The sequence below is a fragment of the Simochromis diagramma genome, unplaced genomic scaffold (assembly GCF_900408965.1).
Source record: "Simochromis diagramma unplaced genomic scaffold, fSimDia1.1 OVJJ01000337.1, whole genome shotgun sequence".
In the NCBI taxonomy this organism is placed as follows: Eukaryota; Metazoa; Chordata; class Actinopteri; order Cichliformes; family Cichlidae; genus Simochromis; species Simochromis diagramma.
Window position 1 is genome coordinate 234,263 of NW_024386982.1, and position 53,165 is coordinate 287,427.

General features: G+C 40.5%; 1 protein-coding gene and 1 long non-coding RNA gene across 4 annotated transcripts; both read right to left on the reverse strand.

Annotated features, from left to right (window-relative positions):
- Positions 1 to 10,485: 10,485 nt before the first annotated feature.
- On the reverse strand, positions 10,486 to 28,929 carry ca8 (carbonic anhydrase VIII). Of its 3 annotated transcripts, none has more exons than XR_005696959.1 (9): positions 28,412 to 28,927; positions 24,140 to 24,325; positions 23,763 to 23,887; positions 22,489 to 22,584; positions 21,017 to 21,079; positions 20,861 to 20,909; positions 20,509 to 20,621; positions 16,215 to 16,409; positions 10,486 to 10,774 (listed from the first exon to the last, which is right to left on the reverse strand). XR_005696959.1 is itself a non-coding variant. In XM_040039545.1 (8 exons), the coding sequence occupies exons 1-8, from the start codon at positions 28,482 to 28,484 to the stop codon at positions 16,275 to 16,277; spliced, it is 846 nt and encodes a 281-aa protein (XP_039895479.1). In that variant the 5' UTR covers positions 28,485 to 28,929; the 3' UTR covers positions 16,214 to 16,274. The 3 variants fall into 3 exon arrangements, 1 of the variants encoding a protein (XP_039895479.1); XR_005696958.1 differs by having other exon boundaries at positions 24,140 to 24,331; positions 28,412 to 28,923; XM_040039545.1 differs by lacking the exon at positions 10,486 to 10,774 and having other exon boundaries at positions 16,214 to 16,409; positions 24,140 to 24,331; positions 28,412 to 28,929.
- Positions 28,930 to 40,243: 11,314 nt separating this feature from the next.
- Positions 40,244 to 43,132, reverse strand: LOC120738386. The gene is made up of 3 exons (XR_005696963.1): positions 41,831 to 43,132; positions 41,379 to 41,514; positions 40,244 to 41,098 (listed from the first exon to the last, which is right to left on the reverse strand). It is a non-coding gene; the product is annotated as an uncharacterized LOC120738386 (long non-coding RNA).
- Positions 43,133 to 53,165: the final 10,033 nt, after the last annotated feature.

Sequence of the window (53,165 nt, forward strand, 5' to 3'; positions counted from 1 at the left end):
TAAGTTGCCTAATAATTATGCACAGTAATAGTCACCTGCACACACAGATATCCCCCTAAAATAGCTAAAACTAAAAACAAACTAAAAACTACTTCCAAAAACATTCAGCTTTGATATTAATGAGTTTTTTGGGTTCATTGAGAACATGGTTGTTGTTCAATAATAAAATTATTCCTCAAAAATACAACTTGCCTAATAATTCTGCACTCCCTGTATACAGCACGTGACCAGGGTTGGGTAGGGGATGAGGAGTAATCCCAGGCAACACAGCAGCCATCCTGCCACTGCGCCGACTCTCCAGCGCGGGCCCAGAGCCGCCTCGTGTTCCCAGGAGGCAACAAGCATCGAAGGCATTGGAAGGGGAGGGGGGATGTGTGAGTGCTTATCAGTGTAAGTGTATGTGTGTGCGTGTCCATAGTTCAGCTGAGACAGTGTCCTCCACCCTATCAGGCTAAGTAAACAGTCTACCAGCCAACCCAGGTGGCCTTGCATAGAGTGAATAGTGGATGTCCTGTGAGGACCACAACAGCTGCTGCCCTCTCAGCATGACAAGCCATTGTTAACAGGATAGTGACACGGCCATGAAAATGCTTGCTCATACAGATCCAGTGGCTCCACTGTCAAGCTGCGTTAATTCTGCTTCCAGAGACAATAGCTAACTGCAACCACTAGATGGCAGTGATGTAAAGGATGGATGCCAGACAGATCGTTTTTATGACAGACTGGTGTTTGAGATGAAAGGTGAGAGATGACTTTACTTTGTATATTTTAATTGATGTCTGTTTTTATTTATGCAATCACTACCTTGCTTCCCCTTAAACAATTTCACTGATTATGAAACAATATAAACAATAATAAACGGGCCAGATCTAAGCCTGTGCTACACTGGCTGAATCTGTCATGTATTAGTATAGAGGACAAGAGTCCTAAAAGCAATTAATTTGTCATTCTACTTCTGTGCACTTAAATAGGGAATGTGACCTGGGTTTAAACCGTTGTGAGAAAGGTTAGTTTTACCCCACTGATGATGTGTTGTTGCAATAGTAATCCTGTTCAGTACGAGAGTGTAATGCTCACTGCATACCTGTATTCACGTGTATGTAAAGTACTTTTGATTTCATTATCATCTCATCAATGGTTTTTGTTTTGTTTTGTTTTTGTTTGTTTTTTTTTGGGGGGGGGGGGGTTGGGTGTGTGTGTGTGTGGGGGGGGGGTTTCAGATGGAGACAGTTATAAGGTACACTAAATCGAAAAAATCACTGGGCCAGCTACATGTTACACCTACAGGATCTGCTCAGCCCTGGAAAACCATGCCATGAAGCTCCCATCCCATTACATTTGTGCTAATGTAAATGCATTGGAGATTTGGAGCTTGGAACTAGTGGCATTTAAGTCCTTTTATTTTTACTTTGAATGCAAATAGTCTAAATGTCCAGTTTGTGATGCATTCTTTGCACAAAATGATTCCGATGTTTCAACCAACAACAGTAAATACAAAGGAAAAAGGGTCGTTGTCTAACCTTAAAATGTCTTCCTCACTAAGCTCTGTGCAAAACTGGTTAGTACATATCAGTTCAAATCAAATTAGCTGCAGGGTCCTGAACTACTAATAACTGCTTAACTGAGAGTTGACTGTTAAATTACTTCATATTTTTCATTACTTTTGTAATTTATGCAGTTTCAAGCCCAAAAAAACAGTTTGACACTGATAAACCTATAACATCACATATCAGTTTTTTTTCTACTGTTTTCCTGCAAAAGCATCCTACCAGTGGCTCAGAAACCTGCCTGTACATTTGGACTGGATCCATCTCTAGGACAAAACTTGTTAAAAGTTTTAAAAACAAGATCAAATTATGATCATTATCACTCCATGTGATTACAGGGTGTGTCTCTTGTTTCTAAAAGTCCCTCCACTCTTGTCTATTCCAACACATCTCCAGTTCTTCTCCCTCCGCATCCATCCTTATCTGTTATGCTTTGGTGTAATGGTTTGTTCTAATGTGATCTAGGCCATAGTAACAACAACAACACACACAGACACAGACACACAGACAAACACACGCACACATAATATCAGTAGTGCAAAGGTCAGACAGATGGTCAAGCTAACAAACAGCAGGGGAACAACAATGTGTAAATGCCATACACACAATATGCACATTACACTGAGATGATTAATGAATATCTCTGACAGTGTTCCTGTTGTATTTCTTGTACAATAAATGTCATTCTTTGGCATCCTTGAGTATTTTACCACAATTTTAATCCACTGTCTTTTTCCTGGAATCTTTTTACAGTATTGCAAGTAGTCTTCACTGATAGAGTTTGCGCTTTCATCATTCAAATCACATTATCATTTTATCACTTGAGATCATGTCAGCTCCAGAACACTGTGAAGTGGACGATTTTATGCATTGTTCTTTGCGCTTTGATGGGTGGTTGTAGCTCAGGTGGTAGAGCAGGTCAGCTGCTAACCAGAAGGTTGGTGGTTTGATCCCAGTCTGCATGCCAAATTTTCTTGGGCAAGATACTAACCCCATGTTGCTCTCCGATGTGTATGAATGCTAGATAGAGCACTTAAGAGCTTAGAAGAAGTGAATGGGTAAAGTAGGGATGGGTATTGATAAGATTTTCACAATTCCGATTCCATTTTCGATTCTGTTTAATGATTCGATTCTTTATCGATTCTCTTATCGATTCTTTTTTAAAAAAGGAGAACACTAAGGTCGATTAGCTTAGAACTTTGTTTATATCTTCTCTTTGAACAAGATAGAAATTTAGGAGTAGCATGGCCTTACAAACCCAACAGTGAGATCTTAAGAGTTCCAGCCTATGGCTCTTCAATGGGGTGTCACAGGGTCCCCGGGGAAAAAAAATTGTAAATGTAAAATAATAAAATAAATATTCTTCTGTAGCAATAACAAAGTATAACATAAATTATTCTGTAGCAATTACACAAGAATATCCAGTAATGTCCCTGCCTACAATTAAACACATTCACTTACTGAAAATCAGGGGCATTTGCTGTGGCAAATGGGTTCAAGGCAGATCGCGCTAACATAATATGCACTGTTAGTTGATTATTTACCTGCCGCATTAACGGGAGAGGACGTGCAAACGTTACCGCTGCTGCTGGGTTGAGAGTCACGAGTCCGGAGCGGAATTAAAAACACAACATTCATTTAAGGTTATCACGTGTTTTGTGAGCAAATGCTTTTGCATATTCGTAATGTTTCCTCCCTTAAATGAAATATCTACTTTGCAAGTATTGCAAGTTGCCCTGTTGTCATCCGTTCTCGTAAAGTATAACCAAACTTTTGAGCGTTTGAGCCGCTTAGGCGCCGTGTTTCCTGCCAGGTAAATGACGCTCCGCAACGTGGTGACGTCATTCGGGGCGACTGGAATCGATAAGGGAATCGTTTGCAAAAATGGCAAACGATTCCAAGGAATTGAAACAGTGGGAACCGGTTCTCAACAAGAACCGGTTTTCGATACCCATCCCTAGTATAAAGCACTTTAAGTTCTCAGACAGAGTAGAAGAGAGCTATATAAGATTATTTTATTTATTTGTATTTATTATTACTCTTAATTGGTTCTGTGAAGGACTTTGGCATACCTCTGGTTTTTATATGTGCTATATAAATAGGACTGTATTGTATTGTATTTTTATACTCCTATTCATGAAAGCCAAAGCAGTGGTATAAGAGACTTTCATCAAATAACCTAGAATCAGTTTGAGGACATTAACAGCAAAAGAAAGGACAAAATGACTCAACAAAGGTCATGTCATTTTCTGACATTACAAGCAGGGTTTGTTCCACACACTACGCTGAACAGCATGTTTTCCATCCAAATTCAACCCCAATCATAAATCTAAACAATACTGTCCAGGAGCAGAAGAAGGTCTCACTCTGACAAATCAGAGGACAGGAAACTGACTCCTCAGCAATTTTTGTTAGCTGAACTTTGTCTTCAGTTTTCAAACCCTTTCAAAATGCAGAGACGTTTCTCTCCTCACAACCCTGCAGCTCTACGCAATTCCCTTACGTCATTACAGAGCCCCCTGCTGTCCACCACGGGAACTGCTACTGGCTGTACTCACTGAGAGGAGACTATTCACTCACATTATAGTGCTTTAAATGGTTACCTCGTGTGGTTTCGCAATTCATAAAGTCTGCTAACCAAAGAAGAATGAAAAGAAAGAGTAATTATGTGTGAAATTAGTGAATATATGCTTGAATATATTTGGTCTGAAAATAAACATAAAAATATGCCATCATCTCCAAAATCAACGATAGACTCTAAAAATGACATATAACATATAAACTGATAAATTCACAGTGTGGGTCTTTAAAAGTGAACCTCAAATGGCAGTGATGTGAAAACAACGCGAGCTTTATTTAATCAAGAAACATTTGTCTTCAAATGTTTCTTGATTAAGAAACAACCCACCCACGGTGGGTTGTGATGCCTCTTTCTAACAGGAGGGGGCAGGAGAGTTTCATATTGATCCTTTAAGTCAACTCTCAAGCCTGAAGACTGTTCATTAAAAACCTGTTCAGCTTTGACACCCCGTTTAAAATCACTCACAGGCATTTAAAATGACATTGTTATATAATGAATTTATGTTACGTTTTAATTGAATGTTAATACTATAGATAGAAGAAGATCAATTATTTCACTTTTATGAGATTTTCAAGGTTTTAAAAGAAAGTCAATTCAAGTCAAAGTCTATTTATGTAGGGGGAAAAACTATTCCAGTATATATGATTTTAAAATAAATAAATAAATAAATAATCCCTGAATCCCTAAATGAACAAAGAACGTACTGCCAACATTGTTCAGGGTTTTTCTCCTGTTATACTGCAAACTTTAAAAAAAAAAAAGTTTTACAGTTTTTGTCCAGTGCATTCTTTTCTTGGGCACTATCTTTCACAGTGCCCAAGTCTTGATAGATAACCCTCGTGAAAAGTCAGAGAAAGAGTACTTTTTTTTTCAGTGCAAGGTTGTGTAAACAGTAACATAGGGTTAGGGTTAGGGTCTTATCATTTATCAAGGGCATCCGTTATTAATGCTTCACGTTGTTGATGGTCTGACTCTTCCACGAAGTCTTACCTGCAGCTGCAGCCATGTTTCAGCTTACATACAGTAGCACTTCATTTTTTGCTAAAGACCTTCAGTTTGGTTTCTTACTTGTTCAGGTAGTTCCTTACATTTGTAACCATGTTACACTGGACACAAGCCGGGCCAAAACTCAATCCTAGGGTCTTTTATAACTGTCCAGGAAACTGCAGCATGTACTACTTACCAGGTATTATAGTCTATCACTTTAATTCTAACCCATGTAACCTAAACTTTAACTTCAAAAACACTACATTAGTGTCCTTTGACTTTTGTTTTACCTGTTTGTACCTATGTGATGTCCATCATGGCTGCTGGAGCTGCATTATTAGACATCTTTCACAGACTGTATGCAGTCTGAGGTTTTATAGTATGTGCGGTATTTTGTGCTGTATATACACTGAAAGATTTTTAATGTCACCTACTTCAATCTTTTAAAGAAGTTCTTTTCTGTTTTCTTGCACTTTGCCTGTGCTTCTTGTCACATGAGAAATTCCTCTTGGGATAAAAAAAAAAAGTTGGGCTTTCTGTTGGTAACTTACTTTAGTTTTTTGGGTTTATGGATCATCTTCAGGTCATTTTCCTCTCAGAATCTATTTTCTACATGTGAGTGAAAAGCTAGAGCACAGCATTCACTCGTGTTTGTCTGAATTTCACCCAAATTGCATGAAAACGCTGTACAAGATAAACAGGAACTTAATCAGTTTTAAACATTTTTATGGAAGATGATTAAGCCTTGAGGATTAACAACTACTAGTGTTGCTACACTCAGGAGTAGGTGTAGCAACACTAGTAGCTGCTACTGAAGTCTGATTTCCCAAAGTGATATCAACTGAGTTTGCATCAGTTTAAGTTTCAGAGAAATATATGTATTTAAACTACATGGTCACAACTAATGTTGGATGGCCTCCAATCAACACTGCACTAAAAACAACATGACAAAATCACAGCGTGGGCTCAGGAACAATACACAAATCCAAATTTACATTTTAGCATGCTATAAATATAAATGAGATTCAGAAATGGTGTTGGTTTCTCATTTAACATGTGGTGTCACTGTGTCTTCTGGGCTAAAGACGATTGTATTTCTGTGAAACAACACCAGATCACATTCTACTCATATTCTGACGACATGGCTCCACAGGTAAAGAGTCCAGATACTAATATTGTCTGCCTGCAGTTCATACTTGTCATCAGCGGAAAATATTTACCAATGTGAAACCAAAAATAAAGGATACAGAGGTTCCAAATCTGTTGTGTAGTCAAATTCAAAATGAGCGGATTTTTTTTTTTTAACAAGTATTAAAAAATTGTAGTATTGTAACAAAAGCTTGGGTCCTCTACCAGAATCCTGGAAGCTTGAAGGTCCTGTGTAGTATTGTTCTTGTTCTTAGGACTGCACCCTTCTGAACTTCTGATCTTCTCAGATTAGGTTCCTGGGATCTTGCCACTTGCCCAGCTCGAGGGTCACTGCCTCGAGTGTTCCGATTAACACTGGGGCCATTGTTGTCTTCAAACTCCACATCTTCTCCAGCTCTTTTCTCAGCCCTTGGTATTTCTCGAGCCTGATGTTGCTATCAGTTGGTATAGCTACATCTATCACTACAGTCTTCTTCCTCTGCTTGTCCACCACTACAATGTCTGGTTGGTTAGCCATCACCAGTTTGTCCGTCTGTATCTGGAAGTCCCAAAGGATCTTAGCTCGGTCATTCTCAACTGCCCTTTGACCTCGGGACTTCTAGGCCATATTCGGCACAGATGTTTCTGTATACTATGCAGGCCACTTGGTTATGTCGCTCCATGTATACCCTGCCTGCTAGCATCTTGCACCCTGCTGTTACGTGATGGATTGTCTCAGTGGCATCTTTACACAGCCTGCACCTGGGGTCTTGCCTGGTGTGATAGACCCCTGCCTCTACTGATCTTATACTTAGAGCTTGTTCCTTTGCTGCCATGATTAGTGCCTTTTCTTTGAGTCCAGCTTTGTCCAGCCACTGGTAGGATTTTATGATGTCAGCCACTTCTATCATGCAGGGGCCTATCCTACCTTGATGGTTCCTCTTCTTGCTGCTCTTCCTTCTTTCTAAAATATCCCTGTAAGCTGTGCCTCTCCATGGTGTGACCATCTTGCACTTAACTGAGCAGACACAGCTGGCTGAACAGAATGCATATTCAAATCTGTTAATGCTCTACAGTATATTTACTCAAAGGATAAGGTATGGCTGATTTAGTTTTGCTTGTTCTTTTAAGTACACCATGAAAGGACCAAGTCAACCGTGTGCTAATCCACGTGTCAATACTTGCAAACTTCACTATCATGAAATTTGATTTGCTTTTAGACCATTTGTGATTTAAGCAGGATGGTTGGTGCTAACTATATAATGTGTATTTAGGGTGAAAAGAAATGCACTGCCCAGAGAAATAGTGTGGCTCTTTGATGTGTTTTTGGACAACAAAGGAAGAAGAAAAGATAAAAATTGACATTATAGATACCACTGGATAATGAATTAAAGGGAAAACTACACAAAACACATAAGAGCAGCTTCGGTGTCTGGAGCTCTGAATAGAACACCATTCATTTAAAAGGTATTCCCTAATTTAGTGTTTTGATGTTGTTGACCTAACATGTCTGTATAAACTCTCCCATAGCTGATGGGATGTGAAGTTAAAAACAGATGATTTGTATCATATTCATACTCATTGATCGATTCAGTGGCTCTTTGTGCTATATGCATGGGACCATTGGGACTTAAATAAAACCAGTCATGTCAGGACAGAGATTCCTCATTGTGGGATTAAGGCGGTCATTCTGAATAGTTTTAATTAGCACTCTTAGCCACCTGAATGAGCACAACATGCACAGCATCAGAATCATGAAATCTGATCATCACAAAAATTGGTGGTTGTCTTTTGACTGCAGGAAATATTTTTGCATCCACCAACTGATTGTAACCAGTCACATCAACCAACTGTTGGCCCAGAGGTTAAGCATCCAACACCTTCAACCTTTGCTTGGCTTTTTTTTTGATTGCACAAGGTGACCTGTCTCCAGGCAGGAGTTTGCAAATGACTGCTATCTAATTTATAGAGACAGACAGATTCAAGCAGACTGAAATTTCTGAGTGGGTATATGCTGATGGGCGCAACTCATCTGTGTCTCTTTACGATAAGGGACTCAACTGGTTCACAGTGGTTCTGGTTGTATTCCTATATCAGAGCACAGTTTCTTAAAGCCTGCATCATATTTTCTGTGCACATTTACATTTCTGTAAATGTTTGCAAAAGATTAACACAGTTAATTGTTGTATTATCACAAACAGATTATATGTAATTGCCAGCTTGACCCTATTTAACTGCAAACTGATAGCAAGCTGGTAGCAGACTTACTCTTATTGCCACCTTATCACTATCATGGCATGCCAAAGTTGCTATGGCGGTGACAACTGAGTGCACGATCAGTTACAGTCTGCAAAGCAACCATTCCAGAGGCAACAGGTTCATAGTACACAGTTGCAATAATTGTCTCCGTATTTCTTAAGGTTCTTTCCTAAAATAATTCATTAATCTTTATATCATACTGGATACACAAACAATATTTATTTTCCTTGTTTGATTTGTCTTTTTTTCATGACGCTTGGTTAGATATGGCTCATTGTCAAGAAAAACACAGTTTCCTTTTCAGAGTTTTAGTAAGTCAGCGTGTCAGGTTTATTGTTGCTTTACAGTAATAGTCATCAGTTCTCACAGTTTATGCCAGATCAGTTAGTCACATACAGTGAGGCCAGGCATTCAAACACACAAATACACTGACACATACACAAATTAAAAAAAAAAAAAACAGTGCTAGTAACACATAAGTTGTGGTAGTGGCCGCAGTGTCCCACTGATGAATGGGATTTGAAAGTTCAGTAGGAACACTGATATCCAGTATTAAAGCTGTTGATTGTGTGAAGACATCCAGCATAATACTGTTTTATTCAGAATTGCTGGTTCATGATGGGCTGTATAGTTTTTTAGTTTGTGTGTTAGTTTGGTCAGAAATGTATCTAAACGATAAGGTGGACTGACTGTGCTTTGCCCTGGTTTTCAGGAACATAGTCTCAATGCTGGACATTCATATTAAGATTCAAATAATGAGGTCAGTGTATGTACAAGTAACCCCTGTGAGTTCAGGCATCAAACATTTTTTTAACTCTAAACTTTTTATGATGTCAGAGAGAGAGAATATCCCTAATATGGTCATCTCAGGCACCTAGCTTCACCCACCTGCTGTTCAAAGCTGTTTGTCAAGAGAGAGGTGGTCTAAAATACAAAACAAAATACAAGCCGAGATGCTCGCCTTGCAGTGCGTTGGCTCACCGCCCACATCTGTGCACACAGCATCGTTGCATCATGGTTATGCTTTGCAGGGAGTAATCCAGGTCATAAGCGAAGATGACTTGACTATAGGCTCAATGACATTAACATAAATTGCTTTGCCAAAATAAAAAGTTGATGGTGCCGTTTTGATGCTCAAAAAGTTAACCAACTCATTTTTTTTTATTTTACTTACTTTACTTGTCATGTAAAAATGCACAAGAATATAAATTTGCACAAATTAATTTTTTTCCCTTGTTATTAGGATGTTCTGGATATTATTTGTTAGCCTCAGAAATATTGAGAATGTTCAGGATGCATGTAAAAATTGATGTTTTACCCTTAAACGTAGTTGTTTCACTAACTGGTGCAGCAGTGTGGTAGTGGCATGGAGAGCAACACCTTGTAAATATGGATTATTTTGAACCTTTAAACAATGTTAGTCCCAGAATTCAAATATTGAGCTGGAAAATAAGCAAAATACACTGGGTTAACCAGTTAACCTACAAAATGAGCCCAACCTCCAGAGTGCGGATGTGAAAATGCATCAGGTACAGGAAGCTGATGGAAATAATGGAAAATTATTCAGTTCAAAGATTCCTTCAGTGCATAATTTCCAATAATATTCAGCCAGTACACCTGCCTTCACCTGTCTCTCTCCAGCCCTTTGGGGGACATTTAATAAAGAAATACTAACAATGGAGATTTACTAAAAAGATTCAAACAGAGGCTGTATAGAAACATTATTTCTTTTAAGATCTTGCTGGATGCTTGATTTAATACACGTGTATATTTTCTTTGTGTGACTTCATTTGAAATTTAGCTTCAAATAAGCTCATAAACTTTGTGTAAAATGTGTACAGTCTTGCATAATTAACGTCCTGTATTCACGTAATGTACAAAGGATGTGTGTGCATGTGTGTGTGTGTGTGTGTGTGTGTGTGTGTGTGTGTGCACGGATGTGTCTAGGTACCACATCTGTGGTTCAAGCTTCCTTTTGTTTTGACAGCAGAGATGGGCTGATTATAAGCCTCCTGTCACCAGGACACACACAGCAGATTAACACAATACCACACTACAGTACACAAACAGAGGGGGATTTTACATAAGTTAAAAGGGAGGGGCAGGAGGGTGTAGAGACTACACTTAAGCACACACACACACACACACACGCACACTGTAAAGGGGTGTAATCAATAGCTTCTTTGTCCACCTTCACTCTTAATCTGCGGCTGATCTAGAACCACATCCTTGCACTGCTGCTACTCTCTTCACGCCTCTTCTTTCTTCTCTCCTGTAAGAAAAGACAAATATGGATGTGATTAGGAGAATGAGAAAAACCAGATGTGTCCAGCAGCTAAACTGTAACACACAGATGGAAATGCTAGGTTTGTACTTTTACAACCAATTACTTTAGACTGGAGAAAGAAACTCCAGCAAAACTGAGGTGTTTTAGAAGGAGGTGTTAAAAAGCCTCTGTAAAAGTTCATTATTTTTTCCTTCGAAGGTACCACATAAAGTCACATATATGTGAGCTGAACTAGTGAGCCGAAAAGAGGCACATGTTGCAGCAGGGTGGGAAGAAAGTACATTGCCAAAGAGAATTCAGAACAACTTCATAGTGTTGGTCAAAAAAGAAAGAAATCTGGCTGCTAAAAGAAAACAAACAAACAAAATCATCTCTTGGTAGTCGAACATCAGTTTCAGAATGATATGAAATCGGTTGTTTGGTAGCGGATATGTACTACTGTCTTAACTCAGCTCCAGGGTTGCTTTGTTTTCACTGTTCTGACAAATGAAGTCAACTCAGAAGCTTGAAAATAATATTGTTCATGTCGCCCCAAAATCAGTTCAATTTAATTTTATCTACATAGCACCAAATCACAACAACAGCTGCCTCAAGGCGCTTCATATTTCAAGGTAACGACTCTACTGTTATTATTTAGTCTGATCCCCTACTATTTTCCTAAGATAGACAGGCTGCAAGGCAGGATCTTTATTTGCTCAACAAAATCTATTAAATACTTACTCCCATGCTGGTTCAGCATTGGTCTCTGTTTGCGTAGCTCTTTGGTCACACAACTGAACAAAAATAACACAAACACAAAGAAGAGGAGGAATTCTGGCCCACTCTTTTTTGCAGAATTGTTTTGATTCTGCCACCTTGGAGCGTTTTTAGCATTGAAGGCCTGCTTAAAGTCATGCCAAAGTATCTCAATCTGGTGTGAGTCTGAACTTGACCGCAGAATTCCAAAACCTTCCTTTTTAGGCTCCTATATGACTCTCAGACCTGTCCAAGTATCTGCTCCCTTGTGTTTATTTTACCCTTACCTGTCTCTGTCAAGCTGGTCTGCCTGATTCAAATTTTCACCCTCCGGACCTACCTGCCTGCTCAGCCTCCCATTGATCAAATTTGAACAGCTCTGACCATTGGCTCCCCCACAGTTTGCTCGTCAACTCACAGCTGAAGAAATTACAACTCAATTGTGAATCAAAAACTCAAATCACCACTGCACCACTCATCCATGCACCCATACTAAATTCCCTTGGAGAAACCTCCCTTTGTAACAATAAAACCTGTCAACTTTGAGCCGTTGTATCTCGTGAGCTTCTTTGGAGTCTGTTTCATGCTTACAGCTGTCATGGTGATAACAGAAGCACAATGACCACAGCTTCTGCACCAAAAATGCTGTTCCAGATGGTTCAGACCAACTCTAACCTCAACGCATGCTCCTATGAATTATGCATGCATATGCATATGTTTTAGCCTCTTTCCTCTCTTCGCTTGTCGATGCTTAAAGACACATAGTGACATGAAACACAATGAACTTGAAGAAAGAAGCCTGTTTTGAGTACAGATATTTGTGTAAAAATGCATAGATTAAAAGCAAAAAGTCATCAAAAAAATAAAAACCCAAGTACAGATACCTGAAAATCCTACTTACGTATAACACTTCATACAAATATTTTTTTAACTCCACCTCTGGGGCTCTATTTCCCCCAGGGGTTGTCTTTCCCATAGTCTGAACTCTTGTCTTAGGTGTGTTTTGCTGGTGGGACCAGATCAGTATCCGTTTACACCATAGACAATAGTCCTCTGTTGTTTCTTTTCACTTTCTTCCCTCTGCTCGCTCACTCCTCTTTCATCCCTCTGGCATTTTTACCTCCTTTCACCAAGTTACCCCTCTACTTCCTCGCTCTCAACAAGCCCTCACTTTTTTGTCCTCTGCTTCAGTTTTTACTCCGTCTGTTACTCTCGTCTGTGTCCTTTGACTTTGGCCTAAGTGGACGTCAGTTCAGATCTTCCACAGCATTCTATGATATCACAGGGCTATAAGAGTTATATGACCCTGAAGAGCTCTACCGTGTAGCCTTCAGAGGGTAAACACTAGCTGGGAGTTCACTGTTAAGCTGTTACAACTGCAAAAATAGCTGTTTTGGGCAAAATGACTCAGTTCAAATGAAGCCAGTAAACTGACAGTTTTACTCATTATGTGATCACAATTCCCAAAACACCATGACTACATGGAAACACTCAGTTTTCCTCTGGACATTTAACGTGATACACCACTGATTTTACAGGTTAGCTCATGTAGAACTCTCTGTAGTGTCATTCCATGTGGTTCTGCAGAAGGTTTTTCTGGCATTTCTTGGCTCAGCTTACAGGCTTTCTGTAAGCTGAGCCAAGCCCGTGACGTGGGCATGAGTTTTATCCATTCATGTAGGACTAACAAAAGTTGGAAGCTATTTAGCGGCATTATAATGTAAGATCCCACGCATGTGGCAAAGCATTACCCAGACTATGAACTCAAATTCAGCATGTTTTACTTTCTGATTTAAAAAGTTACAGACGCTACATCGATGTCAGATGAGATAATTTACTGCAAGGCAGACACTGTGTTCCTGTCCCTGACATTATGTTGCAAAAGGCTAACTGATAGTGTAGAGATGTGAGAAAAGGTTACTGCTTCTGCCCACCGTCGCTCATTTGTATTTAACACGAGGCACTTGTGCTCTTATCTTTAACACTGAGCCAGAATGAGGTCTGAAAAGCTACAAATATTCCTCTTTCTTCTTCTTCAAAACTTCAAAACAGCGTAGAAACACCATAAGAATGAAGGAATGCAGACTAATAACCAATAACGCAAAAATGTTTATCTTCAAAAATGAAGCATTTGTTTTGATCTAAACAGTACTAGGTGACCTCATCTGTAATTATGCAATGTTTGGGGAAAGTGACGTACCTGCTTAATATTCGTGTTTATTTCACATCAGCACATAAAAAATAGTAAACAAGGTTGTTTGTTTTAGCCTTACACTTTTGCAGTCGTCGCATTTTTAAGCATCCTGCTCTGTTCTGATGTCCTAAAGTTCTGCCCTGCCTTCCTCCTGCAGTGCTGCTGAGCTAAATCTGGGATCTCTCCATGCACTTTGTGCTGTATATAGGTTGGTCCCACATTAGTAACTAAACTGGGTTAGTTCTTCCAGGGCCTGATCTATTATGTGCCATGGATTCTGAGGGCCCAAATACCTCAGGGACAGTATGCCTAGTTCATTAAAATTCTGTCCCTCATGAGGAAATGTGCTGAACTGACTAAAAATACAAAGTGTTTGGTGGTAAGTAGAGCAAGTGATAGTTACTTTTTCAAATATCAGTCATCACATCTACAGATAATTATTGATTCCCCATCTACAGTGAGCTAAACAGCATTTTAGAGCTGTTCAGCTCACTGTTTCTGAGATTTGCTGTTGTAGTTTGATCTCACTGAGGGCATCAACAGCTGTTTGTCAGGGTTTTTTTTACAGCAGTAGGGAGTTGTCAGAAAAATTCACTGTACAACAACACGCTCAGAGGCTCAGAGTTACAATGAGCATAAATACAGTGGGGCAAAAAAGTATTTAGTCAGCCACCGATTGTGCAAGTTCCCCCACTTAAAATGATGACAGAGGTCAGTAATTTGCACCAGAGGTACACTTCAACTGTGAGAGACAGAATGTGAAAAAAAAAATCCATGAATCCACATGGTAGGATTTGTAAAGAATTTATTCGTAAATCAGGGTGGAAAATAAGTATTTGGTCAATAACAAAAATACAACTCAATACTTTGTAACATCACCTTTGTTGGCAATAACAGAGGTCAAACGTTTACTATAGGTCTTTACCAGGTTTGCACACACAGTAGCTGGTATTTTGGCCCATTCCTCCATGCAGATCTTCTCGAGAGCAGTGATGTTTTGGGGCTGTCGCCGAGCAACACGGACTTTCAACTCCCGCCACAGATTTTCTATGGGGTTGAGGTCTGGAGACTGGCTAGGCCACTCCAGGACTTTCAAATGCTTCTTACGGAGCCACTCGTTTGTTGCCCGGGCGGTGTGTTTTGGATCATTGTCATGTTGGAAGACCCAGCCTCGTTTCATCTTCAAAGTTCTCACTGATGGAAGGAGGTTTTGGCTCAAAATCTCACGATACATGGCCCCATTCATTCTGTCCTTAACACGGATCAGTCGTCCTGTCCCCTTGGCAGAAAAACAGCCCCATAGCATGATGTTTCCACCCCCATGCTTCACAGTAGGTATGGTGTTCTTGGGATGCAACTCAGTATTCTTCTTCCTCCAAACACGACGAGTTGAGTTTATACCAAAAAGTTCTACTTTGGTTTCATCTGACCACATGACATTCTTCCAATCCTCTGCTGTATCATCCATGTGCTCTCTGGCAAACTTCAGACGGGCCTGGACATGCACTGGCTTCAGCAGCGGAACACGTCTGGCACTGCGGGATTTGATTCCCTGCCGTTGTAGTGTGTTACTGATGGTGACCTTTGTTACTTTGGTCCCAGCTCTCTGCAGGTCATTCACCAGGTCCCCCCGTGTGGTTCTGGGATCTTTGCTCACCGTTCTCATGATCATTTTGACCCCACGGGATGAGATCTTGCGTGGAGCCCCAGATCGAGGGAGATTATCAGTGGTCTTGTATGTCTTCCATTTTCTGATGATTGCTCCCACAGTTGATTTTTTCACACCAAGCTGCTTGCCTATTGTAGATTCACTCTTCCCAGTCTGGTGCAGGTCTACAATACTTTTCCTGGTGTCCTTTGAAAGCTCTTTGGTCTTGGCCATGGCGGAGTTTGGAGTCTGACTGTTTGAGGCTGTGGACAGGTGTCTTTTATACAGATGATGAGTTCAAACAGGTGCCATTCATACAGGTAACGAGTGGGGGACAGAAAAGCTTCTTACAGAAGACGTTACAGGTCTGTGAGAGCCAGAGATTTTCCTTGTTTGAGGTGACCAAATACTTATTTTCCACCCTAATTTACGAATAAATTCTTTACAAATCCTACCATGTGGATTCATGGATTTTTTTTTTACATTCTGTCTCTCACAGTTGAAGTGTACCTCTGGTGCAAATTACTGACCTCTGTCATCATTTTAAGTGGGGGAACTTGCACAATCGGTGGCTGACTAAATACTTTTTTGCCCCACTGTATCATCTTAAACCATCTTGATTAAAAAAATTTGCTAATAATACTTTGTATTTGCTATTGTACTGTCACTGTTTCCTAACAAACTGCTATTATCTGTCTTGAACCCTCTGCAAGAAAGGTGTACGATACCGGGCATGCGTTCCATTAATAGGTTTGACCTTATATGAAAAGACAAACCCTTTTCCTCAAAGTAGGACGTGACCACCTCAGAACACTGTATTGAAGTGTAACTCACTGTGACAATGTTACCTTCTTTGATTGTATCTGTAGGTCCCACAGTTTGTCTGAGATGGCGGTGGAAAGTGGGAGTCACTGGAAGGCAGCGCGAACTGTCCGGTCACTGAGCGGCTGGGTGGGACGGAAGTTGTCCCCCAGCATCCCATCATTCCCTTCTGGCAGCTCCGCACCTTTGACGTGGGACCGTAGTCTCCGAAACTCCTCAATCTGCAATGACAAAGATGTTTACACAGAAACTGAGGGAGTCTGTTGAGGTCTTGGAGACGCAGGGCTACTTTTTCACCAGAAAATCCTCCTTTCTGAATTTTAGAATTATCATAATTTACTTTAATTTAATTTAAAATGTTCTGATGTCTTACCCTGTAGTAGAATAGAAATCTTCTTTTTTTTTTTTCTTTTTACCACAACAAGAGGAGCACTGTGGTGATTGTGGGTTTAGGTTCCACTGTGCCTTCACTTTATATTGCATTGTGTCGCTGCAGGTATTTATTCATGTCTAAGGAAAAGAATCTGACAAACTGTCAGCTGTAGGTGAAAGTCTTCAGAGCCTCACTTTCACCTTCCTAAAAACAAGCTTGTGGGTATAAAAAGGAAGGACTAAAGTTATGTGTGATTCCTCATAACAGAGAAAGTGGAGGGGTTATTTCTGGTGATTTCACTATTTGCTTTGGGTTAGCATGTCAGATGGACAAACGAACCATTTTTACTCATCTCTGAATATAACAGCTCGACAGGTCATCTACAAAAAAGAGCATTCTGGGCTTTTTATAATTCTCAGATCAGAATAATCTTTCACCTGACTTCCTGTTCATGAGAAAATGTTGCAAGTGCAGATATGATCTACACACACATACTGTGCAGGGGGTAGCAATATCAGGCAAAACAAATATGAGGCTTTTTATGCAGCTGTTTCACAGAGGAAAGCTTTATAGCACGCTGTCAAACTGCATTACAACATACTAACAACATAGTAGGCATAGTAACTGCCTGATTTGTATACACATTCACTGAGCACACACACACACACACACACACACACACACACACACACACACACACACACACACACACACACACACACACACAGAGTCAATAATAGCCGGATGTTTGAGGTGTGTATTCTAGGTAAGAAGGACCTGCTGTTTTAAAATACTTGCTGTGGTTACAGAACATGTTACAGAAAGAAGAACAGTAAAGTGCAGCACAGTACATGAGTAGGCATAAAAAACAGCATACAGGTCAGTGTGCTGGAGTTAACTGTGTTTTTTTACACTTTGCTTTTTTACTTTAAAGGGATGTAGAGAGAAGTGTAATGGAAAGGGTGGCAGGCAGAAGGTCGCATGTATAGCATAGTTAAAGGACTATATTATTCTAGTGTAACCCACTGCTTGGGCCTGCTTATCAACTGGTGAGAAACTAGAGCTGCTGTCTGAACTGCCTAACACTTGGCAGGTTTTATACTTACGCCCCTCATAAAACCAGAACCCAACTGAAGATTTTTCTGTTTTAGTGTTTGCTTTTAGGACTTCTATTTGTACGCTGCAAACAAGAAGCACTAATAGTTGCGGAAGGAGCCATAAAAATGGCTTAACTTAAAACTTTAAACACATACTATATACCACCTGTTTGCAGGATTGGCTTTGTTATCATCTAAAAATAAGAAAATTAATCATCTTTAACCCATTGATACTTTCCAGCTTTTATTATTCACAATAAGGCATGGCCTGAGGGAGCCTGAAGTCATCCTTTCTGTTGGCATTTCTGCAGGTTCAATGGAGCAGAAAGCAGGGAACATGAAAGCCTGAATTAAATGTCAGATGGTTACTGTCATCATCCTTTACATCAGGCTGCTGGAGTAAAGCATGAGAGACCCAAAGGCTAAATTCAAATAAAAATGTATCAAAAGAAACTTGACAGACTTATTGATTGGTAGTGAGTGTAAAGGTTTCCTGTACTGTGAGTAACTGCTAGAGAGCTGTGGGCTAGCATTACTGTGCAATTTAAAAATATATACAGGGCTGACATATTGATCATATAAGACAGGATGTAGAAAATGAGAAACCCCCTCAAATATGAACAATACAAACATGAACACAGTAGAAGAGCCACGCCAGTAAAAGCAATGTAACTGATTGGCTTACACTTGCCATGGGTAGCCGTTACCCATGTATGATTCATGGCCTATAATTTTGCTGATGTCTACTTTATTTTACTGCTGCAGCAGATACCTATAAGTTGTCTCATAAGAGAAAAAATGTGTTTTGCCGATAAACAGGCTATTCACTAGTAACAGAAATTTTGTATATCAGTGTTAGGCTAATATTCTTAATATTCACCACTTAATAGATCTTGATGCATGTTCAGCCATCCAGGTAAGGAAATACTAACAAGTTGATTCTGTTTATCTAGATGTGAAATTTTCAGTGAAAAATAAAAAAAAATAAAAAAAACAGGTTAGCCTTGTTAGACTGTGAGATTTCCATCAGTAATGGGGGACATTTAAAAGTTGGTGTGTACCGTAAACCTACGAATACAGATCAGTATTTAAGGTTTCATCATCCACTGCTGCACAAACTGGGCGTCATCAGGACGCTGCAACATAGAGGGAACACCATCCCAACAGACTCAGCAGCCAGCGAAGCAGAAGAACATCGCTTCAAGAATGTCACGGTCCCCGTGTCTCTCTGGTTGGCCCACGCTGGCTACAGGTTTTGTTGTTGTTAGTTTTAGTTTTTTGTCTCTCCTCCTCCTCTCTGCCTGGGTGGAGCTCATTACGGGCTCTCACTCTTGGCCCACGCACCCCTGTGGATGGTGTCCACCTGCGGCTGATCTGGCTGATTTCCCCAGCTGCTATTTAAGGCAGTGGCACAGAGCAGCTCACCGCTGGAACGTCGAACCACCTGAGTTCGTGCTCGCGGCATATTCAAAGAAGAATCGCTTACACGTGTTTTATGTTGTGGAACTAACCTTGACCTTCTGTCTGTAGATTCTGGACCGAATCACCGGACCTGTCCAAGTGGGGCAGTGTGTGGAGTGTTGGAGCGAGTGCGGCTGAAGAGGAGTGCGTGTGTGCGGAGGAGCGGTGGCGGTGACTGAGTGGAAGAGGAAGCGTGTGTGTGGATTCCCCCCCCCCCCCCCCCCCCTTCTCTCCCTGGAGCCCTGGACCCCCTCCCAACTCACTGTACATACATTTTGCACTAAGGTGATCCCTGTTGTAAATAAATCCCCTCTTTTGTTTCCTTGAAAGAACTGTCTGCGCATGGGTCCGTTCAGTAGCCATGACAAAGAAGGCCCTGAGTAAATGTGGTTATCCCAGCTGGACATTTGTCAGAGCACCTAAAGAAAGCTCCAGCTGATCCAGGAGAGAAGGGCAACCGCTGCTTAAGCGAAAACCTGTGGTCATCCTGTATGTGTCAGGAGTATCGGAACAGCTGAGACGCATTTTCTCTAAACACTGCATCCGTGGCTTTTAAACCCCAAAACACGCTGAGCCAAAAATTGGTCCACCCCAAGGATCAGGTCCCCTGACACAAACAGAGTAATATACTGTACGCTGTTAAGGAGGATTGCCAGGATTTATGCATTGGGGAAGCCAAACAACCTCTGGCTAAGTCGATGGCACAACACAGAATAAGTAACTCGTCAGGCAAGGTCATTGATCAGTGGTTGTTGATCAATGGTCATGACAATTTGCTTACTAATGATCAAGAAACAGACCTCACAGCCCATTGTTCATTCAGTGGTGCTAGTTTAAGTCATTATGCAAATCTACTGTATATAAGGTTGGAAACCTGCAGTCAGCTGAGACTGAAGAAGTCACTTGGATCAGTGGCGAAACATTTCTCCCACTGAAAACGCTACGTCCAGATGACCAGAATCAACTCTTTGGGACCACTTTATAGAGTTCCTGAAATGCTTTTATTGTGAAATAGCAGCAGGGTTTTGCGGTTTTGCAGCTTTCTGCATCTAGGTTTTTTTTTCTTTTCTTCTTATTATGAAAGATTGACAATTATACATTAACCCTTTACTGTATTCACCACTATATTCTCCACTGATTTCTGGCAAAATATATCCGTCTCATCAGCAGCTAAACACTCCACTACCATCACCAGCTGATGCTGTAGCTTCTTCTGAGAAAACAGCTGCCTGAGGACTTTGCCTGTCAGGAACCCAAAACACTGAGCTGAAAGGGCCTTTAAGGCTGAGATAGTAATTCTGGGATTAAACAGAAGAAGAAAAATAAATAAAACAAAAAAAACTTAAAAAGGCAGAGGATGCTTTACTTTACCTGCTTTATTTGTTTTACCTGTAACTGTGAGATGGTGAGAGGGTAACGATAGAGAATCCAGGTCACATTCTCACTACAAGGTGGTGTAGTCAGAGATCCTTCATACACCCAGTAGTCTCTCAGTAATGGATCTGTGGGCAGGTTTTGTGGAAAAAGCAAACATCAGTTATACTTTGATGATATTGTTTCAGCTCTCAAGGCTGAACAAAAAACAATTTCTTCATCCCATCATGCAGTTGACTTTCTGAAATGAGGACATGATCTGCATTTTTTTTTCAACTTTATCTCACACCCACACAAAAATCGTATGGGTGTTATCAGGAGGCAATAGCTACAAATCTGTATCAGTGCTCAAGACATTCTTGCTTACCAGGTAACAGAGTGTTGGGATTAAAGCAGGGGATTATCTTGCTCTTCCCCTGGTGGCATTAACACAAAGATAATTATTCTCATTGTACATGCATCCTACAAATCCAGCATCTTAAGATGCTTTCATCTGCTCTGATTTTTTTTAATTCAGTCACACCTTGTACTGCAGGTCCTGGAGAACTTCAGTGATGGCCTTCAGTCCCAGATGCTCTTTACCAATCTGATAAAAAAAGCAAGCATGTTTGGTTTCACAACTGACAAAGTAGTCCTTATTTCAGCTTGAACTTATGTAGTTGATAACGATAATGCTAGCAGTGATTGTGTTTAAGCAGGACTTTTATACTTTTATGTCTGCAGGAAGTAAACAGGGAATGAAGTAAGAATTCTGTTGAGAACAGGATGTGTGTAGTGTTAGGTCTGAGGTCAGAAATGTTTTGGGTTGAAGAAAGAGTGAGATAGCCTCTGTTTTTGTCAAGGTTTTTGAGCAGGTTTCTCGGCAGACTAGCTTTTCAAGAGGTCTACTGAGAGTTCTTGAAAACCCGGTCTCATTTCATGAGCTGAGGATTATTCCTTATGGAGTGCATTAAGCATGTAAATCAGGGGAATTTCACAGGAACGTGGCAAACAATACATTCCAAACTGACTCATTCTCAGGTCACACCAAGCATATCTAGAATTTATCTGATCAGTCATTTAGGAAAACAGCTTTTACAATGCTAGGAAGGAAAGCACACTAGGGCTGATAAAAGCAAATGTTTATAAAAATGCACGTCAAGACTAGACTTAAAACGGGCATTGTGGCTCAGTCCCAGTTTAGGGAGCCAGCATATAACTTAGAACTCCACAGAAAGACAGCACCTTTTACTTTGTGTTTAACTGAGCATTCACAGGCTGCATAAGATGTCACCAAACAGCTGTAGCTAGATCATATACATGGAAAATTGGACAGCCTTTTTAAATGGCACTTCCCCTGAGCTGCATTTAACAGGGAGAAATGGTGTGTTTAAGTGTCTTTTTTTAAGCATGGAGAAAAAAATGCATCTGTTTTATGAAGAAATGTATTTAAATTTATGTTATTTTTTTTGGGGGGGGGGGGGGGGGGGATCTGTATTTCTTTCTTTCTTTTAAAGTTCTTCAGTGGAAGCTTTACAGACATTTTCAAACATTTAAAAAATGCAATATATCAAGCAATAACTAGTTTTGACAATGTCTGTCACACTGGGGACAGTGTAATGATTTTCTGCTGGTAAGCCTCAGTTGCATTCATGTAGATGTTGCTTTGACCTGCCTAAACATTACTGCAGAACACGTATTTCTCTGTGGAGAAAGTATTCATTAATGCCACTGGTCTTTTTCAGTAGGATAATACACACAACACTTGACAAAGAGTTCAAAGTATTGGGCCCCCAGATTTCCCAGTTCACAATAACAAGTGTATGTGGAATGTGCAGGAAAAACAACTTCATTCCATGAATGCTCCACCTCCTAACTTCCAGGACTGAAAAGACACTGACTTTAACGATGTTTCTGACTGACATAGAAAATAGTTTCTTGGCTATGAATAAACAGACATTGTAAATCAATCCTTTATCAGGTCACTTTGCCAGCCTTCTGGCTCTGGATGCTTACCTGCACAAAAAGAGCTATGATAAGTACTCCATTCTTCTTCCCTAGAGCATCCTCCAATGTGTTAAACAGAGTGCTGTTCCAGTGAATGAGATGAAGCTGCACACAGAGAAACAACACATTACAATCTGTGATTGAGTGGCATTTGCTGTAGAGAGGACAAGTTGTGAGTGAGTGAGAAACCATCAGCTTGTGGTGACTGAAGGCTTTTTGTAAGGGCTTTCACATAAACAAAGGGACGTGTACAAAGATTTGACCCTGAAAGCAGTAAATACAAGACCAGACTGAAGTTACATACATGATAAGACTTACAGCTGCCATGCTATGTTCTTATTATAACAGACACAGTGGAAAAAACATTAATGTATAATATCTTTGTGATCTCTGAGCTGCCTGTTTCATTATCAATAGCCTTCTGCACTGAGAACTGATAATGTGTTTTGTAAAAGGAAACATAGGCTATCGTAAAAGGGTAGTTCTGCTGCTACAAACAGGAATGGAAAGAGACACTGAGCTATACTGAGAATAATATCTGCAATAGATTGAGCTCAGTACAATCGGCACAGTAAACTGTATTTACCACTGTCTTCAAATAAGCCAAGCTCTCTTCACACAATTTTCCCTCATTGACTACGGCCCAACAAACACTAAAAATGGGAAAATGGGACATTTGTAGACCAGCAAGTCCAATGTTCTGTTGTCAGATTCATATATTTTTGGTGTCCTAATAATTAGGAATTTATTAGGTATTTACCTTGAGGTCCAGTAAAATGCCAGATATTATATTGTGCAGGAACGTTATCTAAGAAAGTTCACCAGAATTTATAACATTAGTATTTGAAGATGGAGTCCAGTTTTGGGAAATGCAAAGTTGTTGTAGATGACAAGATAAAAATGGGATTGACCTAACGTGGAGTAAAAACCAAAGTAGAAACAGCTCACACATTTGTAAACAAAAACAAAAAAAAAAGAAAATATAAATGTATGTTTTTGGATGGAGTGGTACAGTTTCTTGATGAACTGTCAGAGAACGCACCGTAAAGATTTCACAGACACACGGAGTCACAGAATGTTTGATTATGACTGTGGAACAATGCTATTCGGATATCAAAGCGGATACTTTTCAAAGAAAAAAAAGATTTTGTCTTCCATGACTGATCAAACTACAGTGTTAGCTGAAGACAAGAAGTCTAAACAAATCAGTGCATTTCTTTGGTGTTTGGGGTGTGCTTCATGGTTATGGCCTTGCTTTTTTCTCTTTTTTCTCCTTGGTTTACCTCCATAGGAAAAGCCTTGAAGTTGACCGTGTGCTCCGATCCTCTTTGGTTCTCTTTGCCCCAGTGGAATCGAACCTCGTGAAGCTCATACTCGTGATCGCTTGGCAGTGGACCTCCAGTAACCACTGTCACAGGAAACCAGAGGGTTTATGATCAAGCACGTACAGGAAGAAGGCTAAATAGGTCAGAATAATAGTCGGTGTGAGAGAAAGGGGTCGTTTGTGATGCGATGCAACTTTTTTGTTTTTCCCTTGTGAGAAAAATATACATTAATCACCTCCTACCAAACCTCAAAAACTATACATGCATCCTGTTTCAAAGCAGTTTAGTTAACAATTTGTGTTTGCTGATATGATGTCATGGCTGCTGGGAGTTACCTGACTTGGACTTGAGAATAATACGGACAGTGTGTCCATCATTGATGACCTCGCAGTCTCGACACACCACGTAGTTTGGTGACAATCCAACATCCAGGAGTGACGGATCGTAGTGAGCCTCCCTGGAGTTTAGATTAATGGGAGACTGGTACTCGCCATTGGCTGCTGGGAAATGAAGTCCCCATTCTACACCTTTATGAGCAAAAATAGGCATAAAAATGCACATGAAATAGAGCATACATTCAGATTATTGTTGTAACATATAGGCTTACTAAGAACATGACCATTAAAAATGGTTGCACAGTTTTAAGTGTCCTGCCAAGTCACACTTAAAAGTAAAGGGAACTGTTGCACCAGCTGTTTCAAAGTTCAAACTTTGACTAGCTGTAATATGTTACCAAAGTCATCATCTACACTTAAGTTAAACAATATACACCACATAAAACAGCTCTTATGAAGGGCTTGGTCATTGCTAAATAAGCGTCCATCCTGTGCCTCAAATCAAGTACTTCCCTAAGTACCATTTGAGGTAAATAATGGCTTTCACTGACAGCTTTATTCAGAGCAGTCATAAGCAGCATCAAATATTGTTTAAGGGTCAAAAAAATGAAAGCAGCATGGAAGTGGTTTAATCTGCATGCCATATGAAGGGTACGAGGTTGCAATAAGCCTTGCAACAGACTGGCATCCAGGGTGTACCCTGCCTCTCAGATGAATGGATGGATGGATTGGATAGATATCTATGGTTACAAAAAGACTTCCGGTGAAGTCTAGAGGGAAAATCTGTAAAAACTTCCCTAATGAGTTCATGGAATCGGTCATAAAAATAGTAACACTATTTTTCTTCTTCGCTCAATGACATCAGTTTCTAACTTTCTGCAGTTTCGCTTCTGGATTTTTGGTGAAAGTTTGTACAATCTGTGATCAGATGCTGACAGCAGGCAGCAATCCAATCACAGTCAAAGGTTTCAAATGCCATACTCACAGCTCAGGTTTTAATTGGTGAACATGCAATCAGTCTAAATTCATGTAGGAAGGAAACATGTTGTGTACTTAATGTTGTGTGCCAGTAACACAAGTATCCAAATTAAGATACACCTTTAGAGATTTATTTTACCAACAGCTGGTCCAACCCAATCACTGACCCTGAAACTTAACCATCAATTCAGCTGTCATTCACTTTGGTCTTTTTCCCATACCAGAAAAAATCCCCTTCATGTTGTTAGCCATGCTAACAAAGCTCACTTGCATGGCTAGTGCTTGCTCACTAGCCTCGCAAGTGAGGCTTGTTACCCTCTGACTCCCATACAATTCCCATGTACTAGACAGGGAATTGTATGTTTAGAGTACAGTTACCAGTTAAGATTTCAACAAGTCATCCAACTTGACTGGTCATTTGCTCTTCCTACTGGAGGAACGTGGGGCTGTTTTATATAAGAGGGGAGTCAGAAATGTTTTTTTATTAGCAAGTCTACAAGCAGTAAAGTCATAACCTGTAATTATTATAATAAATATGGCAATGGTAGCCTAGTAACAATGAAAGCACATTTTATGGTACCATAAGTGGCACAACACAGACAACTGTTTGATTAGTATCAAGATGGATGGATAGTTATTTATTTGAGTTTGCTGCTCTCTCTATATATATATATATATGAGAGAGAGAGAGAGAGAGAGAGAGAGAGAGAGAGAGAGAGAGAGAGAGCAGCAAACTCCAATAAATAACTATCCATCCATCTTGATACTAATCGAACAGTTTAAATAGTAGTTGTGGTTTAAATTGGGGTTTGTCGCCACAAAATCAAAGTCAAATAATATCCCCTGAAGTGATATAAACAGAGCTGGGTGTGTGCTTGAGAGGAAAACGGTGGTTTCAGAAGAACGTGTGGGGACACGAGACTGGCTAAAACTGGTCTTAAGTCCCTCTTCCTCTTTGCCTTGTCCTCACTCTGATCCTGAGTTTCTTTCTGCTTCCTCTCAGTGTCTGGTAAACAGGACTTCTTGCAGTGAGTGTGACAATGAGATTACTGTTCATAAAAACAAAATTAAGCAGACTGCAGTTGTAAAAACAGGGCAAGTCTGTCCTAAATGAGACAGATCACCTGTCCACAGCACAACACTGAAATATTTTGTAAGATAGTAAGGCCTTTGCTATCAGTTTAATAGAGTGTGAAGAGCAACAAGTGTAGAGAAAGTGATCCCACTGAAAGACAGAATTTGCTTCACTTTTCAGCTGACTGAAACAGTAAGAGATGTGTACAATGTGCACAACCTGCTGTGTTTTTAGAAAAAGGAAATACACACTGGCAGTATCGTGTTCATGGAAAGTCCAGTACACCCATCTGCCTCCAAGACAAGGAGCTCAGGCCTCACAGTGTGCCTTTCTGTTGGGACTGCAGATAGACGGTCCTCACTGGCTGACTACTCACACCATAGCAAAGAAGCAGGGGGAGTGGTCACATTCTCGCTTTCCTCAGCAACTAAAGCCTTAACAACAGTTTACTAAAGGCAGTGAGAATTTCAGTGGCACTACTAAATTGCGGATTGTTGCTTTAATGACCTCAAATTAAGGACTTAGCTTTGTGAGTAATTACGTTTTTTTGCTTCAGCCATTGGAAAAGAATTTGGTGTTGTTAACTTTAGTGTTAGATGATATCATTCTTATGTGTAAGCTAATCAAGAAATGACTGTGCCAGCTTGTTAGCCACACTGGTGTTAGAGACCTGTTGGTGGCCATCTGATAGCCACCACTCAGCAGGGAAAATGTGCACCTTCAGTGGTTGTTGGAGGTTCTGGCAGTCTCTGTGAAATCAACTGATCAAATCGCAGACCAGTTAGTCAGTGACCTTGTAATTCACTGGTTGCAGCAGAAAGATGTGCTTTCTTTAACTGGTTGTGGGTGGTTGCTGGAAGTTGCTGGCTGTTGTTATCAAGAAAGTGTTTGCAAGCAGATGTAAAGTGGTACACCAAAAACCTTCTTTGAGAAACCCCCTTTGCTTTACTTGATAGCAGGCTGCCACCTTTGCAGCAGTTTATATGGAAGATGCTGAAATTTCTGTAAACACTTGCAAACTACTCACCAACTGTTAGTGAAACTAAGAGTGACGAAAATGAGAAATTGAGAACAGTCAGAGTAAAAGTTAGGGTTGGGGTTAGCCCTAACCCTAATCCAATTTATACTGCACTTGTTCCACTTTGACTAAAGCTTGTGGCATAAATGACAACTGTTTGGAGAAAAGTCTGTGTCTTCAATGCAAACTGCAGGTGACCAAAGCTATCACAAGCAGATTCTTGGTGTAGCTGATTTCACCTGGTAATAGCAGCAACAATTTGCCAGCAACATTTTTCCCTGGTGACCAGAGGTTGTCAGGGGGTCAACCAACCTCTAGGTCTATGTGACTGACACCTTAGCTAAGTCCTAAGAAAGGAAACTTTTGCTTATTACACAGCAGTAAGCTCTGTCAGCTCATGGCAAGGAAGTTCTGTGCTTATAAATTAAGATGAAGAATTTCCTGTGGGAACCTCTCATCTTCTCTTATCTAACCAGGTATTTGCATGTCAAATATTAGTGTCTTGGACATACATGGTATTCCATATAATTTAGTATACTTACAGTAAGAATTTCACAGTTCAGTGTGACAGTATATCCCTCGATGCTCAGTAAAAGCAGCATTAGCAGAAAGACAAAGTGAACACATAACTATGTGACATACTGAAAGTATGACAGTAATATTTGTAACCTATGTTCAAGTGTTTATGTGCTTTATTCAGTTTCTCTGTAGACAAAGATATATGAGTGATATATGAGTGACAGCTCTTAATGCCAAGTCATTTTTGAGTTTTATTGTATGAATTGTAGAGTCCAAGGAAATCTTTGCTCTGCTGTAAGTCTCTGACCAACAACTGTCTGTTGCAAGTCTCCTATACTTTTAGCAGTGCAGTGATAAACAGCTGGTTTGCTGGCAACTTGATATTGTTGCCAGCAAAAAGTGATATTGTTCTTGTGATATTTTTCTATATGACTGACTGTAAATCATGCCGTTCGAGCAACCTACAACATAGGAGATGAGAGAGTAAAACCATTAGTGGTGTTTTAAAAACATATTGGTCTGACAGATGTTGTACAGTGCATAACCCGAATCAAATTGCATTTTTTTAAAAATGTTTTTAAAAAGTGTAAAGTTTTGGGTTGTCCCCCTTAAAACTCCTCCTGATCCTTAGCTTTTCACACATCTCCAGCATCCCTTCACATACTGAGAGAGCCCAGCCTACCTTCCTCATAGCCCCAGTCCAGCTCATCTTTCCCCGGGGTATAATCCGACTCCTCATTCACATTGTCAGCCATGGTGCTTTGCAGTCTACTCCCTGTGGCTAGAAACCAGTCTGTCCTCCCACTCACGGCTCCCCGTCACTCTGGTTTTAACTGGTTTTGGACACAAACTGAAGTCTGCTGGATGGATTCCCAGCTCAACAACAACTCTCTCTTTTCTTTGATGCAGTTTCTCTTTTCTTCCTTTTTTCTGTCTGTCTCTTCTTAACCCACTTTCTTACTCTCTCTTGCTCTCGTCCTCCTAAAGAGACAAGCTGATGATGTGTGCAGACTGTTCTGCCTCTCTGAGCAGCTCTTTACTCTGTGTTGCTCCACCTCTTTTCACTCGCTACTTTGCTCTACTGTTATCTCTCTCTCTTCCTCTCTCTCTCTCTTCCTTTCTGTGTCTCTGCAGGTGTGCTTGCTCACCCTGGCATAAAATGTCAGAACAGTGTTTCTTTTTCATCTCCCTGCCCTGTATGCTCCCTGTGTTCAGAGGTGAAAATAAACTGTAAAGCATATCGGCTTTAATTATTTTTTCTTTCTTGATTTATTTGTTATGATCTTTTACCCTTTCTGCTATTTTCGGAACCACAGTGGTTGTGTGTATGTGTGTGTGCTGGAATGCTGGCAGGAAGGTCGAGCTGGCGTTTCTGTTGGAGGTCACAGATCCACCCTTGGGTGAAGGAAACAGCAGTGGTTGAGAAAACATGCAAAAAGTAGCATGAGGGTGAAAGTGAAAGGCCAACTCTACTTCAGACTTGATGACTTCAAGATGGACAAAGAAAATGGCTCTCAAACACCCACAGAAGCCTTTGGCTACAACTTCATGGCCTATCACAAATGAGTTTGAACACTGAACAGTGCTTTATATTTCACCCTGTTATACATTCTTTAATTACCAGTTGTTGTCATTTGTAAGTTAACTATATATTTTTCAATTTTACTGTATTTTGGGAGGTAGAGTCTCAAATGGGACAAATAATTCATAGTATTGACATTTTTTCCTTTGTTCATTCCCTCCTTTCCTAATCCATATCCTCCAGGCTGCTCTCGTTAATTACCCTACATTCTTTATCAGGAAACTGTCCTTGGAAACTGTCCTCAGAGCAAGCTAAATGAAGAAGAGCTCCCTTGATGTGCAGGAGCATCAGCATTTAAAGAACAGCCAACAGGAGTGTCCTCCCCATCTGAAATTCCCAAAGTTACCAAATCATGGGATTTGGTAGATTTTCCAAGAGCCAAGAGGAAGTGCAGAAGTCTAATTTGCACTCAAATTTTTAAATTACACAACATATCATTTTACTTAAGTAACAGAACAGGTTGTTACCCTCTGACTCCCAAAAAACCTTATAGGAGTTCCTGCTGAAATGACATATGAGCGTTCTTAAACTGTAATAGTATCACCCAGGAAGAGCGACTGAATCCGTTTGGAGACGGAACGTGTGGTGGTTGTGTAATCAAACACAAGACCTTAAGCTATGAGCGGAGTTTTTTTTTTTAGGTAGGAACACTGTTGCATACTACTTTGAGTTTTGTTTCCTTTACCTTTTATTAATAATTAAAGCAGTCAGTGGCTGCATGCCTTCCACCGCCTTGTAAGTCGGAAGATGAAGAACCCCTCTGATATATTCTACTTCAGATGTAAAGAAATGACGACAAACTAATCGAATGTAGAAATTTCATGGATTATAATCTATGTGATTACCGAACAAGTTTTAATCTCTATTCACCTTTGTGCTGCTAAAGGTTATAACAAAACTTTGATCTTGTTGTGCTTTACAAAGTTTTACCAAAAGAATTCACAGTCACTTTCTTGTGGTGATACTCAAATACAATGAAACTGCTGAGATATTACTCAAAACCAGCAGAATTTAGCCTATAATTATTCTATTTAATACTGGCATTTCAATCAACCTGATGGACTTACCTAGTGACACCTATTCACATCTTTATTGTATGTTCTTTATCAATGCCAATGTCTTCTCCTGTCCAGAGTGATTTCCTCCTGTTGTTTTCTGCCATCAAACACATCACATTCTGTCAGGTTACTTTGCTCTGTAAGAAACAATTAGTTACTACAGCTCAGCATGTCAATAATGAGTATTTAATTAGCTTTTTGGAAAATTATTTTCATGCTTTGCATTTACCTGTTTGCTTGCTGCCACCAAGTGGTATTGTGTTATATTTACCCACACAGCAAAGAAGATAGAGAGCCTTGGATCTTTTTTCTTTTTCTTTTCTCAGTTTTGCAAGTGTCATCATAGCTGTATCAAAAAAGCAAATCCTCTGACATATGACAATGTTTGTTTTGTTTGTTTGTTTTTTATTAAAATAAGCTAACATTAACACTTTGAGCCTAGCTACAGTTAAAATTCAATATAGATTCAAAAAATTAAAAATGTATTTCTTGTTGTCAGTAGCAACAATCTGTGATTGTGCCAGAACATATTTTGAATCACCATCATGGGCATTTCAGATTCAGCACAGGTGGCTGATTGTTACACTCTGGAAATTGAATGAAGGTGAGTGTCATAACCCAATAAATCATGAAAAAACTACCTTTTGGTGAAAAACTTGGTCATGACAGTGCAGATTCCTGACATTTTGTAAGCATGTAACAGTTTGATTATTTTCTAACATAAGAATGTGAAACTGAAATTAGAAAAACTGTATTTCCAACTGATCCACCTCATGTTGTGTAGTATTCTGGATTTTATACTTATTGAGCTACATGTTTATTTAATCAAAATGCACATTTTTTTATGTAACGGAAATGTTTTATTATTTGGCCTAAAGCCAATAAGAAGGTTACTGACCATGTTTATATGAAACATGTGTATACTTACTGCATTTGGTGTATTTTAAGCATATATAATAAATATTACAGAATGTAACACCTGCACATTGATTTTGCCACCCCATGGGATTTCCACCCTCACATCATCCTAGGAATATTTCTCTAGATCCACCCCTGCACGTCAGGGCTTACTGGCTAGAACTGAAGGTAGATCCTATTCTGTGTTTCTTTTTGACTCTGACTGGGGGCATAATAATATCATAAATGAGCACTGTGTTCTATTTAATAAAGCTTAACTTACAATCTTAAGTATAACTGAGGTTACAGATTAAAAAAGTGAAAGGCCATTTTCCTTACACTTATCTACAATTAGAGGAGTCGCCCTCTGCTGGCCCGGTGCTAAAAAGAATCCAGGTTTAAGGCACTACAAAGAGCCACTGCTCTTCTGTTCAGTGAATAATGGTCACAGAGTTTCCTTTCAGGCTTTTACATGGTTGAAAATTTGTTTTCTACAATACAATGATCCATTTAAAGTTCAAGGACTAGGACATCACTGCTTTTAAAATGTCCACCTGTAACCGGTTGGTTTAACTCTTGAATACATGCTGTAAACACAGCTGTCTGTTGAGCTTGGAACTTAGATGTGGGCTGGAATCAAAGGTAACATTGTTTTCATTGTGTGTCTTTAGTTTTTTGTTTGAGTCAAATTTATTTTCTGTGTCCCACTGTGAGGACATACAAAATGTCATGAGGGCAAAAGTAACTCTGAACATAAATTATTACATTTTGGGATTACAAGTAGATAAAGACAGGTCTATCCAGAAAATGAATGTTCTAAAACATAACAGCTGTCATCAGAATAGTGCACAATTTTGAGAGTCTGCAATTGAAATAAGGCTGGGTCTATTTTGTGGAAAATTGTGGCTTTTTGAATTTATTGAAAGAATAGCTGCATAAGATGATGCATTTTATTTTCCAGCGGTTGCTTTTTACAAATGTGAAAAAATCACATTTGAATTAAAAAGAGATAACACTTTATTTCAAGATAATGTTAAATCAGAAAAATCCCATTTAAACTGATGTTAAAGCATTGTAAAACTACTCAAGGAGTAATGGCAAAGTAAATGGTTTTCTTACAAATGGATGTTTTGGGTTTGTTTGGGGGGGTGTTAAACTTACTTACTGTCATATTATTTCCAAGCCTTTCAGGCTGGTTTTCTGAACTTATTGATAATTCTGTCTGCACAGATTTATGTTGTTTTGCTTTCTTTAGATTTATTTTTGTACGGTCTAATATTTTGCACTGATTTACTGTAATAACCCCTCCATCCATCACCATCTAATCATGTTCCCAAGACCTGTGTTGTCGACAGAAACTTTTTCTGGTGGACCTCCCAACACAAAATGGTCTTCAGCAGTGGGTTAGATTAAGTGTCATTCAAATGAGCACTGAGTGGCCGAGCCTTAGCCCACTGGGCCAGGTCGGGCCTACCCAGAACAAGATTCTGGGTAAGATTCCACCCTCCTGTGGGGGCTGAGAGAGCTATAATGGTCTGGTACTTTGTAGATCAAGTAGCAGTCAGTGGCTTTGGCAGCCACATCCCCAGCTGCCCAAGTTGACTTCAGGAAAAATAGAGACGAGTGAGGAGCTTGTTCATCTAGGACGACTCAGAGTAGAACATCTGACGAGGATGGATCCTGCATGTGTAACTGGGAGAGAACATGCTGGAGAGATGACGACTCTTACTTGCCTTGGGAAAGCATTGGTGAAAAACATTTCTGCTGGATAACCTAGAGGCTATAGCCAGGAAAGAAGTGGGTCTGAGCATCTTTTCTTAGTCTGCTGCCTCATAAATGTCAAAAAAATAGCCCTGGTCCTGAGTAGGATTATACATGAAAGCCAGGTCAAAGAAATCTGACAGCAGTCTGGCTGGACTCGGCTAATTCCTCACAATCTTCTCAGAACAGCACTGAAGCACTATCACATCCCAAACCATATCAAGGGAATAATCAGCAGTTACCTGAGAGGGTTCAAGCGTCACTTCAAGGCCAAAGACTACCTACAGAAAGAGATGGTTACCATTCCTGTTCACTATGAGCATTAACTTCATCGTAACGTCACTATCAGTGGAGCAGTGGAAAACGTAAGACAACTGGCAATAAGGGGCTTCATACCTTACAGTCACAACATCTTCCAACATGCAGCCAAGATGATTTCTAGGTTCTAGGTTAACATCGCTGACAAGTGGAATCTGAGAAAGTGGTATGACAATTCACCAAGCGACAGAAACAACATCCACAACACAAGAAGCAGCACAAGCAGAGGGACCATTGAAGGACACTGATAAATCTGACTACCAGGGAGGCTTAAGGCATGACTGTACCAACACAGCCTGCTCCTGAGGTAGATGTGACTCATCATAATATATGAAGTCCCACAGTGGACAGAGAAGAACTGAGATAAGAAACCTGGAGGAGGAACAGAGGAAGTTAGAAATGGTGGAGGTTGGATCCAAGCCGTGACTGCTGACCTGCCAGCAGGAGACTGTTAGAGCATCAAAACACAATCGTGGCCTCAGTCATAACATTTCAACCACTGTGGGCCTCAAAGTGGCTGTCCACATCTTATTGCCATTTTTTTTGTAATAATGTCATGACATTGTCTGTTTCATGCTTTATTTCTGACTATAGAGTTATTACCCTGTCCCTTCAGCTGACATGGACCTTGGGGAGTCTGTAAATTCATATATATGTCTTTTTGAAACTAAAAAAAAGCTCATGAAGCATGGTCACACTTGAAACTTGAAAGGCATTTGCTATGGGGCATAGGTGAATTAAAACGGTTTTTGGGGCTGCTCAAGCAATTGGGCTTCAGTGTTTGTTTACAGTACAGCTCCAAATCCATATGCCTTTTATTCACTGTAAGTTTTAAGACTGAGAGAGGACAGAGAGGGAGAGAAAGAGAGAGCGCAGGGTGAAGACAGCAAAGAGAGAGAGCAAAAAGAAACTGGTAAGAGTGGACATGTAGTCAAATTCACCAAAAATTATGAAGCTGTAGCTTTACCACATTTATTGACTCTCACAACACTTTTCAACCTCACACTGGATACGAATAAAATTCCCTCAGTATGGAAATCAGCTTTTGTTATTCCACTATTAAAGGGGGGCAACCCAGCAGTGTTAACTAATTACAGACTAATATCTAATCTATCTGTGCTGACCAAAGTCCTTGAAGCTCTTGTGTGTGAGCAGTTAAAGGAGTTTTTACACACCAATGCCATTTTATCTGAATATCAATCAGGCTTTAGGAAGAATCACAGTACTATCACAGCTGCAATTAGAGTGGTAAATGATATTACTATTGCACTTGATAAAAAACAACACTGTGCATCCCTTTTTATTGATTTGTCAGAAGCATTTGACACTGTTGATCATTGTATTTTAAAACTTAGACTCTTCCAGTCAGGACTCTCTGAGAAAGCAGTGGCATGGTTCTCAAACTACCTCAGTAACAGGACTCAGTGCATTAAATCTGACGGTCTATGTTCTGACTTTGTTACAGTGCACAACGGAGTGCCACAGGGTTCTGTATTAGGTCCCCTTCTATTTATCATTTACGTAAACAATCTTAGTCTACATGTGCCAGATGCAAACTTGCACTTCTATGCTGATGATACAGTTATTTACAGCTGTGGTTCAACTCTTGTCCAAGCCATTGACTCCTTGCAGAAAGCCTTTTTTGCTGTCCAGCACTCACTACTTCAGCTTAAACTTGTTCTCAACGCAAACAAAACAAAGATCATGTTGTTTTCTAAATCAAGGAGACGAGCCCAAACAATCCCATCAGTAACCACTCTTGAAGGTAATAAAATAGAGTTGGTTCACACCTATAAATATCTGGGAATCTTAATTGATGACTCGCTTACCTTCAAACCACATGTAGAGAATCTTGTGAAAAACCTGAAGTTAAAACTGAGATTTTATTTTCAAAATAAGTTGTGTTTCTCTTTTAATACAAAGAAGCGGCTTGTTGCTGCAACATTCTTGCCTGTGCTGGATTATGGTGATATTCTATATATGAATGCTTCTGCTCAATGTCTTCGAATGGTTGATTCTGTGTATCATGCTTCTCTGAGGTTCATCACTAACCGTAAATTTCAGACTCACCACTGTGAGTTATACTCTCAGGTAGGATGGCCTGCTTTGGTAAGTTGGAGAAACTCTCATTTATACAGTTTTATATATAAGGCGATACTTGGGTTGCTGCCTTCTTATATATGTTCCCTGCTTGTAATGAAACATGCTGGTCGGTATTCTCTTCGTCCGCATGGTTACTTGTTGCTTTCTGTTCCATTTGCCCGAACTGAACTTGGTAAAAGAGCTTTTGTCCATTTAGCACCCTTGGCTTGGAACAAACTGCAGAAGGAAGGCAAAATGACTGAATTCATTTCATTAAGTGTTTTTAAATCTAAACTACGGATCCTTGAGGCCAAGTCCATAACATGCAACCGTTTCAATTAGATTGATTGTCATTTTAACTGACTTTTTTATTTTTATTTGAATTTTATTGAATTTTATTTTATTTTATTTGTATTCTTTCACTTATTGTTGCATGTGTGTTGTTGCTGCCTGTGTTTGAGTAATTTCTGTAACTGTGAGACACTGGCTGCTGCCTATCTTGGCCAGGTCTCCCGTGAAAAAGAGGTTTTTAATCTCAATGGGATCTTCCTGGTTAAATAAAGGTTAATAATAATTGACGATGAGTTTGCGCATGTAAGCAGTCTGCTGTCCTGTTGTCAGTTGTGGATATGGCCTGTATTTGGCCTGTATTTATATAGCGCTTTACTAGTCCCTAAGGACCCCAAAGCGCTTTACATATCCAGTCATCCACCCATTCACACACACATTCACACACTGGTGATGGCAGCTACATTGTAGCCACAGCCACCCTGGGGCGCACTGACAGAGGCGAGGCTGCCGGACACTGGCGCCACCGGGCCCTCTGACCACCACCAGTAGGCTACGGGTGAAGTGTCTTGCCCAAGGACACAACGACCGAGACTGTCCAAGCCGGGGCTCGAACCGGTAACCTTCCGATTACAAGGCGAACTCCCAACTCTTGAGCCACAATCGCCCTGGATACCCCTCTTATACTTATTACTGTTCTATAATAACTATTATGAGATTATATTTATTGTCATTTTCTAGCTTCTAGCTGAGTGAAGAGGATGGAGAGAGAGAGAGGACAGAGGGGTTGTAGAAGAACAGGAAGATCAGGGAGCACATAGTGAAGTTAGCTGGAAAAATAAAAGTTATTTTTCATAAAGTAGTTTTTCATGTAATTCGTAGATGCTTTGCATGCTTTCCAGTAGCACACTTAAAAATGCCAATGGAAATTCTAAACAGGGCATATTGATATGAATGGTAGCATTTTACAGGATTCAAAAGCTTTAATATAAAACAGCTCTATTACAGTTTGCTTTGTGTACAGAAAACCAACCTGCCACTCTATAGTGGCGGGTTGGTTTTCTGTACTGATTAATGCTACTATAAGTGCTTGATGATTTGGTGGACTGCCTCTGTGTGATTGAGAGACTGGAATAATGTTGTGCATGTTTCTCATCTTATCTGCTTTGCCACAAATAATTCAGAAACGTCCTTAATGACTCAGCCTTTGGCTTGAGTTTAATAACTAAAGGCTTCACACTAAAATGCTGTATTAGATTGAAATCTCTGATTACTTACTCTGAATTAGTGATGTGTCGGTCGGGAACGAAATGGCTCTTAGAGCCGGTGCCAGCCGGCTCCTTATCTCGAGCTGTGGGGTTTTTTTTTTTCTTTCTCTCACCCTCTCTCTCGCACTTTTTTCCGCTTCACTCCGCATGCCAGCCTTGTGCTTTGCGCTGGGAAGAGGGGGGAGGGGCGGTAGTTGCACTCGCAGAAGCACAGGAACAGAGTGGGAGGGAGAGACAGAGAAAGAGAGCCAGGGACAACAATGTCACATTAGAAAGGTATAGTAATCATCCACAACTATTTTCAGTTGCGGATGATAAAGGATTCAGAAAGTTTATTCATGCAGGCCCATATGACAGAGAATGTGCATCTTCTTTTTGTTTTCATATTTTAATTTATATTTAATTGTGTTGTGGTTTGCAGTGTTTTGTGTTGTTTCACTTTAAATTTGTTTAAAAGAAGAAGCTGAAAATTGAAATAGTTAAAAGTTGAACTGTGAATAGTTTGTTTTTGTATTATATGATTTGTTTATTACATTTTATGTGGAGTGAATAAATAAAAGTATATTTACGGTGGCCCCTAGAGACAAAGCACATACAAACTTCAAAACACATACAAACTTCAAAACTGGTACGAACTCTGAAGCACGTATAAACCAATGACTGTATAAAAGATGGTCGATGCGACAGCACCCCAAAAATGAAGCCAAAACGTGTCTATCGCCCCCTGGTGACTGGCTGCAGTAAAGGTCATAAACCCCGCCTCCTCTATGTTAGCGGATGGGACTAGGGTCAGACTAAAATAAATTAATTCTCCTAAGATAAACTTTTTTCCAAAGATTTTTTCTTTTGTTATCAATAGTTCTCACCACGCTGATTTATGTCCAAGGGGTCTCCTTTCCCATAAGTTTGATTCTAATTCCTACCGCGGTGATGTTAAATTGGAGTGTAACGTCATCATAACAGCTTTGACTGACAGCTGCAGTTATGGAGAAACTTGCGTATCTCTGTTCGGGAATGGACTACTTGCACAATCACTTCCGCGTTCTATGTAGTCCTGCCCCAGTGCTTCCGGTGTGGTTAAACCATGGCGACGTTCTACACTCCTGCCTACAAGAGCTCCCAAAATTGAACATCACTGATGATCATCGGATTTGCAGAGTGACGACTACCCCCGCCAGCAAATTAGATAAAGGATTTAAGTTATATGCTGCATCATATATACACAACTACGAAGGTAAGAAAACGTAAATTAACCGAAAAAGAAACGCTAGCTAACGTCAAATGCAAACACTACGTTACTCCGCTATGTCCTTCATTTGATGTCAATTCTCTATATTACATGTTTTCTTAAACGGTATTTTATGTCGTCCGAAAGTATAGTTGAGGTTTTCTTAACTAATGTCACTTTTGTTGTTGGACACTGTTATAATAGCGATAGGTAGTTGGCTAACTAAGGAGGTAGTTAACTACCTAATGCTACTCTTGCTAAGTGTAAAGTATATATGTTTAAGACGTGCTGACATGAGTAATACAGAAATAATGCTAATGGTACTTGTATCTTTATTCAGTGTCCAATAAAGACAGGTTGTCAGGGGAGGTCGGTGTGAGAGCCCTGTGCTACAGGTCAATGAGGAAGAGTGAGGCACCACACAGACTAAGTGTAGGCAGGAAGCTGTGTAAAGTTGTTAATCCCCGTTCAGTGGGGTTCAGTTCATTTAAGCATTAGTTAAGTTCATTCCTAAAGGCCCATCAGCTTGAATGTTTTCCTTGTCTCCCTGCTTTATCACTCCTAATTTGACTAGTCAGATAGTTAAATCATGTGTTTGGGTGATCAGAAACATTTGACACCAAGTTAATACTGCAAATATACACAATCAAAGTTATTACAGTTATCAAGGATGGTTAAGTTGTTTTAATAGGGAGAGAAGGAAACACTAAGCATTCAGGAGGGTAAGCCTGTAGGGGTCAGTAACCATAACACTGAACTATGTTCCTGTTCAGCTCTTCCATGAAGATGTTACATTTTTAAATTTTTGTTCTTTCTTCTTAGATTAAGCTTCTGGATTCATCGCCGGTGATACTGACACATAGTCAGTGCTCCTGTGTGGCAGGCGCTGTTATGTGCAATCACACAGTGGCACTGCTCTTCCAAACAGCACACTACTCACAACTCAGAGTGCCGGTTGTCCCCCCTGTGCATAGCTGCACGGAATCTGAACAGCAATGGCACAAGCCACGGACAGTGGTAATTTAAATGAGGTTAAAGTTTTTGAATTAGTCCATGTTTACATATGAACAGCAACACCATCCATAGTAAATGGGTCTTCTGTTAGGGTGTGAAGCCAGGACCCATCAACTCCATGATCTTCACTAAGCCGGTACCAAATAGGATGACCCAGACTGGAGTACGGTAATTACATTTGTAAAATTTGGTTTCATGTTGCTATTTGTTCATACATACATGTGTCACAATAGGTATTAATTTACATACAACATTACACTTTCTGAAGACGGCTAACTCAGTCATGTACATATACATCCCAGTCTCTAACTTATGCACCACTGTTTTACACCTTTTAGTTTTTAGTTTAGTTGTTGTTCAACTGCTCATCAGTGGGATGTAGTGGTGTGACTTTGTTGTGTGGGCACAAGAGGACTACCTAGTGCAAAGAATATACATGGATACAGATGTGCACAATGCAACCAGAGGAAAGGCAGACTATTTCTTTTTTTACATATATATGCCAAGATACCTGTGTTTGGAAAAATGAACAGTGAAAACATAGCAAAGAAAACAGATCCTTCAGGCTGGCTGGAACAAAATAACTGATGTTTTATTTGCAATGTATTTCATGAATTATTTTGTTGTTACTTTTATGTGAAATCAATAAACTGTTATTTAAGCAATGGCATCAATTTCATTTTTTAAAAACACACAAAACATTGAATTTGTGTAGAACTTATTTACATGGTATTTAAAACTCCATGCCTAGCATACTGATATACATTTAGACAATAACACAACTGAATGAAGAAAATGACAAATGGTATTTTTGATGTTACAAAAGCACAATGTCACTTATGATTTTAAAACGATTTAGTGATTTACTTTATAATTTTGATAAACAATTTTGTTGAATCTGAATAGTAATATAGTAGTATAATTAAAAAGTATTAACATTCAACATTTGCAATGAATTTGAATTATCAGTAACTTAAACTCAACTATCAGCACTCAAGTACCAGTCTGTAATCAAGTATTGTCAGCTAAGAAGGAAGAAATGCAACTGTAGTGGCCTCAGCTGCAGGTCATTTTCCATAAGTTACTGGCACTGGTGTCTTGGGAAAAATCCATCTTGTCTCACTTAACCCATTTTTTTAACTAATGCTGTGTTGTGGTAATTTGACAGCATACATGCTACTACAAACAGTTGGTTGATATTGTAAACATGTGACATGGTAATGATGCTATCAAAAAGTTTGTTCTGTTTGATCCTCCTAATGACTCGCTCCACATGTACCCTGAGTCTGGCTATGGCCTGCGTCTCCTTAACCTGGTATGCTGGCATCTGCTTCTGCTTAGATAGAAAAGGTGGGCAGTACACTTTGCATTTACAACAATCAGTGATTAGGAAGCCCTTATCTACCATCACTGCCATGTCTTCAGTCAACTTCTCAGCAATGCCTGATTGTTTGAATAGTTCCTTGTCACTAACCGAACCAGCATACAGATTAGAGATTAATGTCACTGGACCATGTGGAGCTATGCCAACCAGGGCTTTCATCATACAGTGGGATTTGTACGAAGAGTACATTTCACTTTGGAGAAGTGGTGAGGATGGTGTCTGACGCCTCAGCTCTGTACAGTCAAGGATCATCTGGGTGTCTGAGAAATCTTTGAATTCCTCAGGGAGGTAAGCTTGCACTTCTTCACGTGTAAGCCAAATGCATTGAGACCCCAGTGCAGTGGCAAGAAAATTTGTTTATGTTGCAATAATGCGGCTCACTGTGGACTGGTGTATGTTAAATCGGTGTGCCAGGTCCCGCTCCTTCAAACCAACTGACAGGAAAACCAGGAAAAGAAAAAACTCGTCAATTGGCTGTAGCAGCTGCCTCTGGAAGGTGAAAACAAAAGGGAAAATGTTACTCCTCAAGCTATGAACTAGTAAAATTATGCTTTTCTTGGCTAAATGTTTTGTAATGGTTATGCATACCATACTGTACCATGGGGTAAACAATGAGGTGCTGTAGTACACAGGTGTATGTATGTAGGATACTGAGTCTAGCATACATACACCTGTGTATGTATGCTATTGTACATTATGTAATGTTATTGTACATAAATACAATAACATTACACCTCTAGTTCTAACTACCAACAAACCCATAACCTACTGTTGATGTGCGTGCAGGTGTCAACACTTCTTCGTTCCGATTGGCAGCTGACTTGGCTCTTGAAACCCGGATCATTTTATAGATGCAAGGCTCAATCAAAAACCAAAATGCCATCAAATGATCATAGCTTGGAAATCTATTCACGAGAGAGACATACATCGTGTCAATCATTAATTAACATTACACACTGACATAAAAATAATGTAAACTGTGACAAATATGCTAATGGTATGCTGTATAAAATAGTCTGATTAAGAGTATTTGGTGTTGTATTTTACCTGTAGCATTAGGATATCGTTTAAATACTAAAGCATCTACATAAAACATACAATCAGCAGAGAAAAAGTAAATTTCTATTTTGTTTTCATTAAGACTGGAAAAACTTTCGAGATTTAACTGATGGTGACCTTGGTATATTTTAAACAGTTAGCTTGAATAGAACTTAGGTGTACCTGGTATAGAATCGGATGTCAGTGTCGGAGCCAGCAAAACGCTGTAACCCAAATTCTCGCTGGACACGTAACTCCTGTATTTCCTTCCTCAGAGTCTCCACGTCTTTGAACAGGTCTTCTGCAGCTGATGCAGATATGTCCAATGCAGACGGCTCGGGGACTGAGCAGTAGTCATGATCTCTTGTAAGACGAACTAGTTCAGGGCGTCACTCCGTTCTCTCCCAAACACTACGCCGCGGTGGTTCAACTTTATAGCCATTCCACTCAAAAAGTGTTGGTACAGCACCTTTAATAAGCCGCCTTCGACCATCGAGGGTTGTTGGCTCTATGAGTTGATCACTGGCAAAGTGTCTGCAGCAGAGCCTGGTGTGAGAGGTAATCATGAAATGATCCCGGCGTATGTTTACCAGCCATTGTCTTCTCAAGTCGGAATACCGCGGTAAAGTGAGCCGTCATTTGTGAGCCGCAGTCAAGCCAGCCGCCTCTTATCCGCCGCATAAATTTCCTTGCGCTTTTACACCAGTCTTTACGGTAGCGCCTTTTCGCTTTATGTGCCGATTGAAAGCCTATACCAACGCACACGTGCACGCGCGCGAACAGTCGCACGCACATGCGCGCACACAAATTACAATGAAACAGCCCATTACAGTCAATACAATTATGGAAATGTCAGAAATTCATTAAAAATCATCCTGAGTAGTTGATGTCCAACTTTCAACACATCCCCCCTCTGGGACACCTACTGTACCTGTGTGCCAAGTTTCAGCCAGATTTACTGTAGAATTCCTCAGAAATTAAAGGGTACTTGTATCCAATCTAATACAGTCAATACAATAGGATTCTCTCAATTTTCAAAAATTCATTAAAAATCATCCTGAGTAGTTGATGTCCAACTTTTAACACATCCCTCGTCTGGGACACCTACTGTACCTGTGTGCCAAGTTTCGTCCAGATTTACTGTAGAATTCCTCAGAAATTAAAGGGTACTTGTATCCAATGCTGTCAGCCAATACAATATAATTATGTCAATTTTCAGAAATTCATGAAAAATCATCCTGAGTAGTTGATGTCCAACTTTCAACAGATTCCTCCTCTGGGACACCTACTGTACCTGTGTGCCAAGTTTCATCCAGATTTACTGTAGAATTCCTCAGAAATTAATGGAAACATTAATTCACTCTAATACAGTCAGTACAATAGAATTATGTCAATTTTCAAAAATTCATTAAAAATCATCCTGAGTAGTTGATGTACAACTTTCAACACATCGCTCCTCTGGGACACCTACTGTACCTGTGTGCCAAGTTTCATCCAGATTTACTGTAGAATTCCTCAGAAATTAAAGGAAACATTTATTCAATTCAATACAGTCAATACAATAGAATTATGTCAATTTTCAGAAATTCATTAAAAATCATCCTGAGTAGTTGATGTCCAACTTTCAACACATCCCCCCTCTGGGACACCTACTGTACCTGTGTGCCAAGTTTCATCCAGATTTACTGTAGAATTCCTCAGAAATTAATGGAAACATTTATTCAATCTAATACAGCCAATACACTACAATTGTGTCAATATTCAAAAATTCATTAAAAATCATCCTGAGTAGTTGATGTCCAACTTTCAACACATCGCTCCTCTGGGACACCTACTGTACCTGTGTGCCAAGTTTCATCCAGATTTACTGTAGAATTCCTCAGAAATTAATGGAAACATTTATTCAATTCAATACAGTCAATACAATAGAATTATGTCAATTTTCAGAAATTCATTAAAAATCATCCTGAGTAGTTGATGTCCAACTTTCAACACATCCCCCCTCTGGGACACCTACTGTACCTGTGTGCCAAGTTTCATCCAGATTTACTGTAGAATTCCTCAGAAATTAAAGGGTACTTGTATTCAATCTAATACAGTCATTACAATAGAATTATGTCAATTTTCAGAAATTCATTAAAAATCATCCTGAGTAGTTGATGTCCAACTTTTAACACATCCCTCGTCTGGGACACCTACTGTACCTGTGTGCCAAGTTTCATCCAGATTTACTGTAGAATTCCTCAGAAATTAAAGGGTACTTGTATTCAATGCAGTCGGCCAATACACTACAATTATGTCAATTTTCAAAAATTCATTAAAAATCATCCTGAGTAGTTGATGTACAACTTTCAACACATCCCTTCTCTGGGACACCTACTGTACCTGTGTGCCAAGTTTCATCCAGATTTACTGTAGAATTCCTCAGAAATTAAAGGGTACTTGTATTCAATCTAATACAGTCATTACAATAGAATTATGTCAATTTTCAGAAATTCATTAAAAATCATCCTGAGTAGTTGATGTCCAACTTTTAACACATCCCTCGTCTGGGACACCTACTGTACCTGTGTGCCAAGTTTCATCCAGATTTACTGTAGAATTCCTCAGAAATTAAAGGGTACTTGTATTCAATGCAGTCGGCCAATACACTACAATTATGTCAATTTTCAAAAATTCATTAAAAATCATCCTGAGTAGTTGATGTACAACTTTCAACACATCCCTTCTCTGGGACACCTACTGTACCTGTGTGCCAAGTTTCAGCCAGATTCACTGTAAAATTACTCAGAAATTAATGGACATTTATATGCAATTCAATACAGCCAATACACTACAATTATGGAATTTTCAGAAATTCATTAAAAATCATCCTGAGTAGTTGAGGTCCAACTTTCAACACATCCCTCCTCCGGGAAACCTGCTGTATGTCTGGGCCAAGTTTCAGCCAGATTTACTGTAATATTCTTCAGAAATTGCAGGGAACTTATGTTCAGTGCAAGAAAGGCTGAAAGACGGCCACCACTGAACAAGACACACAAGCTGAAACGTCAAGACTGGGCCAAGAAATATCTCAAGACTGGTTTTTCTAAGGTTTTATGGACTGATGAAATGAGAGTGAGTCTTGATGGGCCAGATGGATGGGCCCGTGGCTGGATTGGTAAAGGGCAGATAGCTCCAGTCTGACTCAGACGCCAGCAAGGTGGAGGTGGAGTACTGGTTTGGGCTGGTATCATTAAAGATGAGCTTGTGGGGCCTTTTCGGGTTGAGGATGGAGTCAAGCTCAACTCCCAGTCCTACTGCCAGTTTCTGGAAGACACCTTCTTCAAGCAGTGGCACAGGAAGAAGTCTGCATCCTTCAAGAAAAACGTGATTTTCATGCAGGACAATGCTCCATCACACGCGTCCAAGTACTCCACAGCGTGGCTGGCAAGAAAGGGTATAAAAGAAGAAAAACTAATGACATGGCCTCCTTGTTCACCTGATCTGAACCCCATTGAGAACCTGTGGTCCATCATCAAATGTGAGATTTACAAGGAGGGAAAACAGTACACCTCTCTGAACAGTGTCTGGGAGGCTGTGGTTGCTGCTGCACGCAATGTTGATGGTGAACAGATCAAAACACTGACAGAATCCATGGATGGCAGGCTTTTGAGTGTCCTTGCAAAGAAAGGTGGCTATATTGGTCGCTGATTTGTTGTTGTTTTGTTTTTGAATGTCGGCGAGGATTCCGCACGGCACTCCCCTCCATTCACCTCGCGAATCTCCGCTCTCTTCCAAACAAAGTCGACGAATTACTGCTCTTAAACCGGACTAACAAGGACTTTGCACGCTCTGCTGCCCTCTGCTTCACTGAAACCTGGCTCAGTGAGCGAGTTCCAGACGCTGTCTTAAATCTGCCGGGCTTCCAACTTCACCGGGCGGACCGCGAAACAGAGCTCTCAGGGAAAACAAAGGGTGGTGGAGTCTGCTTCTACATTAATGAAGGTTGGTGTACTGATGTCACAGTGTTACAGAAACACTGCAGCCCACACTTGGAAAGTTTTCTCATCAACTGTAAACCTTTTTATTCACCGCGGGAGTTTTCTTCCTTCATGCTGGTCGGAGTTTACATCCCTCCACAGGCCAACGCGAACAACACACTGTGCGAGCTGGCTGACCAGATTACTACCCTGGAGAGGAAATTCACGGATTCCTTTACAATTATTCTTGGGGATTTTAACAGAGCAAACCTAAACTACGAACTCCCTAAATACAGACAGCATATAGACTGCCCCACCAGGGACAACATCATACTGGATCACTGCTACACCACTCTAAAAGATGCCTATCGCTCTGTGCCCCGGGCAGCTTTGGGACATTCTGATCACTGCATGGTCCATCTTATTCCAGTTTATAGGCAAAAACTCAAACGTGCCAAGCCTGTAGTCAAAACTGTGAAGAAGTGGACTAACGCAGCAAAGCAGGAACTGCAGGACTGTTTTGACTCCACTGATTGGACTGTTTTTGAAGCTGCATCTGAGAACCTAGATGAGCTCACGGACACTGTGACATCATACATCAGTTTCTGTGAAGACGTGTGTGTGCCAACAAAGACCTTTTGCACATACAACAACAATAAACCATGGTTCACTCCTAAACTCCAACATCTTCGCAAGGCCAAGGAGGACGCCTACAGAAGTGGTGACAGGGTCCTGTACAAGCAAGCCAGGAACACACTGACCAAGGAGATCAAAGCAGCTAAAAGGATCTACTCCCAGAAGCTGGAAGAACGGCTCTCAGCCAACGACCCTGCATCAGTGTGGAGGGGCCTGCAGGAAATCACCAGCTACAGACGCCCCCCACCCACTATTGAAGCAAACAAAGACCTGGCCAACGAGTTAAACACTTTCTATTGCAGGTTTGAGACGGACAGACTCCCACGCCCCACCCTCCCCTCCCCAGGGACATTGCTTCAGACATTGACCCCCAACACACCTTCCACCTCTCCCCCCTTCACCCTGCCCCTCCCCAATCAAGACTCAACGACCACCCCCACCCTCTCCAACCCAGACTCAACGACCTCCACCACACCTTTCACCCCCCTTTCCTCCTCCCTGAAACTAAGAATACACACTCAGGATGTGAGCCGACTATTCCAGAAACAGAAGCCCAGGAAAGCCCCCGGACCAGATGGCGTCTCACCCTCCTGCCTCAAAACCTGTGCTGAACAGCTGGCTCCCATCTTTACTCGCATCTTCAACAGATCCCTGGAGCGGTGTGAAGTTCCCTCCTGCTTCAAACGCTCCACCATCATCCCTGTTCCCAAGAAACCCACCATCACAGGACTGGATGACTACAGACCTGTCGCCTTGACGTCTGTGGTCATGAAATCCTTTGAACAACTGGTGTTAGCCCATCTGAAAGACATTACAGGCCACCAGCTGGACCCTCTGCAGTTTGCCTACCGGGCAAACAGGTCAGTGGATGATGCAGTGAACATGGGGCTGCATTACATCCTGCAACACCTTGACCGCCTGGGAACTTATGCCAGGGTCCTGTTTGTGGACTTTAGTTCGGCTTTTAACACCATTGTGCCTGAACTTCTTTCCTCCAAACTCTCCCAGCTCAGCGTGTCACCAGCTACCTGTCAGTGGATCACCAGCTTCCTGACAGACAGAAAGCAACAAGTGAGGCTGGGGGAGATCACCTCTGAAACCCGGTCCCTCAGTATTGGTGCCCCTCAAGGATGTGTCCTCTCACCACTACTGTTCTCCCTCTACACTAACGACTGCACCTCCAATAACTCTGCTGTCAAACTCCTAAAGTTTGCAGATGACACCACTGTCATTGGCCTCATTCAAGATGGTGATGAGTCTGCATACCGGCAGGAAGTTGAGCGGCTGGTACTCTGGTGCAGTCAGCACAATCTGGAGCTGAACACTCTTAAGACTGTAGAGATGACAGTGGACTTCAGGAGACATCCCTCAACTCTGCTCCCCCTCACCATATCAGACAGCCCTGTGTCGACTGTGAAGACCTTCAAGTTCCTGGGTACAACCATCTCCCAGGACCTGAAGTGGGAGACCAACATCAACTCCATCCTCAAAAAGACCCAGCAGAGGATGTACTTCCTGAGACAACTGGGGAAGTACAGTCTTCCACAGGAGCTGCTGATCCAGTTCTACACTGCGGTCATTGAGTCTGTCCTGTGCTCCTCCATCACAGTCTGGTATGGAGCAGCCACTAAACAGGACAGGAGCAGACTGCAGCGGACTGTACGGGCAGCAGAAAGGATCATCAGCGCCCCCCTGCCCTCCATCCAGGATCTGTACCTCTCAAGAACCAGGAAACGGGCAGGGAAAATCATCGCAGACCCCTCACACCCTGCACACAGACTTTTTGATCTGCTGCCCTCTGGCAGACGGTACAGAAGCCTGCAGACCAGGACCACCCGACACAGGAACAGTTTCTTTCCCCTCGCCATCTCCCTTCTTAACAGTTGACCTGTCACACTGCTCCCACTGCCAGACTGCAACTGCACCTTATGTACATTTTGTAGTATTCATTCCACCTCATTCATTTCTGTATTTTATGTATATAAGTTTAGATTCGTTATTTATAGTTGGTTTACATAGCTTTGTGTATGTATGTGTAATGTGTATATATAGACACTTGTGTGTGTGTGTGTGTGTGTGTGTGTGTGTGTGTGTGTGTGTGTGTGTGTGTGTGTGTGTGTGTGTGAGTGTGAGATTTACATTGCTGTGCTTGAGAGCCACCATCTACCGGAACCAAATTCCCTGTATGTGTCTGCACATATACTTGGCCAATAAACACGATTCTGATTCTGATTCTGATTCTGAGATGTATATTTGTGAATGTGGAGATGTTATATTGGTTTCACTGGTAAAAATAAATAATTGAAATGGGTATATATTTGTTTTTTGTTAAGTTGCCTAATAATTATGCACAGTAATAGTCACCTGCACACACAGATATCCCCCTAAAATAACTAAAACTAAAAACAAACTAAAAACTACTTCCAAAAACATTCAGCTTTGATATTAATGAGTTTTTTGGGTTCATTGAGAACATGGTTGTTGTTCAATAATAAAATGATTCCTCAAAAATACAACTTGCCTAATAATTCTGCACTCCCTGTAGGTCTGTTGACAGAGCTCTGTACAGGTCTGCTCGAGCTGACCTGAAAAGGGGTCCCACCTGTCCAGCAACAACACATGGCATGGAATAATAGACATCATAAACCACAGAGGCAGAACTGTGAAAACAGAAAACCTGAGTGTGCAGCTAGCAGAGGACATAAACAGCTTCTTTGCCTGCTTTGAAACACCACAACAGCAGCATTCATCTGCCTCAGCCCTGCTCCCATCCTCATCCTCACCTGGTTCCTGCACCGCTCCATTCACTGTAACGGAGCACGATGTCAGATGAGTGTTCCTAGCAGTGAACCCCAGGAAGGCGTCCAGACGGAATACGTGGTAAAGTGCTAAGACCATGTGCCCACCAGCTCACCCTCATCTTCACCAGAATCTTCAACCTCTCACTGGATGAAGCAGCCATCCCATCCTGTCTAAAATCAGCCACAATTATCCCAGTACCAAAGAAGTCTCCCATCACCAGCCTGAACTATTATTGCCCTGTGGCCCTCACACCGGTAATCATGAAATGCTTTGAGAGACTAGTCCTTCAGCACACCAAGGATTACCTCCCCCCAGAATTCGACCCCCACCAGTTTGCATACCGTGCAAACAGATTCACAGAAGATGCCATCACCCTCCACTCGGTGCTGAGTCACCTAGAACAGCGGCAGAGCTACGCCAGAATGCTCTTTGTGGACTACAGCTCACCCTTCCACCACTCGCCCATTGAGAGCCTACTAACTTACTGCATCACAGTATGGTACAGCAGCTGCACTAAGGCGGATAGAGCCACCTTCCCAGCATGTTTGCAATGAGTAGGAGATGCTCTGTATCTCACTGTACAACTGTATAGTGACAAAGGTATTGGGTTCTTTTCTAAAAATTGCTATAAACAGAGGAACCCAAACTGATGAAAAGTGGTGAATATTTTTTTTCAAATGACTATTTTTAGTGGATTTTTTAAAATAGAAGCAGAATGACAGAATGTTAAAAGAAGTTACTTTTAGTCATTCTAAGCTGGGCATTGCGTTCTCTGGCTGTTCAAAGCCATGGAACTTTAGACTTTCCAAGCAAATAATGATGGCCATACTGATGTTCTTTTCAGTACATTTTACTTTATGTTCATTTTCATTTTTATGATGTTTCTATTTTTACATAATTCCTCCCACATAGCAAAATTGGTATGGCCTGGATCTGTCCCACACAATGTGCTTACACATGGCCTGCGTACCGCAAAGACTGATGGCCCTATGGTGGCCCAGATCTGGTTTACCAGAGGTGGCCCACACATGAGCCAGCACAAGGCCAGTTGCAGACACACTGCTGGCCCTGTGCTGGCCCAGAACAGTTTCAGCTCTGGCCCCAGATGTCAGCCTGTGTGTACCTTAGCCATGTAAGCCATGTAATAACAACATGTGCTGGAACATAATAGTGCAAAAGTAACATGACGAAACTCTGTTCAGACAGTGAATGGACTGATTCTTATACAGCACTTTTTTACTCACCCATATTACTCAAAGTGCTCTATACAACATGTCACATTCACCCAATCAGGCCAAATGTGGCATGCCATCACATAAACAGTGCCATCTTACCATGCCAGAAGTCAGCCAGCAGTGCCAGCTTGACACCAGATCCAGGCAAGACCCGTCTGCTATGTGGGATGACTTGTTCTTTTGGCATTTTAGTTGTGGATTATGTTTGGACTGTGTCTCTTGCCCTTTCAGTATTGTTTCCTTGTGCTTCTAAGTGTCCCTTTGTTTCTTTTTAGGTTATGTAGTATGGGTTAGAGATATTTTGTATGTTGTTTTTGTTTAATAAATCCGCCTTTTGGATTATTCCCTGATGTGCCTGAGTTCTGTTATTTAGTGTCACTTTGAAAGGACACACATCCAGCATTGACATATAATTGTTCTTTCAATTTTTGATAAATATTACAGTGAATTGAGATGTAACTTGGCCCAGAGGTACGGTAGGACGCCCAGAGTAAGAAAGTGTTGAAAGTTGGACCTCAACTATTATGGATGATTTTTAATGAATTTTTGAAATTTCCATAATTGTAGTGTATTGGCTGTATTGAATTGCATATAAATGTCCTTTAATTTCTGAGGAATTCTACAGTAAATCTGGATGAAACTTGGCACACAGGTACAGTAGGTGTCCCAGAGGGGGGATGTGTTGAAAGTTGGACATCAACTACTCAGGATGATTTTTAATGAATTTCTGAAAATTGACATAATTCTATTGTATTGACTGTATTGCATTGAATACAAGTACCCTTTAATTTCTGAGGAATTCTACAGTAAATCTGGATGAAACCTGGCACACAGGTACAGTAGGTGTCCCAGAGAAGGAATCTGTTGAAAGTTGGACATCAACTACTCAGGATGATTTTTAATGAATTTTTGAAAATTGACATAATTCTATTGTATTGACTGTATTGAATTGAATATAAGTTTCCTTTAATTTCTGAGGAATTCTACAGTAAATCTGGCTGAAACTTGGCACACAGGTACAGTAGGTGTCCCAGAGAAAGAATCTGTTGAAAGTTGTACATCAACTACTCAGGATGATTTTTAATGAATTTTTGAAAATTGACATAATTGTAGTGTATTGGCTGTATTGCATTGAATATAAGTTTCCTTTAATTTCTGAGGAATTCTACAGTAAATCTGGCTGAAACTTGGTACACAGGTACAGTAGGTGTCCTAGAGAAGGAATCTGTTGAAAGTTGGACATCAACTACTCAGGATGATTTTTAATGAATTTCTGAAAATTGACATAATTCTATTGTAATGACTGTATTAGATTGAATAAATGTTTCCATTAATTTCTGAGGAATTCTACAGTAAATCTGGATGAAACTTGGCACACAGGTACAGTAGGTGTCCCAGAGGGGGGATGTGTTGAAAGTTGGACATCAACTACTCAGGATGACTTTTAATGAATTTCTGAAAATTGACATAATTCTATTGTATTGACTGTATTGAATTGAATACAAGTACCCTTTAATTTCTGAGGAATTCTACAGTAAATCTGGATGAAACTTGGCACACAGGTACAGTAGGTGTCCCAGAGGGGGGATGTGTTGAAAGTTGGACATCAACTACTCAGGATGATTTTTAATGAATTTCTGAAAATTGACATAATTCTATTGTATTGACTGTATTGAATTGAATACAAGTACCCTTTAATTTCTGAGGAATTCTACAGTAAATCTGGATGAAACTTGGCACACAGGTACAGTAGGTGTCCTAGAGGAGGGATGTGTTGAAAGTTGGACATCAACTACTCAGGATGATTTTTAATGAATTTTTGAAAATTGACACAATTGTAGTGTATTGGCTGTATTAGATTGAATAAATGTTTCCATTAATTTCTGAGGAATTCTACAGTAAATCTGGATGAAACTTGGCACACAGGTACAGTAGGTGTCCTAGAGGAGGGATGTGTTGAAAGTTGGACATCAACTACTCAGGATGATTTTTAATGAATTTTTGAAAATTGACACAATTGTAGTGTATTGGCTGTATTAGATTGAATAAATGTTTCCATTAATTTCTGAGGAATTCTACAGTAAATCTGGATGAAACTTGGCACACAGGTACAGTAGGTGTCCCAGAGGAGGGATGTGTTGAAAGTTGGACATCAACTACTCAGGATGATTTTTAATGAATTTTTGAAAATTGACACAATTGTAGTGTATTGGCTGTATTAGATTGAATAAATGTTTCCATTAATTTCTGAGGAATTCTACAGTAAATCTGGATGAAACTTGGCACACAGGTACAGTAGGTGTCCCAGAGGAGGGATGTGTTGAAAGTTGGACATCAACTATTCAGGATGACTTTTAATGAATTTTTGAAATAAACATAATTGTAGTGCATTGACTGTATTGCACTGAATATGAGTTTACTGTGATTTCTGAGTAATATTACAGTAAATCTGGGTAAAAACTGGCCCAGAGGTAAAGTAGGTGTCCGAGAAGAGGATTGTGTTGAAAGCTTGGCATCAACTTTTAAGAATGATTTTTAATGAATTTTTGAATATGCAACCAGACTGTCACGATGGCTGTATTGGGCTGTTCCATTGTAATTTGTGTGCGCGCGTGCATGTGACTGTTCACGCGCGTGCATGTGTGCGCGAGTTTAGGCTTTCAATCAGGATATAAAGCGAAAAGGCGCTACCGTAAAGACTGGTGTAAAAGCTCAAGGAAATTTATGCGGCGGATAGGAGGAGGCTGGCTTGACCGCGGCTCACAAATGACGGCTCACTTTACCGCGGTAGTCGGAATAGGTCGGAAAGCCATGAAAACTTAGTATGCCGTTAAATTTGGCTGAAGCCGAACAAAATAAGACACAGCAATGCTCGGAGTATTT

Excerpts from the sequence above, each read along its gene's own strand:
- ca8 (XM_040039545.1), bottom strand. The coding sequence starts at position 28,484 with ATGGCTGACAATGTGAATGAGGAGTCGGATTATACCCCGGGGAAAGAT. Across the intron at positions 24,332-28,411 it reads GGACTGGGGCTATGAGGAAG|GTGTAGAATGGGGACTTCAT; the intron begins GTAGGCTGGGCT and ends TTGCTCATAAAG. Across the intron at positions 20,910-21,016 it reads TCCAGGACCTGCAGTACAAG|GGGAAGAGCAAGATAATCCC; the intron begins GTGTGACTGAAT and ends TAATGCCACCAG.